The sequence below is a fragment of the Triticum urartu genome, chromosome 4A, assembly GCF_056163025.1.
Source record: "Triticum urartu cultivar PI428250 chromosome 4A, HENAU_Tu73, whole genome shotgun sequence".
NCBI lineage: Eukaryota > Viridiplantae > Streptophyta > Magnoliopsida > Poales > Poaceae > Triticum > Triticum urartu.
The window spans coordinates 233,321,735-233,393,823 of record NC_141876.1 but is presented as its reverse complement, the minus strand read 5'-3'; the positions used below and the strand labels follow the sequence as shown (position 1 = coordinate 233,393,823).

Here is a 72,089-nt window from a genome sequence, read left to right as displayed (position 1 = left end):
CCTCACGCACGGTATTCCCACAGGTGTCGCCTTACTCTGGCCCGGGACCGTTTGTGCCTTTTGGCTCACGTATATGATTGTGTCGCTAGCATCCATATGACAGAGAACCGGGGTCGACATAGCTAGTAGTGAACCCAAAGCGGCACTAACCTATGGGGACAGGAATACATGATTCACATCGAGCATGTCGGCCAGCAGCGTGTGAATCCGGGCTGTAGCACTGGGCTAACAAGACTCCGGGGAACCTGGGCTGTAGCAGGCTAGGCATGACTCCGGATGTCACCGCGTGACATTTCCCTAAGGGGATAGACACAGGAATGAAGCGAAACACATGCCGGCCAGTCAAGTGTCCTGAGCAGTAGTGCTGGGCTATCAGGACTCCGGTGAACTGGGCTGTAGCGGACTACTATGGCTCAAGGAAGCACTAGACTACATTTCCCCATAAGAGAGGCTGCCAAAGATAAACAGCTAGATTGTCGAACCCCACACATAGCAATACACGTCACACGTACGCATAACATGCAAGTATGTGATGTACAACATGGCATCACAACATAACGCAAACTCATATAGATAAAGGCCCAGAAGAGCCACATAACATTAAATACAAATAGGGGTCACATGACCCATCTTTCAGAGCATACAAGCAACAGAAGCATTACATGTCTGAGTACAGACAACTACAAAATAAAAAGGCTGAGAAGCCTGACTATCTACAAGTCCCTCCCAAGGGTACAAGATCGTAGCTGAGGTAACAAGCTACTCGCCGAAGTCCAAGCGGTACTACTAGTGAGACAGATGTCTCACCTACAAAACATAAATAAAGCAAACATGAGTACAAAGGTACTCAGCAAGACTTACATCAGATCCTATCATACATGCATTAGTATCAAGAAGGCAATGTGGGGTTTAGTTGCAGCAAGCCAGCTTTGACTCAGTGGCTATCCTGTTCTATGACTACAAGAAACTTCTTTGAGGTGAGGCAGCGCACACAAGTCCACTAATCACCACATCAATACACTACTATGGATTCATCCTCGTCTTCTTTGAGGTGAGGCAGCGCATCCAAGAAGTCCATAACCGAGGACACGGCTATTCGAATAGATCATGATAACCCTGCAGGGGTGTACTTCTTCACACACGCTCTCGCCACTTACCGCCATGTACATGTCATGTACCTCGGCAACCTTCAAGCGGAAGCCTGGCAAGGGTGTCGGCCACGACCTGACTAACCACACAAGTCTCCCATCCAGGTTTATCGCCTATTCGGGTTCCATCTACAAGGAGATCCGACCGGGGTGTCGCTCACGGCCCCAAACAATGTGAGCAGGGTTCCCAAGCCCACCATCCGGGTGCCACTTGGTACACCGTGCCACTGTGCCTAGTCTGTCCCAAGCCCACCTGGCCGGGTGCCACTTGGTAGACTACTAACACTACCTACAAACACCAGAAACTATTTGCAACTCCTGGACAGAGATCAAGTTGGCTAATAAGTCGAGAGAGCTTGGAGCGCCTGGAGCCCAATGTGTGGTAGTAACTAGTCATTGGACAACTTACAGAGAACTCAGTTCTTAAGGACGGTTCCAGCGAGACAACCCACCATGTACTCCTACATGGCCTCTCACCGCTACCTTTCCCAAATCATGTTCACACGCTTAACTCTCAGCACCAGAACATATCGTACCACTCCAATTCATTCACGATGAATCAGACCTGACACAACTCTAAGCAATAGCAGGCATGGCATGGTAGGAACACAACATGGCTCAATCAACTCCTACACATGCTAGTGGATTTTAACTATTTACTGTGGAAATGATAGGTCATGCAGAGGAAATGGGTTCAACTACCGCAGCATAAAGTAGTAGTTGAATCGTTGTTGTCCTAATGCAATAAATGAGAGCAGGAGCGAGAGAGTAGGATTGTATCAGAATGAACAAGGGGGTTTGCTTTCCCGGTAGATCAACAAGGGGGCACTGCTCCTCTGACAGGTACTCTGGATCGGTCTCCGGAGCAGGACCTATCGAGAAGGAACGGTGTCGGCAATCAAACACAAGCATATGCAACAATATGATGCATCATCACGGCATGAGTATGTGATGTTTGTTTGAGTTAATGCATCTAGCATTCATTTGCATGAAGTCCATTTGAACCAAAGTTTCAAATGCAACTCCAAAATAAGCCTTTATAAATGCCATTCATGTGTTTCCTCGTATGCAGCATGTATAAGTTTGTTTGTCATGCATGAAAATGGTACAGATGGATAGATTGAATTTTTCTGATAATTTTTCATATATAAATTATTTCAATCTGAGCTACGGTTGAATTTCTATTAATTTTTGAAGTTTATATCATTTTCTAGAATTTCCTGATTTATTTTTAAACCAGAAAATGATATACTGCAGGTCAATGGCACTGACCAAGTCAAACCTGATGTGTGGGGTCCACACATCAGTGACTCAGTTAGTTAACAGGGGGGTTTATTTAGTCTAATTAGGATTAATGGGTGCCGGGCCCACTGGTCAGCGACTAACTAGCTAACTAACCTAGGTTAATTAGTGTTAAACTAATACTAACTAAACATGTCAGGGGGTGGCCCACACGTCAGTGACACAAGGGGAAAGGTCAAACCTCGGTCAGCGGGTCAAACCCGCCGAACCTGGTCCACGGCTCGTACCAGCGACGACAGAGACGGCGGAGGGCTTCGGAAAAACTCTACGGGGCACCGTTTTACTCGTGGTTTGCAGCTACGGCTAGCTGGCAATGCAGCGCATCTAACGGAGCGAATGGGAGGAGCTGGGGTGGCCTGAGCCGATGGCGGCGAGCTCTTTTGCGGCCGCCGGAGTTCGGGCGTCGGTGGTCTTGCTGCTGCGGCGTGCTAGCGGGCGAGCGGATGCACTAGCGAGGCTCTACGGGGTGCGGGGAGAGGTTTGGACTCGTCGGGGCGACCATTTGGTCACCAGAGCTGCATCGGCGACGAGCTCAGGCGGCAACGGTTACGGTCATCTGCGAGGCAGCGGCTATGGCATGCAAACGCGAAAACGGAGAGGGGGAGGAGGAGCAGCAGCTCACAACGGTCTCGGTGGGCTTGATAGCGAGCTCGGGGACGCGCTGAGGTTGACGGTGCGGCGATGGGGATCCACAGCGGCCGAAGATGAAGACGACGGTGATGGAGGCGCTCCAGGGCTTCCCGCATCGTGTGGCTTGATGGAGAGGTAGCAGACGGCGGAGCGGAGCTTGCTGACACGGAGAGAGGGCGAGGGGGAGGCGGGGGCTATGGCAACGGCGAGCGGCGGCGACGGTAGCGCTCGGGCGGGTGAGAGAGAGAGCGGCAGAGGAGGGGAGGCCATGGGAGAGAGTGAGAGAGGTGCGGGGCAGCGTGTGGTGTCCTCTAGGGCGTCCAGGGCGACGGGGGAGTGAGGCAGGCAGGCAGGAGGTGGCCGGACGCGTGCGTGCACGCCGTGGGCACACGCCCCTGTCCTCCTGGCGAGAGGTGGAGGACGACTGGCACTGGCCAGTCGGCTGGGCCGACCTATTGGGCCACTGGGCTGCCGGGCTGCACAGGGAGGTAAGTGCAGGTAAGGTTTTTACATTTTTGTTTTCTTTTCTATTTCCTGGCATTTGTTTCTGATTTAGTAAAATACTAAACCAATTTGTTTCCTTATGCCAATTTTTGTAGGAGCTAATGGTATTATTCCAGAGTTCCTCCATAACTACCATAATTTTTGGACATATATTATATATATAACATATATATCCAATGCAATTAATTATTGCATTAATTCCAAAAGGCCAAAATAAATATCTATGAGCTCCTAATAATATTTGTTTGAATTTTAACTCTGACAAATATTATCAGAGAGCAGCATGAACATTTTCTTGGACCTTTTTGGAGCAAATTTTATTTGAGTTATTTCCAGAAATAATTTCTGAGGGTTTCACAAATCCCCATTTCAAATTTAAATGGAATTTAAACATGATGCACACATGAAGGCTAGCCTAGGTCATACCAGAACTAGGATTGTGACAACTCGCCCCCACTTGAAGGAATCTCGTCCCGAGATTCAGGGGTCGACGGAAAGAAAGTGGGGTACTACAGTCAAAGACGATCTTCTTGCTCCCAAGTAGCTTCTCTCTCGGAATGATGAGACCACTAAACCTTGAGAAACTTGATGTTATGACGTCGGGTGACACGCTCTGCTTGATCAAGGATGCAAACAGGGTACTCTCGATATGTGAGGTTATCTTGGAGATCAAGCGTTTCGTGGTCCACTCCGCGGATGGGATCCGAGAAGCAACGCCTGAGTTGAGACACATGGAAGACATCGTGTACTCGAGAAATATGTGGGGGTAGTTCCAACTGGTAGGCAACCTCTCCTCGTTTAGCGAGAATGCGAAAAGGACCAATGTAACGAGGAGCCAACTTGCCCTTGATACTGAAACGATGGGTACCCTTCAAAGGGGTAACCCGAAGGTAAGCCTTGTCGCCAACTTCATAAGCCACTTCCTTATGACGATGATCATACTGGCACTTTTGACGAGATTGGGCTGTTTTCAAATTCTCACAAATGATGTGAACTGGATCTTCTGCCTCCTGAATCATGTCCGGTCCAAAGAATTGTCTTTCACCGGTTTCTCACCAGTTCAAAGGTGTTCGACATCTTCGTCCATACAGAATCTCAAAAGGAGCTTTCGTGAGGCTGGATTGGTAGCTATTGTTATAAGCAAACTCGGCGAAAGGAAGGCACTTCTCCCAATCCATACCGAATGAGATAATGCAAGCTCTGAGCATATCTTCGAGAATTTGGTTGACATTTTCCACCTGACCACTTGATTGAGGGTGGAAAGCGGTACTGAAGGAAAGATGGGTGCCCATGGCAGTTTGGAAACTCTCCCAGAAATGAGAAGTGAAAAGACTACCACGGTCTGAATTGATCTCTAGTGGGACACCATGAAGTGACACTATTCGAGAAATATATAAGTCAGCGAGCTGACTAGCAGTGATACTCTCTCGAACAGGAAGGAAGTGAGCCACTTTGGAAAGACGATCAATGACTATGAAGATAGCATTATTCCCTCTCTTGGTCCTGGGAAAACCGGTGATGAACTCCATACCAACTTTATCCCATTTCCACTCAGGAATAGCTAAAGGCTGAAGGGTGCCAGCAGGCCTTTGATGCTCTGCCTTAACGCGACGACAAACGTCGCAGTTAGCAATAAACTGAGCAATTTCTCTCTTCATCCTAGTCCACCAGAACCTCTGGCGTAGGTCCTGATACATTTTAGTACTACCGGGATGAATCGTGAGAGGAGATTCATGAGCCTCCTTAAAAATCAGTTGTCGCAGATGTTGATTCTTGGGAACCACCAAGCGATTCTCAAAGAAAACAACACTTCGCTCATCTATGGAGAAACTGCCACCAACTCCCTTGTCAATGTTTCTCTTGATCCGGGAAATTCCCGTATCCTGCTTCTGAGCAGAGATGATTTGATCCACAAGAGTAGGTTTTGCCACCAAGGTAGAAAGGAATCCGTGAGGAGCAATGTGAAGGTTGAGCTTACATAACTCCTCATGGAGAAGTGGTTGGCCCTGTTGCAACATAAGATTGTTGCAATAGGACTTATGACTTAGCGCATCAGCCATGACATTGCCCTTGCCTGGGGTGTAGGTAATTCCTAAGTCGTAATCTGAGATCAACTCTAACCAACGTCTTTGCCTAAGGTTCAAATCTGGTTGGGTGAAGATATACTTGAGACTCTGGTGATCGGAGTAAATCTCGCAACGCTTACCAAGAAGGTAATGTCGCCAGGTCTTAAGTGCATACACTATGGCTGCAAGCTCTAGATCATGTGTAGGATAATTCTCCTCATGTGGATGCAACTGTCGAGATGCATAGGCAATCACATGACGATCCTGCATAAGAATGCAACCTAGTCCCTGTCATGAGGCGTCGTAGTAGATAACAAAGTCCTTAGCGAAATCCGGTGGCACAAGTATGGGAGCAGAAGTCAGGCGTCTTTTCAGTTCCTGAAAACTGTGCTCACACTGTGGGGACCACTCAAACTTTTTATCTTTCTTGAGAAGTTCCGCGAGAGGTTTGGCCACTTTGGAGAAGTTCTCAACGAAGCGGCGACAATAACTGGCTAGACCAAGGAAACTCCTAACTTGTTTAACTGTTTCAGGTGGAGTCCAATCAAGAACGGCTTGAACTCTCTCGGGATTGATAGCAATGCCCTTACCAGATATCACGCGGCCTAGATAGGTCACTTCTGGCAACCAAAATTCGCACTTGGAGAACTTGGCATAAAGGTGTTGCTCTCTGAGTTTCTCTAACACAAGTCTAAGATGTTCGGCGTGCTCTTCCTCGTTCTTTGAGTAAATAAGGATATCATCGAGGTAAACCACAACGAACTTATCTAAGTACTCCATGAAGATCGAGTTCATCAAGCGGGAGAATGTAGCTGGAGCATTGGTTAGACCAAAGGACATGGCGGTGTACTCGTACTGGCCATAACGAGTGACAAAAGCCGTCTTAGGAATGTCCCCATTTCTGATCTTGATTTGGTGGTAGCCTAACCTCAAATCCATCTTTGAAAAGACCGAGGATCCAGCGAGCTGATCATATAGGTCATTGATCCTGGGGAGCAGATACTTGTTCTTTATCGTGACCAAATTAACGGGACGCTAATCTACAACCATTCGGTCCGTACCATCCTTCTTCTTGACGAAGAGGACGGGGCAAGCCCAAGGAGAAGAACTAGGACGGATGAAACCCTTTTGCAAGGATTCATCGAGTTGTTTCTTAAGCTCAGCTAGCTCTAAGGGTGCCATCTTGTTAGGTCTCCTAGAAATTGGGGCGGTTCCTGGGATAAGATCTATGACAAACTCTACATCTCTGTCAGGTGGAATACCTGGCAGTTCCTCAGGAAAGACATCCGGAAAGTCACGGACTACCGTGATATCTTCAAGGTCTGGAAGAGGGCTGGCATTAAGAGAATAGAGTTGGCGCTTTGCAACTCTAGTGGAGACAGTTACTATCTTGCCAGATGGGTGTGTAAGCTGAACAGACCTAGTGTAACAATCAATCTTGGCATAATGAGCTTTCATCCAGTCCATACCCAAGATGATGTTAATATCTGTAGACTTGAGGGCTATAAGTGATGCAAGGAATACAAGTCTGTCAACAAGGATTTCATTAACATGCTTACACTAGAAGTTTGCCATTTGGATCCAGGAGTTTGAATGACTAGTGGAGAGGGCATATCACAAAATGACATGTTGTGCAAGTTAGCGTAGCTTTCGGAAATGAAGGAATGAGATGCTCCAGTGTCGAACAAAACCGATGTTGGATGACAATTGACAAGGAGTGTACCAAGAACGACATCCGGATCATCATGAGCGTCTTTAGCTGAGACGTGATGCACCTGTCCATGTTCAGTGGAAGCTGACTTGACACTGATTGTCTTGCGTGATGGCTTACCACGAAGAACAGACTCCTCGGGCTGGGGTGGAGCATAGTTGGCTTGAGAGCAGTCACGTGCATAAAGTCCTGGCTCTCCGCATGTCAAGAAAGTCCCTGAGGAGGACGTGGAGCATGTAACTGAACTAGGTGAGGCGCCACATAAGAGGGCCTCGGTGAATAACCGGGTGGAAGAGTGGAGTTGGGAACCCAAATCCGGCACTTCTGAGAACAAGAACCGGAGGAAGAACCCAAATCACGGGTGTGCTTACGAGACTCCTCGTAAGTGAGTTGAGTTGTCTCTGCAATAATGGCCTTGTTCACAAGAGCCTGGAATGTATTGTAATGATGCAAGTGGAGATCACGACGCAACTTGGGGTTGAGACCCTTCTGGAACCTAGCCTGCTTCTTGGCGTCTGTGGACACCTCTTCTGTAGCATAGCAGGCAAGGTTCTCAAACTCTCTACTGTAAGCATCAACAACCATCTTATCCTGGGTGAAACTACAGAACTCTTCTCTCTTGTGGTCAATGAGAGCTAGAGGGATGTGATGCTCACGAAAAGCCTTAGTGAAATCTCTCCAGGTGGGTATCTGGCCAGCTGGAAGCATAGCCTCATATTTCTGCCACCAAAGACTAGCAGGACCTTCCAGATGATAAGCAGCATAGGTGACCTTGTCACTTTCAGCTACGTTCGCAGAACGTAGCTTGTGAGTGATACTACGAAGCCAGTCATCTGCATCGAGTGGTTCAATGGAATGATGGAAGGTAGGTGGATTCAAACCAATGAAATCATAGATGGTCGCTGACTCTCTGCACTAGGGTGTAGTGTTCTCCTCAATACATGCTAACAAGCGGTTAGACTCACGCTTGTTCCTCTCCATCTCTAAAATGAACTCTGCCAACGAAGACTGATCGGGAGGATCCTCATCCCTACCATCTCCGTGGTTCCGACTACGAGCAACAGAACTTCGGTTAGCTGACGACATCCTGAGAAACGAAACCAAGGACGGAGTCAACATCAACTATAGGATGCAGAAGGTAGCACAAGAAATTAGTATCTCTCAAACTCCTAGGACAATTCCGGCAGCATAACGGTAGTAAAATGCTCAAAATGAGACATTCTGCAAAAGACGGGGTAGCACCAAACTCAATATCATCACTCAATGTTCTGAGATATTACTAAACAGGCTACACCGGAGGTACTCGAACTGGGATATGACTCAGATCTGTTGGTGAACGTAGTAATTTCAAAAAAATTCCTATGCACACGCAAGATCATGGTGATGCATAGAAACGAGAGGCGAGAGTGTTGTCTACGTACCCTCGTAGACCGTTCGCGAAAGCGTTATAGCAACGCGGTTGATGTAGTCGTACGTCTTCACGTCCGACCGATCCAAGTACCGAAAGCACGACACCTCCGAGTTCTGCACACATTCGTCTCGGTGACGTCCTCGCCTTCTCAATCCAGCAAGCGGGGCGAAGTAGTAGATGAGTTCCGGCAGCACGACTGCGTGGTGACGGTGTTGGTGAAGAACAATCTCCGCAGGGTTTCGCCTAAGCACTACGAAAACTATGACGGAGGATAAACTAGAGTGGACGGGGTTGCCGGCACACGGCTTGGTGTTTCTTGATGTGTCTTTGGTGCTAGCCCTACCCCTCTATTTATATGTTGAGCCCTGGGGTCGAAACTTGGAGTAAAAGCCTCCTCAAAGTCGGTTTCACCCGAAAGGCAAGAGTCCTTCTCGGACTCCAGGGCTAGATGCCAGGGTTCCCAGCGTCTACCCCCTAGACGCCAGGGTTCCTGGCGTCTAGCCTCTGGTCACCGCAAAACTTCCTTTTGCACTTTCCAAAAGCCTCGTGGGCTTTCCCCTTTGGCCCAGATAAAGTGTTCTCGTACCCAAACATTTCGGGAAACATCCGGAACCCCTTCTGGTGAATTCTGGAACCCTTCCGGAGATCAAACACTACTATCCCGTATATCAAACTTTATCTCTGGACCATTCTAGAGTTCCTCATCATATCTGTGATCTCATCCAAAACTCCGAACAACATTCGGTCACCAACAAACATAACTCACATAGTACTATATCGTCAACAAACGTTAAGCGTGCGGACCCTACGGGTTCGAGAACTATGTAGACATGACCGAGACACCTCTCTGGTCAATAACCAATAGCAGGACCTGGATGCCCATATTGGCTCCTACATATTCTACGAAGATCTTTATCGGTCAGACCGCATAACAACATATGTTGTTCCCTTTGTCATCGATATGTTACTTGCCCGAGATTCGATCGTCGGTATCTCAATACCTAGTTCAATCTCATTACCGGCAAGTCTCTTTACTCATTCCGTAATACATCATCCCGCAACTAACTCATTAGTTGCAATGCTTGCAAGGCTTATAGTGATGTGCATTACCGAGTGGGCCTAGAGATACCTCTTCGACAATCGGAGTGACAAATCCTAATCTCGAAATACGCCAACCCAACAAGTACCTTTGGAGACACCTGTAGAGCACCTTTATAATCACCCAGTTACGTTGTGACGTTTGGTGGCACACAAAGTGTTCCTCCGGTAAACGGGAGTTGCATAATCTCATAGTCATAGGAACATGTATAAGTCATGAAGAAAGCAATAGCAACAAAACTAAACGATCGAGTGCTAAGCTAATGGAATGGGTCAAGTCAATCACATCATTCTCCTAATGATGTGATCCCGTTAATCAAATGACAACTCATGTCTATGGTTAGGAAACTAAACCAACTTTGATCAACAAGCTAGTCAAGTAGAGGCATACTAGTGACACTCTGTTTGTCTATGTATTCACACATGTATTATGTTTCCGGTTAATATAATTCTAGCATGAATAATAAACATTTATCATGAAATAAGGAAATAAATTATAACTTTATTATTGCCTCTAGGGCATATTTCCTTCAGTCTCCCACTTGCACTAGAGTCAATAATCTAGATCACATCGCCATGTGATTTAACATCAGTAGTTCACATCACCATGTGATTAACACCCATAGTTCACATCGTCATGTGACCAACACCCAAAGGGTTTACTAGAGTCAATAATCTAGTTACATCGCTATGTGATTAACACCCAAAGAGTACTAAGGTGTGATCATGTTTTGCTTGTGAGAGAAGTTTAGTCAACGGGTCTGCAACATTCAGATCCGTATGTATTTTGCAAATTTCTATGTCAACAATGCTCTACACGGAGCTACTCTAGCTAATTGCTCCCACTTTCAATATGTATCCAGATTGAGACTTAGAGTCATCTGGATCAGTGTCAAAACTTGCATCGTCGTAACCCTTTACGACGAACCTTTTGTCACCTCCACAATCGAGAAACATATCCTTACTCCAGTAAGGATAATTTTGACCAATGTCCAGTGATCTACTCCTAGATCACTATTGCACTCACTTGCCAAACTCAGGGCAGGGTATACAATAGGTCTGGTACATAGCATGGCATACTTTATAGAACCTATGGCTGAGGCATAGGGAATGACTTTCATTCCCTTTCTATCTTCTGCCATGGTCGGGCTTTGAGTCTTACTCAATTTCACACCTTGTAACACAGGCAAGAACTCTTTCTTTGACTGTTCCATTTTGAACTATTTCAAAATCTTGTCAAGGTATGTACTCATTGAAAAACTTATCAAGAATCTTGATCTATCTCTATAGATCTTGATGCTCAATATGTAAGCAGCTTCACCGAGGTCTTTCTTTGAAAAACTCCTTTCAAACATTCTTTATGCTTTGCAGAATAATTCTACATTATCTCTGATCAACAATATGTCATTCACATATAGTTATCAGAAATGTTGTAGTGCTCCCACTCACTTTATTGTAAATACAGGCTTCACCGCAAGTCTGTATAAAACTATATGCTTTGATCAACTTACCAAAGCATATATTCCAACTCCGAGATGCTTGCACCAGTCCATGGATGGATCGCTGGAGCTTGCATATTTTGTTAGCACCTTTAGGATTGACAAAACTTTCTTGTTGCATCATATACAACTCTTCTTTAATAAATCCATTAAGGAATGTAGTTTTGTTTATCCATTTGCCAGATTTCATAAAATGTGGCAATTTCTAACATGATTCAGACAGACTTAAGCATAGATACGAGTGAGAAACTCTCATCGTAGTCAACACCTTGAACTTGTCGAAAACCTTTTGCGACAATTCTAGCTTTGTAGATAGTAACACCACTATCAGCGTCCGTCTTCCTCTTGAAGATCCATTTAATCTCAATGGCTCGCCGATTAATGGGCAAGTCAATCAAAGTCCATACTTTGTTCTCATACATGTATCTCATCTCAGATTTCATGGCCTCAAGCCATTTCGCGGAATCTGGGCTCATCATCGCTTCCTCATAGTTCGTAGGTTTGTCATGGTCAAGTAACATGACCTCCAGAACAGGATTACCGTATCACTCTGGTGCGGATCTCACTCTGGTTTACCTACGAGGTTTCGGTAGTAACTTGATCTGAAGTTATATGATCTTCATCATTAGCTTCCTCACTAATTGGTGTAGTAGTCATAGGAACAGATTTCTGTGATGAACTACTTTCCAATAAGGGAGCAGGTACAGTTACCTCATCAAGTTCTACTTTCCTCCCACTCACTTCTTTCAAGAGAAACTCCTTCTCTAGAAAGGATCCATTCTTAGCAATGAATATCTTGCCTTCGGATCTGTGATAGAAGGTGTACCCAATATTTTCTTTTGGGTATCCTATGAAGACGCATTTGTCCGATTTGGGTTCGACCTTATCATGTTGAAACTTTTTCACATAAGCATCGCAGTCCCAAATTTTAAGAAACGACAGCTTAGATTTCTTGCTAAACCATAGTTCATACGGTGTTGTCTCAACGGATTTAGATGGTGCCCTTTTTAATGTGAATGCAGCTGTCTCTAATGCATAACCCCAAAACGATAGTGGTAAATCGGTAAGAGACATCATAGATTGCACTAAATCAAATAAAGTACGGTTATGATGTTCGGACACACCATTACGCTGTGGTGTTCCAGGTGGCGTGAGTAGTGAAACTATTTCACATTGTTTTAACTGAAGGCCAAACTCGTAACTCAAATATTTTACTTATGCGGTCATATCGTAGAAACTTTTAATTTTTGTTACGATGATTCTCCACTTCACTCTGAAATTCTTTGAACTTTTCAAGTATTCCAGACTTGTGTTTCATCAAGTAGATATACTCATATCTGCTCAAATCATCTGTGAAGGTCAGAAAATAATGATACTTGCCGTGAGCCTTAACACTCATCGGACCGCGTACATCAGTATATATTATTTCCAATAAGTTAGTTGATCGCTCCATTGTTACGGAGAACGGAGTCTTAGTCATCTTGCCCATGAGGCATGGTTCACAAGCATCAAGTGATTCAAAAAGTCGATCAGCATGGAGTTTCTTCATGCGCTTTACACCAATATGACCTAAATAGCAGTGCCACAAAATAAGTTGCACTATCATTATTAACTTTGCATATTTTGGTTTCAATATTATGAATATGTGTATCACTACGATCGAGATCCAACAAACCATTTTCATTGGGTGTGTAACCATATAAGGTTTTATTCATGTAAACAGAACAACAATTTATTCTCTTACTTAAATGAATAACCGTATTGCAATAAACATGATCAAATGATATTCATGCTCAACGCAAACACCAAATAACACTTATTTAGATTCAACACTAATCCCGAAAGTATAGGGAGTGTGCGATGATGATCATATCAATCTTGGAACCACTTCCAACACACATCATCACTTCACCCTTAACTAGTCTCTGTTCATTCTGCAACTCCCGTTTACTCTTAGCAACTGAACCAGTATCAAATACTGAGGGGTTGCTATAAACACTAGTAAAGTACATATCAATAACATGTATATCAAATATAGCTTTGTTCACTTTGCCATCCTTCTTATCCACCAAATACTTGGGGTAGTTCCACTTCTAGTGACCAGTCCCTTTGCAGTAGAAGCATTTAGTCTCAGGCTTAGGTTCAGACTTGGGTTTCTTCACTTGAGCAGCAACTTGTTTGCCGTTCTTCTTGAAGTTCCTCTTCTTCCCTTTGCCCTTTCTCTTGAAACTAGTGGTCTTGTCAATCAACACTTGATGTTTTTCTTGATTTCTACCTTCACCGATTTTTGCATCGTGAAGAGCTTGGGAATTGTTTTCATCATCCCTTGCATATTATAGTTCATCACTAAGTTCTACTAACTTGGTGATGGTGACTAGAGAATTCTGTCAATCACTATTTTTATCTGGAAGATTAACTCCCACTTGATTCAAGCGATTGTAGTACCCAGACAATCTGAGCACATGCTCACTTCTTGAGCTATTCTCCTCCATCTTTTAGCTATAGAACTTGTTGGAGACTTCATATCTCTCAACTCGGGTATTTGCTTGAAATATTAACTTCAACTCCTGGAACATCCATATGATCCATGACGTTCAAAATGTCTTTGAAGTCCCGATTCTAAGTCGTTTAAGCATGGTGCACTAAACTATCAAGTAGTCATCATATTGAGCTAGCCAAACGTTCATAACGTCTGCATCTGCTCCTGCAATAGGTCTGTCACCAACCGGTGCATTAAGGACATAATTCTTCTGTGCAGCAATGAGGATAATCCTCAGATCACGGATCCAATCCGCATCATTGCTACTAACATCTTTCAACTTAATTTTCTCTAGGAACATATCAAAAAATAAACTGGGGAGCTAAACGCGAGCTATTGATCTACAACATATATATGCTAATACTATCAGGACTAAGTTCATGATAAATTAAAGTTCAATTAATCATATTACTTAAGAACTCCCACTTAGAAAGACATCCCTCTAATCTTCTAAGTGATCACGTGATCCAAATCAACTAAACCATAACCGATCATCATGTAAAATGGAGTAGCTTTCAATGGTGAACATCAATATGTTGATCATATCTACTATATGATTCACGCTCGACCTTTTGGTCTCAGTGTTCCGAGGCCATATCTGCATATGCTAGGCTTGTCAAGTTTAACCTGAGTATTCTGCGTGTGCAAAAACTGGCTTGCACCCGTTGTAGATGGACGTAGAGCTTATCACACCCGATCATCACGTGGTGTCTGGGCACGACGAACTTTGGAAACGGTGCATACTCAGGGAGAGCACTTTTATCTTGAAATTTAGTGAGAGATCATCTTATAATGCTACCGTCAATCAAAGCAAGATAAGATGCATAAAAGATAAACATCACATGCAATCAATATAAGTGATATGATATTGCCATCATCATCCTGTGCTTGTGATCTCCATCTCCGAAGCACCTTCATGATCACCATCGTCACCGGCGCGACACCTTGATCTCCATCGTAGCATCGTTGTCGTCTCGCCAATCTTATGCTTCCACGACTATCGCTACCACTTAGTGATAAAGTAAAGCATTACAGGGCGATTGCATTGCATACAATAAAGCGACAACCATATGGCTCCTTCCAGTTGCCGATAACTCGGTTACAAAACATGATCATCTCATACAATAAAATTTAGCATCATGTCTTGACCATATCACATCACAACATGCCCTGCAAAAACAAGTTAGACGTCCTCTACTTTGTTGTTGCAAGTTTTATGTGGCTGCTACTGGGCTTAGCAAGAACCGTTCTTACCTACACATCAAAACCACAACTATAGTTCGTCAAGTTGGTACTGTTTTAACCTTCATAAGGACCGGGCGTAGCCACACTCGGTTCAACTAAAGTTGGAGAAACTGACACCCGCCAACCACCTGTGTGCAAAGCACGTTGGTAGAACCAGTCTCGCGTAAGCATACGCGTAATGTCGGTCCGGGCCGCTTCATCCAAAAATACCATCGAACCAAAGTATGACATGCTGGTAAGCAGTATGACTTATATCGCCCACAACTCACTTGTGTTCTACTCGTGCACAACATCAACGCATAAAACCTGGCTCTGATACCATTGTTGGTGAACGTAGTAATTTCAAAAAAATTCCTACGCACACGCAAGATCATGGTGATGCATAGCAACGAGAGGGGAGAGTGTTGTCTACGTACCCTCGTAGACCGTTCGTGGAAGCGTTATATCAATGCGGTTGATGTAGTCGTACGTCTTCACGTCCGACCGATCCAAGTACCGAAAGCACGGCACCTCCGAGTTCTGCACACGTTCGTCTCGGTGACGTCCTCGCCTTCTCGATCCAGCAAGAGGGGTGAAGTAGTAGATGAGTTCCGGCAGCACGACGGCGTGGTGACGGTGTTGGTGAAGAACAATCTCCGCAGGGCTTCGCCTAAGCACTACGAAAACTATGACGGAGGATAAACTAGAGGGCACGGGGTTGCCGGCACACGACTCGGTGTTTCTGGATGTGTCTTTGGTGCTAGCCCTACCCCTCTATTTATATGTTGAGCCCTGGGGTCAAAACTTGGACTAAAAGCCTCCTCAAAGTCGGTTTCACCCGAAAGGCAAGAGTCCTTCTCGGACTCCAGGGCTAGACGCCAGGGTTCCCGGCGTCTACCCCCTAGACGCCAGGGTTCCTGGCGTCTAGCCTCTCGTCTCCGCAAAACTTCCTTTTGCACTTTCCAAAAGCCTCGTGGGCTTTCCCCTTTGGCCCAGATAACGTGTTCTCGTGCCCAAACATTTCGGGAAACATCCGGAACCCCTTCCGGTGAATTCCGGAACCCTTCTGGAGATCAAACACTACTATCCCATATATCAAACTTTATCTCCGGACCATTCTGGAGTTCCTTGTCATATCTGTGATCTCATCCAAAACTCCGAACAACATTCGGTCACCAACATACATAACTCACATAGTACTATATCATAAACGAACGTTAAGCGTGCGGACCCTATGGGTTCGAGAACTATGTAGACATGACTGAGACACCTCTCTGGTCACTAACCAATAGCGGGACCTGGATGCCCATATTGGCTCCTACATATTCTACGAAGATCTTTATCGGTCAGACCGCATAACAACATACGTTGTTCCCTTTGTCATCGGTATGTTACTTGCCCGAGATTCGATCGTCGGTATCTCAATACCTAGTTCAATCTCGTTACTGGCAAGTCTCTTTAGTCGTTCCGTAATACATCATCCCGCAACTAACTCATTAGTTGCAATGCTTGCAAGGATTATAGTGATGTGCATTACCGAGTGGGCCCAGAGATAGCTCTCCGACAATCGGAGTGACAAATCCTAATCTCGAAATACGCCAACCCAACAAGTACCTTTGGAGACACCTGTAGAGCACCTTTATAATCACCCAGTTACGTTGTGACGTTTGGTGGCACACAAAATGTTCCTCCGGTAAACGGGAGTTGCATAATCTCATACTCATAGGAACATGTATAAGTCATGAAGAAAGCAATAGCAACAAAACTAAACGATCAAGTGCTAAGCTAACGGAATGGGTCAGGTCAATCACATCATTCTCCTAATGATGTGATCCCGTTAATCAAATGACAACTCATGTCTATGGTTAGGAAACTTAACCATCTTTAATCAACGAGCTAGTCAAGTAGAGGCATACTAGTGACACTCTGTTTGTCTATGTATTCACACATGTATTATGTTTTTGGTTAATACAATTCTAGCATGAATAATAAACATTTATCATGAAATAAAGAAATAAATTATAACTTTATTATTGCCTCTAGGGCATATTTCCTTCAAGATCAACCAATCCTAAGAGACTATGGAGTAGTAACACGTGATCCTAATAGACGGAAGAGAAAGCCTAGTTCCTTAACCCTGTAGGAAGGATAGGATGACTCAGATCAGAGGCATGAGGTATAAGTAGTAAAAAGAGCGTTACGTTCCCTTCCATAATCAATTCCCCTACATAACTAAAGAATTTCTAGACTCAACTTCGACCAGGTTGGCTTGGTAATCCTACAGGCAGTCAGGCTCTGATACCAAAGCTGTCGGGACCCTGATTCCAATTCACATCGATCTAGCCGTTAACACCTCATATCACTTTGCGGCCTCACGCACGGTATTCCCCCGGGTGTCGCCTTACTCTGGCCCGGGACCGTTTGCGCCTTTTGGCTCATGTATATGGTTGTGTCGCTGGCATCCATATGACAGAGAACCCGGGCCGACATGGCTAGTCGTGAACCCAAAGTGGCACTAACCTATGGGGACAGGCATACATGATTCACATCGAGCATGTCGGCCAGCAGCGTGTGAATCCGGGCTGTAGCACTGGGCTAACAGGACACCGGGGAACCCGGGCTGTAGCAGGCTAGGCAGGACTCCGGATGTCACCGCCTGACATTCCCCGAGGGGACAGACACAGGAACGAAGCAAAACACATGCCGGCCAGTCAAGCGTCCTGAGCAGTAGTGCTGGGCTATCAGGACTCTGGTGAACCGGGCTGTAGCGGACTACTATGGCTCAAGGAAGCACTAGACTACATTTCCCCATAAGAGAGGCTGTCAAGGATAAACAGCTAGATTGTCGGACCTCACACATAGCAATACACGTCACACGTTCGCATAACATGCAAGTATGTGCTGTACAACATGGCATCACAACATAATGCAAACTCATATAGATAAAGGCCCAGAAGAGCCACATAGCATTAAATACAAACAGGGGTCACATGACCCATCATTCAGAGCATACAAGCAACGGAAGCATTACATGTCTGAGTACAGACAACTACAAAAGAAAAAGGCTGAGAAGCCTGACTATCTACAAGTCCCTCCCAAGGGTACAAGATCGTAGCTGGGGTAACAAGCTACTCGTCGAAGTCCAAGCGGTACTACTAGTGAGACAGATGTATCACCTGTAAAACATAAATAAAGCAAACATGAGTACAAAGGTACTCAGCAAGACTTACATCAGATCCTACCACACATGCATTAGTATCAAGAAGGCAATGTGGGGCTTAGTTGCAGCAAGCCAGCTTTGACTCAGTGGCTATCTTGTTCTATGACTACAAGAAACTTCTTTGAGGTGAGGCAGCGCACACGAGTCCAGTAATCACCACATCAATACACTACTATGGATTCATCCTCATCTTCTTATGAGAAGGCCATCCATAGCACTCACACTTGTCTTGAGCATTTTAGAGTATCCACTTCAAGTTGTCTATGTACCACGTAAGCATCCAAGAAGTCCATAACCGAGGACACGACTATTCGAATAGATCATGATAACCCTGCAGGGGTGTACTTCTTCACACACGATCTCGCCACTTACCGCCATGTACATGTCATGTACCTCGGCAACCTTCAAGCGGAAGCCTGGCAAGGGTGTCGGCCACGACCTGACTAACCACACAAGTCTCCCATCCAGGTTTATCGCCTATTCGGGTTCCATCTACAAGGAGATCCGACCGGGGTGTCGCTCACGGCCCCAAACAATGTGAGCAGGGTTCCCAAGCCCACCATCCGGGTGCCACTTGGTACACCGTGCCACTGTGCCTAGTCTGTCCCAAGCCCACCTGGCCGGGTGCCACTTGGTAGACTACTAACACTACCTACAAACACCAGAAACTATTTGCAACTCCTGGACAGAGATCAAGTTGGCTAATAAGTCGAGAGAGCTTGGAGCGCCTGGAGCCCAATGTGTGGTAGTAACTAGTCATTGGACAACTTACACAGAACTCAGTTCTTAAGGACGGTTCCAGCGAGATAACCCACCATGTACTCCTACATGGCCTCTCACCGCTACCTTTCCCAAATCGTGTTCACACGCTTAACTCTCAGCACCAGAACATATCGTACCACTCCAATTCATTCACGATGAATCAGACCTGACACAACTCTAAGCAATAGCAGGCATGGCATGGTAGGAACACAACATGGCTCAATCAACTCCTACACATGCTAGTGGGTTTTAACTATTTACTGTGGCAATGACAGGTCATGCAGAGGAAATGGGTTCAACTACCGTAGCATAAAGTAGCAGTTGAATCATTGTTGTCCTAATGCAATAAATGAGAGAAGGATCGAGAGGGTAGGATTGTATCGAAATGAACAAGGGGGTTTGCTTGCCTGGTAGATCAACAGGGGGGCACTGCTCCTCTGACAGGTACTCTGGATCGGTCTCCGGAGCAGGACCTATCGAGAAGGAACGGTGTTGACAATGAAACACAAGCATATGCTACAATATGATGCATGATCACGGCATGAGTATGTGATGTTTGTTTGAGTTCATGCATCTAGCATTCATTTGCATGAAGTCCATTTGAACCAAAGTTTCAAATGCAACTCCAAAATAAGCCTTTATAAATGCCATTCATGTGTTTCCTCACATGCAACATGTATAAGTTTGTTTGTCATGCATGAAAATGGTACAGATGGATAGATTGAATTTTTCTGATAATTTTTCATATATAAATTATTTCAATCTGAGCTACGGTTGAATTTCTATGAATTTTTGAAGTTTATATCATTTTCTAGAATTTCCTGATTTATTTTTAAATCATAAAATGATATACTGCGTTAGCACAGCGTCATGCTTACTTCAGCAGGTCAATGGCACTGACCAAGTCAAACCTGACGTGTGGGGTCCCCACGTCAGTGACTCAGTTAGTTAACAGGGGGGTTTATTTAGTCTAATTAGGATTAGTGGGCGTCGGGCCCACTGGTCAGCGACTAACTAGCTAACTAACCTACGTTAATTAGTGTTAAACTAATACTAACTAAAAATGTCACGGGGGTGGCCCACGCGTTAGTGACACAAGGGGAAAGGTCAAACCCCGGTCAGCGGGTCAAACCCGCCGGACCTGGTCCACGGCTCGTCGCCGGCGACGATAGAGACGGCGGAGGGCTTCGGAAAAACTCTACGGGGCACCATTTTACTCGTGGTTTGCGGCTACGGCTAGCTGGCAATGCGGCGCATCTAATGGAGCAAATGGCAGGAGCTGGGGTGGCCTGAGCCGACGGCGGCGAGCTCTTTTGCGGCCGCCGGAGTTCGGGCGTCGGTGGTCTTGCTGCTGCGGCGTGCTAGCGGGTGAGAGGATGCACTAACGAGGCTCTACGGGGTGCGGGGAGAGGCTTGGACTCGCCAGGGCGACAATTTGGTCACCGGATCTGCGTCGGCGACGAGCTCAGGCGGTGACGGTTACAGTCATCGGCGAGGCAGCGACTACGACATGCAAGCGAGAAAATGGAGAGGGGGAGGAGGAGCAGCAGCTCACAGCGGTCTCGGTGGGCTTGACGACGAGCTCGGGGACGCGCTGAGGTCGACGGTGCAATGATGGGGATCCACGGCGGCCGGAGATGAAGACGACGACAATGGAGGCGCTCCAAGGCTTCCCGTGTCGCGTGGCTCGACGGAGAGGTAGCAGACGGCTGCGCGGAGCTTGCAGACATGGAAAGAGGGCGAGGGGGAGGTGGTGGCTACGGCAACGGCGAGCGGCGGCGACGGCAGCGCTCGGGCGGGTGAGAGAGAGAGTGGCAGAGGAGGGGAGGCCACGGGAGAGAGTGAGAGAGGTGCGGGGCGGCGCGTGGCGTCGTCCAGGGTGTCCTTGGCGACGGGGGAGTGAGGCAGGCAGGCAGGAGGTGGCCGGACGCGTGCGTGCGCGCCGTGGGCACACGCCCCTGTCCTCCTGGCGGGAGGTGGAGGTCGACTGGCACTGGCCAGTCGGCTGGGTCGGCCTGTTGGGCCACTGGGCTGCCAGGCTACACAGGGAGGTAAGTGCAGGTAAGGTTTTTTCATTTTTGTTTTCTTTTCTATTTCCTGGCATTTGTTTCTGATTTAGTAAAATACTAAACCAATTTATTTCCTTATGCCAATTTTTGTAGGACCTAATGGTATTATTCCAGAGTTCCTCCATAACTAGCATAATTTTTGGACATATATTATATATATAACATATATATCCAATGCAAATAATTATTGCATTAATTCCAAAAGGCCAAAATAAATATCTATGTGCTCCCAATAATATTTGTTTGAATTTTAACTCTCACAAATATTATCAGAGAGCAGCATGAACATTTTCTTGGACCTTTTTGGAGCAAATTTCATTTGAGTTATTTCTAGAAATAATTTCTGAGGGTTTCACAAATCGCCATTTCAAATTTAAATGGAATTTAAACATGATGCACACATTAAGGCGCCTAGGTCATACCAGAACTAGGGATGTGACAGCACCGATCTCCAGTGGGCGTGGCACCGAGGCTGCTTTTGCAAATCGGCGGCGCGAGGGTGTGTGGACCTCAGGAATTGGGCCTGTCACCAGCTCGTCTCCTGCTGGTGGCACCGGAAGGTCGGTCGGCTGTTTGTCTCGCGCCTCCTCAGAGGGTGGTGGCGGGGGCACAATTACGACCGGCATGACGATGTCGCCGCCGTCACTCTCCATGATCGGGTGCTCATCGCCAGCTCCCCCAGTCGGCGCCACGAACTCTAGTGGTGGCGGCGAAAAGATCAGGGGGGTGACGAATATCGCCGACTGACGGCGCGCGGCTTCCTCGGCCTACTTTTTTGCCACGGCGGCAGCCTCGGCCTCCGCCAGCTTCTTCAAAGCGGCGGCCTCCGCCTTGTCCGCCTCCGCCTTCTCCAGGCGGGTGGCTTCCTGCTCCTCAAGCGCCTCCTGCACGTTTCGCTCCGTCACCTCCCAAATGTCGGCGGCCAGATCGATTCGCCGAGTGGTGGTGGAAGTCTCCACCAACCCCACGATGGAGGCAGCGGCCGACTTCTTGAGAGAGAGCGGATCCCTAAAATCAAGAAAATAAAACAAAGGAAGTTCAAAAAGAATCAACGAGAAAGAAGAACACAAGGGAGAGATACTTACGCTGACACCATAGGAGGCGCCTTTGGGAGCTTCTGGTACTTGGCCGCCTTCGCTGCGGCCTCTTTCCACCTGGTCGCAGCGGTTGGACTTTTGGTCTTCTTCGGTGCGCTGCCGAACAAGACGGCGCCTTGCTTACGCTTACGCGTGCTGTTGGGGAACGTAGCAGAAATTTAAAATTTTCTGCGCATCATCAAGATCAATCTATGGAGTCATCTAGCAACAAGGGGAGAGGAGTGCATCTACATACCCTTGTAGATCGCGAGCGGAAGCGTTCAAGAGAACGGGGTTGATGCAGTCGTACTCGTCGTGATCCAAATCACCAAAGATCCTAGCGCCGAACGGACGGCACCTCCGCGTTCAACACATGTACGGAGTGAGGATGTCTCCCGCGCCTTGATCCAGCAAGGAGGAGGGAGAGGTTGAGGAAGAGGGCTACAACAGCAGCACGACGGCGTGGTGGTGGTGGAGCAGCAGTACTCCGGCAGGGCTTCGCTAAGCTCTTGCGGAGGAGGAGAGGTTTTCGGGGGGGAGGGGCTGCGCCTTGGATGTGGTGTGTGCAGCCCTCCCCATGCCCCTCTGTATATAGGGAAGGAGGAAGGGGGCCGGCCCGCTCTAGATGAGATCTAGAGGGGGGCGGCGGCCAAGGGGAGGGGACTTGCCCCCCAAGCAAGGGGGGCGCCCCCCTTAGGGTTTCCCCCCAACCCTAGGCGCATGGGCCCATGGGGGGGCATGCACCCAGCCCATGTAGGGCTGGTTCCCTTTCCTCTACGGCCCATTAGGCCCTCCGAGAGAGGTGGCCCCTCCCGGTGGACCCCCGGAACCCCTCCGGTGGCCCCGGTACAATACCAATATGCCCCTGAGCCTTTCCGGTGACCGTATAACAACTTCCTACATATAAATCTTCACCTCCATACCATTCCGGGACTCCTTGTGACGTCCGGGATCTCATCCGGGACTCTGGCAACATTCGGTAATCACATACAAGTCTTCCTAATAACCCTACCGTCATCGAACCTTAAGTGTGTAGACCCTACGGGTTCGGGAACCATGCAGACATGACCGAGAAAACTCTCCGGCCAATAACCAACAGCGGGATCTGGATACCCATGTTGACTCCCACATGTTCCACGATGATCTCATCGGATGAACCATGATGTCGAGGATTCAAGCAATCCTGTACACAATTCCCTTTGTCAATCGGTACGTTACTTGCCCGAGATTCGATCGTCAGTATCCCAATACCTCATTCAATCTCGTTACCGGCAAGTCACATTACTCGTGCCGTAATGCATGATCCCGTGACCAACTATTTAGTCACACTGAGCTCATTAGGATGATGCATTACCGAGTGGGCCCAGAGATACCTCTCCGTCAGACGAAGTGACAAATCCCAGTCTCGATTCAGGCCAACCCAACAGACACTTTCGGAGATACATGTAGTGCACCTTTATAGTCACCCAGTTACGTTGTGACATTTGGTACACCCAAAGCACTCCTACGGTATCCGGGAGTTGCACAATCTCATGGTCTAAGGAAATGCTACTTGACATTCAGAAAAGCTCTAGCAAACGAACTACACGATCTTGTGCTATGCTTAGGATTGGGTCTTGTCCATCACATCATTCTCCTAATGATGTGATCCCATTATAAATGACATCCAATGTCCATGGTCAGGAAACTGTAACCATCTATTGATCAACGAGCTAGTCAACTAGAGGCTCGCTAGGGACATGTTGTGGTCTATGTATTCACACATGTATTACGATTTCCGGATAACACAATTATAGCATGAACAATAGACAATTATCATGAACAGGGAAATATAATATTTCCAACAGTCTCCCACTTGCACTAGAGTCAATAATCTACTTACATTGTGATGAGTCGAACACCCATAGAGTTTTGGTGTTGATCATGTTTTGCTCGATGAAGAGGTTTAGTCAACGGATCTGCGACATTCAGGTCTGTATGCACTTTACAAATATCTATGTCTCCATTTTGAACATTTTCACGAATGGAGTTGAAGCGATGCTTGATATGCCCGGTCTTTCTGTGAAACCTGGGCTCCTTGGCAAGGGCAATAGCTCCAGTGTTGTCACAGAAGAGAGTCATCGGGCCCGACGCATTGGGAATAACTCCTAGGTCGGTAATGAACTCCTTCACCCAGATTGCTTCTTGTGCTGCCTCCGAGGCTGCCATGTACTCCGCTTCACATGTAGATCCTGCCACGACGCTTTGCTTGCAACTGCACCAGCTGACTACCCCACCATTCAAAATATACACGTTTCCGGTTTGTGACTTGGAGTCATCCAGATCTGTGTCGAAGCTAGCATCGACGTAACCCTTTATGACGAGCTCTTCGTCACCTCCATAAATGAGAAACATATCCTTAGTCCTTTTTAGGTACTTCTGGATATTCTTGACCGCTGTCCAGTGTTCCATGCCGGGATTACTTTTGTACCTTCCTACCAAACTTACGGCAAGGTTTACATCAGGTCTGGTACACAACATGGCATACATAATAGACCCTATGGCCGAGGCATAGGGGACGACACTCATCTTTTCTCTATCTTCTGCCGTGGTCGGGCATTGAGTCGTGCTCAATCTCGTACCTTGCAACATAGTCAAGAACCCCTTCTTTGACTGATCCATATTGAACTTCTTCAATATCTTGTCAAGGTACGTCCTCTGTGAAAGACCAATGAGGCGTCTCAATCTATCTCTATAGATCTTGATGCCTAATATATAAGCAGCTTCTCCAAGATCCTTCATTGAAAAACACTTGTTCAACTAGGCCTTTATGCTTTCCAAGAATTCTATATCATTTCCCATCAATAGTATGTCATCCACATATAATATGAGAAATGCTATAGAGCTCCCACTCACTTTCTTATAAAAACAGGCTTCTCCATAAGTCTACGTAAACCCAAACGCTTTGATCATCTCATCAAATCGAATGTTCCAACTCCGAGATCCTTGCACCAGCCCATAGATTGAGCTTTGGAGCTTGCATACCTTTTCAGCATTCTTAGGATCGACAAACCTTCCGGCTGCATCATATACAATTCTTCCTTAAGGAAACCATTAAGGAATGTCGTTTTGACGTCCATTTGCCATATCTCATAATCATAGAATGCGGCAATTGCTAACATGATTCTGACGGACTTTAGCTTCGCTATGGGTGAGAAACTCTCATCGTAGTCAACCCCTTGAACTTGTCGATAACCCTTAGTGACAAGCCGAGCCTTATAGATGGTCACATTACCATTCGCGTCTGTCTTCTTCTTAAAGATCCATTTATTTTCTATGGCTCGCTGATCATCGGGCAAGTCAGTCAAAGTCCATACTTCGTTTTCATACATGGATCCTATCTCGGATTTCATAGCTTCCAGCCATTTGTCGGAATCTGGGCCCGCCATCGCTTCTTCACAGTTCGAAGGTTCACCATTGTCCAACAACATGATTTCCAGGACAGAGTTGCCATACCACTCTGGTGCGGAACGTGTCCTTGTGGACCTACGAAGTTCAGTAGCAACTTGATTTGAAGTTTCATGATCATCATCATTAACTTCCTCTCTAGTCGGTGCAGGCACCTCAGGAACATTTTCCTGAGCTGTGCCACTCTTCGGTTCAAGAGGCAACACTTCATCAAGTTCTACTTTCCTCCCACTTACTTCTTTCGAGAGAAACTCTTTCTCTAGAAAGGATCTATTCTTGGCAACAAAGATCTTGCCTTCGCATCTGAGGTAGAAGGTATACCCAATAGTTTCTTTAGGGTATCCTATGAAGACGCATTTTTCCGATTTGGGTTCGAGCTTTTCAGGTTGAAGTTTCTTCACGTAAGCATCGCATACCCAAACTTTTAGAAACGACAGCTTAGGTTTCTTCCCAAACCATAATTCATACGGTGTCGTCTCACCGATTTCGACGGAGCCCTATTTAAAGTGAATGCGGCAGTCTCTAAAACATAGCCCCAAAATTATAGTGGTAGATCGGTAAGAGACATCATAGATCGCACCATATCTAATAGAGTGTGATTACGACATTCGGACACACCATTACGCTGAGGCATTCCAGGCGGCGTGAGTTGTGAAACTATTCCACATTTCCTTAAGTGCGTGCCAAATTCGTGACTCAAATATTCTCCCCCATGATCTGATCGCAAGAACTTGATTTTCCTGTCACGTTGATTCTCAACCTCACTCTGAAATTCCTTGAACTTTTCAAAGGTCTCAGACTTGTGTTTCATTAAGTAGACATATCCATATCTACTCAAGTCATCAGTGAGGGTGAGAACATAATGATAGCCACTGCGAGCCTCAACACTCATTGGACCGCATACATCAGTATGTATGATTTCCAATAAGTTGGTTGCTCGCTCCATTGTTCCGGAGAACGGAGTCTTGGTCATTTTTCCCATGAGGCATGGTTCGCACGTGTCAAATGATTCATAATCAAGAGACTCCAAAAGTCCATCTGCATGGAGTTTCTTCATGCGTTTGACACCAATGTAACCAAGGCGGCAGTGCCACAAGTATGTGGGACTATCATTATCAACCTTACATCTTTTGGTATTCACAGTATGAATATGTGTAACATCACGTTCGAGATTAAATAAGAATAAACCATTGACCAGCGGGGCATGACCATAAAACATATCTCTCATATAAATAGAACAACCATTATTCTCGGATTTAAATGAGTAGCCATCTTGTATTAAACGAGATCCTGATACAATGTTCATGCTCAAAGCTGGCACTAAATAACAATTATTGAGGTTTAAAACTAATCCCATAGGTAAATGTAGAGGTAGCGTACCGACGACGATGACATCGACCTTGGAACCATTCCCAACGCGCATCGTCACCTTGTCCTTCGCCAGTCTCCGCTTATTCCGCAGCTCCTGTTTTGAGTTACAAATATGAGCAACCGCACCAGTATCAAATACCCAGGAGCTACTATGAGTACTGGTAAGGTACACATCAATAACATGTATATCACATATACCTTTGGTGTTGCCGGCCTTCTTGTCCGCTAAGTACTTGGGGTTGTTCCGCTTCTAGTGACCACTTCCCTTGCAATAAAAACACTCAGTCTCGGGCTTGGGTCCATTCTTTGGCTTCTTCCCGGCAGCTTGCTTACCGGGCACGGCAACTCCCTTGTCGTCCTTCTTGAAGTTCTTTTTACCCTTGCCCTTCTTGAACTTAGTGGTTTTATTCACCATCAACACTTGATGTTCCTTTTTGATTTCCACCTACACTGATTTCAGCATTGAATATACATCAAGAATGGTCTTTTCCATCCCCTGCATATTGAAGTTCATCACAAAGCTCTTGTAGCTAGGTGGGAGCGACTGAAGGATTCTGTCAACGACCGCATCATCCGGGAGATTAACTCCCAACTGAGACAAGCGGTTGCGCAACCCAGACATTTTGAGTATGTGCTCGCTGACGAAACTATTCTCCTCCATCTTACAACTGTAGAACTTGTCAGAGACTTCATATCTCTTGACCCGGGCATGAGCTTGGAAAACCATTTTCAGCTCTTGGAACATCTCATATGCTCCGTGTTGCTCAAAACGCTTCTGGAGCCCCGGTTCTAAGCTGTAAAGCATGCCGCACTGAACCAGGGAGTAATCATCAGCACGGGACTGCCAAGGGTTCATAACGTCTTGTTTTGCTGGGGGTGGTGCTTCACCTAGCGGTGCTTCAAGGACATATGCTTTCTTGGCAGCTATGAGGATGATCCTCAAGTTCCGGACCCAGTCCGTATAGTTGCTACCATCGTCTTTCAGCTTGGTTTTCTCTAGGAACGCGTTGAAGTTGAGGAAAACATTAGCATGGGCCATTTGATCTACAAGACATATTGTAAAGATTTTAGACTAAGTTCATGATAATTAAGTTCATCTAATCAAATTATTTCATGAACTCCCACTCAGATAGACATCCCTCTAGTCATCTAAGTGATACATGATCCGATTCAACTAGGTCGTGTCCGATCATCACGTGAGATGGACTAGTCATCATCGGTGAACATCTTCATGTTGATCGTATCTTCCATACGACTCATGTTCGAACTTTCGGTCTTCCATGTTCCGAGGCCATGTCTGTACATGCTAGGCTCATCAAGTCAACCTAAGTGCTTTGCGTGTGTAAATCTGGCTTACACCCGTTGAATGCGAACATTAGAACCTATCACACCCGATCATCACGTGGTGCTTCGGAACAACGGACCTTAGCAACGGTGCACAGTTAGGGGGAACACTTTCTTGAAATAATTGCGAGGGATCATCTTATTTATGCTACCGTCGTTCTAAGCAAATAAGATGTAAACATGATAAACATCACATGCAATCAAATAGTGACATGATATGACCAATATCATTTTGCTCCTTTTGATCTCCATCTTCGGGGCGCCATGATCATCGTCGTCACCGGCATGACACCATGATCTCCATCATCATGATCTCCATCATCATGATCTCCATCATCGTGTCTTCATGAAGTTGTCTCGTCAACTATTACTTCTACTACTATGGATAACGGTTAGCGATAAAGTAAAGTAATTACATGACATATAAGTTGACACGCAGGTCATAAATAAATTAAGACAACTCCTATGGATCATGCCGGTTGTCATACTCATCGACATGCAAGTCGTGATTCCTATTACAAGAACATGATCAATCTCATACATCACATATATCATTCATCACATCCTTTTGGCCATATCACATCACACGGCATATCCTGCAAAAACAAATTAGACGTCCTCTAATTGTTGTTGCAAGTTTTTACGTGGCTGCTATAGGTTTCTAGCAAGAACATCTCTTACCTACGCCAAAAACCACAACGTGATATGCCAATTTCTATTTACCCTTCATAAGGACCCTTTTCATCGAATCTGATCCGACTAAAGTGGGAGAGACAGACACCCGCTAGCCACCTTATGCAACTAGTGCATGTCAGTCAGTGGAACCAGTCTCACGTAAGCGTACGTGTAAGGTCGGTCCGGGCCGCTTCATCCCATGATGCCGCCGAATCAAGATAAGACTAGTAACGGCAAGTAAATTGAAAAAACCGACGCCCACAACAACTTGTGTTCTACTCGTGCATAGAAACTACGCATAGACCTAGCTCATGATGCCACTGTTGGGGAACGTAGCAGAAATTTAAAATTTTCTACGCATCACCAAGATCAATCCATGGAGTCATTTAGCAATGAGGGGAGAGGAGTGCATATACATACCCTTGTAGATCGCGAGCGAAAGCGTTCAAGAGAACGGGGTTGGTGTAGTCGTACTCGTCGTGATCCAAATCACCGAAGATCCTAGCGCTGAACGGACGGCACCTCCGCGTTCAACACACGTACAGAGCGAGGACGTCTCCTGCGCCTTGATCCAGTAAGGAGGACGGAGAGGTTGAGGAAGAGGGCTCCAACAGCAGCACGACGGCGTGGTTGTGGTGGAGCAGCAGTACTCCGGCAGGGCTTCGCCAAGCTCTTGTGGAGGAGGAGAGGTGTTGGGGAGGGGAGGGGCTGCGCCTTGGATGTGGTGTGTGCAGCCCTCCCCTTGCCCCTCTATATATAGGGGAAGGAGGAAGGGGGCCGGCCCCCTCTAGATGTGATCTAGAGGGGGGCGGCGGCCAAGGGGAGGGGACATGCCCCCCAAGCTAGGGGGCGCCCCCCTTAGGGTCCCCCCCCCCAACCCTAGGTGCATGGGCCCATGGGGGGATGCGCCCAGCCCATGTAGGGCTGGTTCCCTTTCCTCTACGGCCCATTAGGTCCTCCGAGAGAGGTGGCCCCTCCCGGTGGACCCCCGGAACGCCTCCGATTGCCCCGGTACAATACCAATATGCCCCCGAACCTTTCCGGTGACCTTGTGACAACTTCCTACATATAAATCTTCACCTCCGGACCATTCCGGAACTCCTCGCGACGTCCGGGATCTCATCCGGGACTCTGAACAACATTCGGTAATCAGATACAAGTCTTCCAAATAACCCTAGCGTCATCGAATCTTAAGTGTGTAGACCCTACGGGTTTGGGAACCATGCAACCATGACCGAGACAACTCTTCGGCCAATAACCGACAGCGGGATCTGGATACCCATGTTGACTCCCACATGTTCCACGATGATCTCATCGGATGAACCACGATGTCGAGGATTCAAGCAATCCCGTACACAATTCCCTTTGTCAATCGGTATGTTACTTGCCCGAGATTCGATCGTCGGTATCCCAATACCTCGTTCAATCTTGTTATCGGTAAGTCACTTTACGCGTGTCGTAATGCATGATCACGTGACCAACTACTTAGTCACACTTTGCTCATTATGATGATGCATTACCGAGTGGGCCTAGAGATACCTCTCCGTCATACGGAGTGACAAATCCCAGTCTCGATTCATGCCAACCCAACAGACACTATTGGAGATACCTGTAGTGCACCTTTATAGTCACCTAGTTACGTTGTGACGTTTGGTACACCCAAAGCACTCCTACGGTACCCGGGAGTCGCACAATCTCATGGTCTAAGGAAATGATACTTGACATTCAGAAAAGCTCTAGCAAACGAACTACACAATCTTGTGCTATGCTTAGGATTGGGTCTTGTCCATCACATCATTCTCCTAATGATGTGACCCCGTTATCAATGACATCTAATGTCCATGGTCAGGAAACCATAACCATCTATTGATCAACGAGCTAGTCAACTAGAGGCTCACTAGGGACATGTTGTGGTCTATGTATTCACACATGTATTACGATTTCCGGATAACACAATTATAGCATGAACAATAGACAATTATCATGAACAAGGAAATATAGTAATAACTATTTTATTATTGCCTCTAGGGCATATTTCCAACACGTGCCGCCTCGAGCAGTCGGCTCGACAGAGGGGCCCGCGTCCGCCCTGCCGGCGCCCTGCGCAAGGCGCGACTCTTCTTCCTCGTCCTCATCATCAGGCCAGATCTCGATGCCGCCTTCTTCAGAACCGCCTGCTTCGTAGACGCCGCGTGTCGCGGTATCCTCCGAGGCGGTCGCCCCCAAGTCGGGGTCGTCCACGTCGCTCACCGCCCGGTCCGGTTGGTAGTCGCCACCCGCCCCTACGATGGCGGCCGTCGCGTCCAACATATAGATCTGTTTCAAGACCAAGATCATGGCTAAGGCGAGTATCAAAAAGAAAGAATTGGAAAACTTACCGCAGGCGGCGGGTCGGCGCGAGAATATGGCCACTTGCCGAAGCTCCAAGACCCCTCCAACTTGAGGCCGGAGATCTCGTTCACCAAGTTCGCGACCTCGGCGGCCGACATCTCCATGGTGCTCAGCCGGCACGGGTCGCGATGCCCGCTCATCCGGCTGATCAGGTGCGGCCGGCCTTGGAGCGGGAGAACCCAGTGCTCGACGAAGGCGACCAGCAAGTCGGACGCCTTGAGGCCTTCGGTCTCGGTCAGCTCCCGGGCCATTGGATGGTGGTGGCGCCGTCTGCTGATACCGACTTCGGCTTGTAGCCCCAGCTATCCCGAGGCTCGGCAGGCAGGCCGGCTACATAAGCTGGTAGGTTGATGAAGTCGGCGGCCGGGTGCACGTTCTCCATGTAGAAGTAGGATTGTTGCCACATCTTGACCGACTGTGGAAGCTTGATGGTGGGGAAGACGTTCTTAGGCGACAGTCGGTGAACCGTGACGAAGGTGCCGCACTGGGCAGCCACCTCCCGGACGGAGGTGCCCAGCTTGGTGTAGAAGAAAGCTCCCCACAGCTCGATGGTGGGAAGGATGCCGAGGTGAAGCCGGCCAGGAGCATCACGGTGTTGGGTGTGATGTGATGGGGCTGGAGGTGATAGAATTCGAGAAACGAACGGAGGAAGCCGCTCGCCGGGAGGCCGAAGCCGCGATTGAAGTGTGAGCGGAAGATGACCCGCTCGCCCTCCCCCGGCGCCGGCAAGATCTCCCCCTCCGGCGGCACACGTGCCTTCATGTAGCCCACGCTAGGAAGACGTTGCGTCTCGCGGAGGAAAGTGATGTGGTCCTCATTGACGTTGGACCTGTCCCAGTCTCCTCCTCGCTCGCGCGCCATAGAGAGCTCGATGAAGAAGGGCGCGGAGAGGGAGCTGAGAATGGAGCACAGCAAAGAGGGCTCGGGCGGACAAGCTCGACGGAGACGAACTATGGCAGCGCTCCGGCGTGGCTCGGGGCGCTGCGGCGAGAGGAAGAAGGAGGCAAGAACGGGGTGGAGGGCGCGCGTGCTCCGCCGCACCCTCTCCTCCCCCTACATATAGCCTGCGGGCTATGAAGCTGAGGGGGCGGGCCTGGGATCGTGGGATTAACTGTGCCCACAAACCCACGTCCCCACCTTTATTGCGCGAGTTACTGTGTGCAGTAACTCCGCAGGGAACCGCAACCGCCCGCCTTGGCCGCAGCGGATCCGCTCGTGCACTGAGGCCCGGTGATGGCGGACCGAGCCAGCAAATGCATCCCATCGCGCGCGTGGTCTTGCAGGCTAGCCCGGCTGGCTGGCGGCACGTGGCGCACCCACGATGGGCGGTGGGCCGAGAAGCTTAGCTAGCACGCCACCTGGTTCCCGCCGTTGCATTCGAAATTCCAGAAAGATCCGACTTGACTTATCTGACACCTGCCAGCTGGCTTCAAAGGAGTCGGATGAAGCTTCCTTCAGAGCACCCGGAGGAGGAAACTGTTGAGGCTCCTCGGCTCCTCAGCCGCGGCGCCTCACCAGTTTCGGGGACTACTATTAGAGTAATGGTCCACGGGTAGCCTAACCCGAGCCCTAGAACCTTTTAAGACATCGGGGCCGGCTGTGCCCCTCAAGACGTCAAGATAGAGCTCCGCCTTCTGACAGCCGGCTTGCCGAACGGCTGGCTGTTGGAAGGCGGCCATGCTCGGGTAGGCGGCTCCAAGACAGGCCGACTCCTAGCAGGCGGCCTCCAGAGAGGCCGGCTCCTAGCATTCGGCCCATGGCGCCCTCAAAGTCCCCCCCCCCATTAAGAAGACAAGACATGGTGTGGCTGCAGTATAGCCCATCCCCCCATATCCAGGGCCGGGCGTGGCCACAGTGCTCCGTACGGGCGGAGACCTCCGCACGGCACGACACTGTTGCCACTCCGCCCCTGACATCACTCCCGTCAGGCGAAGCCCTGTTCCCACGACCGCTTGTCGGTACAGCCCGAAGACGGCGGGCCTTGCTGGTCAGCGAGAGCCCGGAAGACGGCGAGGGCCTCACCAGTCGGACCCGAGGGAGGCCGGCTCTTAGCAGTCGGCCCTTTCCTTCCTCGAGGTCCCACACACCATTAACCAGATAAGACGCAGGGTGGCTACATGTGACGCCCCGAGACCGTTGCGCCAGGTGTCTTCCAGTTATTCGCTGTTGTTGCCTTGTCATTTGCTTGCGTGTCGCATCTTTCCATGTCATCATGTGCATTGCATCATCATGTTTTGAAAACTTGCATCCGTCCGGGTCTTCCCGTTCCTTCCGTTGTCCGTTCTGAGTCCAACCACACTTGCACGCGCCCGCGGCATGTCTGAAATGTTATTTTATAAGTGGTCGTAAAATGTTCTCGGAATGGGTTGAAAGTTGGTGTGCGGTGTTGTTATGTCGTAGGAAGGCCACCTGCCAAGTTTCATCACATTCGGAGTTCATTTGATAGCCCAACGGATAACTAAAGCGGCAGTATAGCTAGTCAAACGTCGAACATTTTCGGTCTCCAGAAACAGTCGCCGGGCCTCCCTCTCTTCTCTTCTCTCAGCTTGAGATCGTCTACACAGCCCACTACCTACCTCCAGGTCCAACCTAACCTCTCTCGTCAGCCCACGGACCTCCTCGCGCGCGCGTCTGAAAGCTGTCCCGGACCCGACCCGGGCAGTCGCCACCGTTGTGTCCGGATCATCCCCAAACATCTACAAAACATCTCTGTTTTGTTAATTGGGCCCCCTAACCTATTTATCCGGGATCGTCCGACTACGATCGGATGGACCGAATAGCCCCTAACCAAACCCACTTACTATATATATACGGGACCCAACCCTAAAAACTAGGATATTTGTCCCTCCACCGCCGCCATCGGGTCGCATCCCTACTCGGGATCGCCTCGCCCGATCCTCCTCGATCCCCTCGCCCAACCAGTGCATTCCATCGATCCATCCATCCAACTGTATCTCCCAGCGCCCACCTTCTCACCCCCGAGCAGCTCGCGAGGCCCCGACCTCCTCAGCTCCTCCGGCCCTACAGCCACCTTGCCGGAGCTGCACCCGCGTCCCCGCCGGCGACCACCCCCATCAGGCCGGACCCCGCACCCGCTCGCTACTTCTCCTTCCCTTCTTCCCTCTGGTTTCCTCTCCCACATGTGGTCTCTCTTCTCCATAAAACTCGCAGGACCGCCATGGCGTCTCCGAGCCCAACCATGGACAGTGCCTGCCGGAGCTCGTCTTCCCCGCCCGCGTGTGCCCGCCGTCGGTGAGAGTCGCAGGCCACTATGGACAGCCCCAGGAGCTCCCTCGCAGCCGCCTGGATCTGGCGTATCACCGGAGACCGCGTCCTCGCCCATTTCCAGCCGCCCCGCCTTCCAATCGAGATCGACCCCGCCGCCTCGGATCCCGGTGACCCTAGTTCGCCGTCGCCGCGCCAAGACCCGCTGCCACCCCGCTGGAGAGCTCCTTCGCTGCACCGCCCTCCGCTGCTGCCTTGCCACCGATCCCCTGCTTCCTCTGCGTCGCGAATGATCGAGGAGAGCGCTCGCGTTGACCGAGTCCAGATCGACCGCGCCCTCCCCGTCGATCGCCATGGGCCGCGACCCCCAAGGCCCGGTTGCTTCTGCTGTCAATCGCCCAAGGCCCAACTACTGTTTGGCCCTGCCAAATCTGGCCTACATGAGCATCCGCCATCTATTCCTCACCCAATGCTATTCCTGCTATGTTGCGCACTGCTCCTGTTCCAGTTTCGGCCCGTATAGGTTTTTTTTAGGTTTTGCGATTTTGTCTATTATTCTAGAGAGAGCAGTTTTGCAGAAAAACCCTTGTCGTTCATGCATATCATATCTCACAAACCATGCATCGGATTAAAACAAGTTTTATATGAAATTTGCTTAGAATTTTGTCTAGTTTAATAATATCCAACTTTCATCTATGTTTAAAATGTTTAAAAGGATGTTTGCTTTAATTTGCTTAAATAACTTGCTAAGATGATTTTTTTTTCATAACTAAATAACCGTAGCTCGGTTTGTAACAAACCTTATATGTAAATGGGGTAGAAAAATGCCTAGTTTAACATGGTGGCTTTACTTTGCATGTTTAACAACTCTAAAATTGTGTTTAGGGAAGAACAGTACCAAACCTAAAATATGAACATGAGGAGTTCCCGAAATTGTTGTTCGTTGCTTCCAGACTCATTTAACCTTGCCTAGATAGGTAGTTTTACTTTGCTGCACCCCCTTGCCATGTTAATCAACATTTAATATTGTTGGGTACCTAAACGAGAGAGAACTAAATAAGTCACGTGGTGTTTCGTCAATATGCAACTCGTTGCATATTGATCTCCACTTAAATTATAGAATTGCTTGTGCACTTTGCCATGCCATGCCTCATTAATCCGGACATGCATCATACTTGGTTGTGCATCATGTCATGCTTATGTGGTAGTTGTTTACCATGATGTTTGCTTCTTTCCGGTGTGCTTCTTCGGGTTGGTTCCGATAACGTCGCGTTCGTGAGGATCTGTTCGACAACGTCCATTTGTCTTCTTCGTGGACTTGTTCTTCTTCCTTGAGGGATCTCGGGCAAAATGACCATACCCTCAGAATCACTTCTATCTTTGCTTGCTAGTTGCTCGCTCTATTGCTATGCCTATGCCGCGATACCTACCACATGCTTTATCATGCCTCCCACATTGCCATGTCAAGCCTCTAACCCACCTTGTCCTAGCAAACCGTTGTTTGGCTATGTTACCGCTTTGCTCAGCCCCTCTTATAGCGTTGCTAGTTGCAGGTGAAGATTGGAGTTTGTTCCATGTGGGAACATGGATATTGGTTGGGATATCACAATATCTCTTATTAAATTAATGCATCTATATACTTGGTAAAGGGTGGAAGGCTCGGCCTTATGCCTAGTGTTTTGTTCCACTCTTGCCGCCCTAGTTTCCGTCACACCGGTGTTATGTTCCTTGATTTTGCGTTCTTTACGTGGTTGGGTTATAATGGGAACCCCTTGACAGTTCGCCTTGAATAAAACTCCTCCAGTAAGGCCCAACCTTGGTTTTACCATTTTCCACCTAAGCCTTTTTCCCTTGGGTTCTGCAGACTCAAGGGCCATCTTTATTTTAACCCCCCCGGGCCAGTGCTTGTCCAAGTGTTGGTCCAAACTAGAGTCCTTTGCAGCGCCACCTTGAGAAAACTTGAGGGCTGGTTTTAGTTGTACGGAGCGCTCATCCGGTGTTTCCCTGAGAACAAGATATGTGCAACTCCTATCAGGATGTCGGCGCATCGGGCGGCTTTGCTGGTCTTGTTTTACCATTGTCGAGATGTCTTGTAACCGGGATTCCAAGCCTGATCGGGTCCTCCTAGGAGAAGGAATATCCTTCGTTGATCGTGAGAGCTTGTGATGGGCTAAGTTGGGACACCCCTGCAGGGATTTGAACTTTCGAAAGTCGTGCCCGCGGTTATGGGAAGATGGGAATTTGTTAATGTCCGGTTGTAGAAAACCTGAAACTTATCTTAATTAAAATGCATCAACCGCGTGTGTAACCATGATGGTCTCTTCTCGGTGGGGTCCGAGAAGTGAACACGGTGTTGGAGTTATGCTTGGACGTAAGTAGTCTAGGATCACTTCTAGTTCACGACCGTGCTTTGCCTTCTCTTCTCGCTCTGATTTGCGTAAGTTAGCCACCATATATGCTAGTACTTGCTGCAGCTCCACCTCACATACCTTTTCCCTACCTATAAGCTTAAATAGTCTTGATCGCGAGGGTGTGAGATTGCTGAGTCCCCGTGACTCATAGATTACTTCCAAAACCAGATTGCAGGTGCCGATGATACCGTGCAGGTGACGCACCAGAGCTCAAGGAGGAGCTCGATGAAGATCGTGTTCGTTGTGTTGTTTCGTTTCAGTTGATTAGTAGTGGAGCCCAGTCGGGGCGATCGGGGATCTTTTGCAATAGGGGCAGTCTTCTTTTATTTTGGTTCCGTAGTCGGACCTTCATTGTATTTGGATGATGTAATGCTATATTCATGTATTGTGTGAAGTGGCGATTGTAAGTCAACTCTTTATCCCTTTCATATTCAATACATGGGATGTGTAAAGATTACCCCACTTGCGACATGCCTACAATGTGGTTATGCCTCTAAGTCGTGCTCCGACACGTGGGAGATATAGCCGCATCCTGGGTGTTACACTACGGTGATCTCCCGCCAGGTGGCGGGACTGTAGCCACGCTCCCCTGACCAAGCAAGCATCATTAGCATCATGGCAACAGTAATCCGCAGCCGGCAAGACCGGTGAGCAGCGGAGGCGGCCTGTCGGCTCCGTACCAGACCAGCCGGCGGTGCCCACCAGGCGGCGGAGAAGCCGACGACCAAAGAGACTGACACCCGGGACCTACACCCGGCCAGATTACCATTGTACCTCTGGGGGGTAGACCTATATAAACCCCCCATGGCACCCATGCAAAGGGTTCGGACCTGTTCGAATTAGACTCATACCTAGGGGGAGAGGAGAGCAGGCCTTGCCTTCTTCTACCTCTAGCATACAGCTCGAGGAGCACCATTGTACTCACTAGTGCCTTAGTGATCATGCGGAGACCCTGCAGAGCAGGACTAGGGGTGTTATCTCCTAAGAGAGCCCCGAACCTGGGTAAAGTGCGTCGGCGTTCGTGTCTACGCCTTATCCCGCATTCAGGCACAGGCGACATTCTACTCGCTCCTACCATGATAAGCCATCCATTGCCATATGTCGCACCCAACCCCCGACACATAGCGCACCCGATCCATGTCTCCCACGCGCCCCTCGCCTCGCGCCCTTGGGTCGTTGCCTCCTGCCAGGCTGCACTTCGCCGCCATGGCCGCAAGCTTCTTACCGCACATGCATGCATGCCCGCGCGCGCCCCACCGCGGCCTCCCTAGCAGGATTCTGCACCCCCGCTGCATCTCTGCATCCACCAAGGTCGCTGCTTGTTGGACACCATCGACGCCGGCGAGTAGCATGCGTTCATGGAAATCAAGGCCTGGCCCTAGGTTTTCTTCATATTGCATGGCTCCCTATTTGCGGATGGATGCACACTTTGAGTGTAGTGGCTAGTGCAACTTGTTTGCATCCTGGAGGTCAAGAGATCAAATCCCCACGATTCCTCCTTTTGTTCTGCAATTTTTTCTTACACAGAGTAGCAGCCCTTGCCCTGTTTCATATCTAGTCAAGCCCCTATCAGAACACCGGTATTGATCCATCCAACTGGCTAGCGCAGCCACTCCAAATCCATGAAGTTCAGGGTACGATCCCTGGTTCTCCTGATTTATTTTTATCCCTGCTTCTGTGTTTTAATTCGAGCACACACAGCCATAGCCGGTTGGGCCCGATTCCACTTGTGGGCCGCTGCACTCTAATGCTTCTGGCTCGTGGATGTTTTTTTCCTCTGCCTATGGATTTTTTTATTTTTTAGTGCATGCATAATTACAGAAATGCCATCATTTTGAATTGTCAATAACTAAATAACCATGCATCCAAATAAAACCTTTCATATATGTAAAATACTCAGTTTTTCCTGTACTTTCATATTATGCAACTTTCACCCATGTTAAAAATGTTTAAATTTCTATTTGCATTATTTTGCACCAATGTCATGTTAAAATGGTTTATTTCATAACTAATTAACCGTAGCTCAGAATTAAATATGCTTGTTATGTAAATGGTCTAGAAAAATTAATAGATTAACTTGGTGCACTTTATATTCCTGTTTAACAACATTAAAATATGGTTTTAGGCAGAACAGTACCAAATCCGAATATTGCATATGAGGATTTCTTGCCATGTTAACCAACATTTAATCTTGTCTTGTTCATAACCGAGAGAGAACTAAATAAGTCATATGGTGTTTCGTCAATATGCAACTCGTTGCATATTGAGCTCCATTTAATTTGTAGTATTGTTTGTTGCACTTTGCCATGCCATGCCTTATTAAACCGGACATGCATCATGCTTGATTGTGCATCGTGCCATGTTATGTGTTGTGTGTTTACTGTGTTGTTTGCTTCTTTTCGGTTGTGCTTCTTCTCGATAGTTCCTGTTTTGTTGCGATCATGAGGATTCGTTCGACTATGTTGGTTCGTCTTCTTCATGCACTCGTTCTTCTTCTTAGCCGAATTTCAGGCAAGATGACCGTCACCTTGGATCTCACTACTATCTTTGCTATGCTAGTTGTCTCGATGTTATCGCTATGTCGTGCTACCTACCACTTGTTTATCAAGCCTCCCAAATTGCCATGACAGCCTTTAACCATTTTCCCTCATCCTAGCAAATCGTCGTTTGGCTATGTTATCACTTTGCTCGGCCCCTCTTATAGCGTTGCTAGTTGCAGGTTGTTCCATCTTGGGACATGGATATCATGTATATTTTGGGATATCAAAATATCTCTTATTTAATTAATGGATCTATATACTTGGTAAAGGGTGGAAGGCTTAGCCTTTTTCTTGGTGTTTTGTTCCACTCTTGCCACCCTAGTTTTCGTCATACTGGTATTATGTTCCTTGATTTTGCGTCCCTAACACGATGAGGGTTTATGGGCCCCTCTTAACAGTTCGCTTTGAATAAAACTCTTCCAGCAAGGCCCAACATTGGTTTTACCATTTGCTCAACATAATAACTAAACATGTTAATAAATTTGATGCATAGGGAGTTAGCACTACCCGAGGTTCGTTATTCAACATAATACAGGGGGCCAGTGCTGATGATGTTGGTCCCAAACGGGTAGCCTGCTGGGCCACCTCGAGGAAACTCGAGGGCTGGTTTTACTCGTAGCTTGTCCCATCCGGTCGTGGCCTGAGATGAGATAAGCGCGGCTCCTATCAGGGTGTTGGCATGCTGGGAGGTCTTGCTGGACTTGTTTTACCATTGTCGAAATGTCTTGTACACCGGGATTCCGAGTCTGATCAGAGGGTCCCGCGATGGAGGATTGTCTCCGCGGATCGTGAGCTTGTCATGGGCTAAGTTGGGACACCCCTGCAGGTTTTAAACTTTCGAGAGCCATGCCCGCGGTTATGTGGCAGATGGGAATTTGTTAATATCCGGTTGTAGTGAACTTGAAGTAAACTCAATTAAAATACACCAACCGCGTGCGTAACCGTGACATTCTCTTTTCGAGTGAGTCGAGAAGAGAACACGGTGGGGTTATGTTTGACCGTAAGTAGTTTAGGATCACTTATTGATCATTACTAGTTGTGACCGTTTGCGTAGTTTCTCATCTTATTCTTTTATTCGTCAGTTAGCCACCATACATTGCTTAGCCGCTGTTGCAACCTCACCACTTATCCTTTCCATACCCATAAAGCTTTGCTAGTCTTGATACCCATGGTAATGGGATGGCTGAGTCCTCGTGGCTCATAGATTACTACAACAACAGTTGCAGGTGCAGGTAATGTGATGATCATGACACGAGAGCGATGTTTACTGATTTCGGAGTTCTTCTTCTTCATCGATCTTGGGTCAGGTTCCTGGTCGGTAGCCTGGGCTAGCAGGGTGGATGTTGTTGGAGTTTCTGTTTGTGATTCATTCGTAGTCAGATGTTGTTCTCATGTACGATGTTTGATGTATTCATGTGGCATTTGTATGCCTTGTATGTATCCCTAACTATTATGTAATGTTACGATGTAATGATATCCACCTTGCAAAAGCATCTCCAATATGCGCTTCTATCCTTGGTGGGACCTTCAAGTACCTTTAGGATGGGGTTGCATATTGGGCGTGACAAGTTGGTATCAGAGCCTTGACCGACCATAGGAGCCCCCCTTGATTGATCGTAGTTGCCCGTTGTCGAGTCTAGAAGAAAACCTTTTTCCGAGTCTAGTTATATCGGAGAGTAGGACTTCTTTTTACTCCTCAGCCCCATTTGTCGCTCTGGTGAGAAATCTTGACGTAGGTGTTTCGACTTACTCCTCCTACCCTTCAAATTTTTTTAGGATCACATAGTTAGTTTTTCGATCGTCGTGATGTCAGCTCTTTTCATTCGGTGCATTTCACGTCAAGTCGATTCGATCCTCTTCATCTTTTGCAAGATCAGCCCTCAGTTCTTTCTCAACCGACGTTTTTTCCATGTCCGGAGTCGTCTTTCTTTTCCCACCAGCCCACCCTTTTTCTTCTCGGAGTTGGAGTTCGTAATCGAGTATCCATCCTACTCGTGCGAAGCCTTTGCATTCTTTCCTCAATTATTTCAACCTATGCTTTTCTCTTCAAGTTATTCGTCGGTTCCTCATTCCAAGTTGCCTTTGTTTTCCCGCCCTCCCACCCCTATTCTTCCCCAAGTCCGAGCGTCTATTCGAGCATCAATTTCATTCGTGCAGAGCCTCTTCATTCTTTCATCAATTGTTTCAACCAGTGAATTCTCGTCAACTTCATCATGCTTTGTCTCATTTTCTTTCCGGTGGATTCAATTCATGTGCTGATCATATTCTTTCCCTCGGGTCAAATGTTTTACCGTTGCTCGTTTCTCCTCTTGTCATTCAACCGTCCTGGAGTGATGAAGACATCTCAGAAGAATTGTGTTTGTGTTCAAATTAATACAAGGGTGTCACCTTGTGACGCCCCAAGACCGGAGCTTCAGATGCCTTCCACGGTATCTGAGATTCGTTGTGTGTTTTGTTTTTGCTTGTTGCATTCATCATTGCATCGTGTGCATTGCATCATGTCACCATGTCATAATGTCATTTTTTAACTCAACTAAATAAATGGCATGGATCTTTGATCCATTTAAATAGAGGGAATTCACATGGTGAGTTCTCCTTATAACATATATCCTCCCAATATTATTATGGAGCTATAACAAATATTCCATTCTTTTGGAATTAACCATAACACACTTGCAAATATTCTCCATGTCTTTTCTGCTTCAAGTTTGCTCCTCAAACTTTGCCCATAATTTATTTCATCACTTTCCTGATCTCCACAAAAATTCCGAACATTTTTGGACTCTCCAAAAATGTTTTCCTAATTCAAACTTATTTGAATCACATTCAAATATGTTCGAATGCAATCCTTCCAAGCGGTGCCAAATGCATTTTCTCGGAACGATCTCATTTTTATGAGTCCGGGAAATTTAACCACATGCCCAAATTATTTCTCTAACCCATCCTTTTCCTTTTTATCCTCTCTATGCTTTCTGTGAAAGGGAATTGAGAGAGAGAGAGAGCAGAGCCCAGCTGGCTGGCCCATCTACAGCCTGGACCGGACCAAACTTCCCTGGGCCAGCAGGACCCGCGGTAACCCTAGACACCAGGGAGCCCGACTCCTCTCTCTCTCGATCCACTCCCCATCTCCCTCCCCTCGCGCCGCCACACGCACACGCATCGCACCGGAGAGCCCTGCTCGAACCCCTTCTCCCCTGCGTCGGCTTCTCTTTCCCCCGCTCCCTCTCGTCCTCCTCGCGAAGTCCCGCCTGCTCCCATGCCTCTCTCCTCCATGCCTCAGCCACATCCTCACCCGCTCCTCCTTCCCATTGCCGCCGCGCTGGCCATCAACTCCGACGAGCAGCAGCCTCCGCGCCCGAGCTGCTCTACTGTTGCTCTTCTCGCTCACCACCGGACCTCCCCATCGCCCTCGTCGACGACCAGCGCTCCTCTCCTCCAGCTCGCGCCGCCATGCTCTGTCCCGCGACCAAGCCGCCGCCCTAGAGTTTGCCCGCTGCCGGCGCCCTCCTCCAGCGCCTCCGCACCTCTCTGCTACCCCGTTCCTGCGCGCGCCGTGGCGCCCTCCAGCTGCGTCGCGCCCGTCGACCAGCGCCGCTCCGGGCGTCTTCGCCAGAGTACCACCAGGAAGCCGGGCCTCTACTACGCGTGTCCTGCCTCCCTCGTCGCACCCACACCTTCGGTGCTACCCATTGTCGTTACATTCCTGCCGCCACGGACGGCCCCTCCTTCGCTGCCGACCATGGCCTACCTGTTGTTGTGCCCTGCTGCCGCATGCCTGGGCCCCGTGACCTCAAGCTCCTGCGCCAGCCTCGCCTTCCTGCGAGTAAATTGCACACTTCGTCCCTGTACTCGTTGGCTTGTAACAAAACCATCCTGGTACTCGCGAAGTGCTTCTGTACGGTCCTCAGACTTGCAATTGTGTAACAGAGACGGTCCTGTATACGCAGCGGCATACGTCTGGCCCTTTTCCCCTGCCACGTCAGCGCCTAGAGCTGGTCCAGCCGAACCGACTGGCTTGAGTCGGACTTAGACGACATATGCGCGCGTCCAAATCCAAAAATCCCCAAATTGTCTTCCCTCTACTCAAATCCCTAACCCTATCCTCTTCTGTCTTGCGATGAGCGACAAGAGCTTGGCCGAGAGCTCGATGCCCCGCGCCGGCGGCAGCGTGTGCGGCAGCGCGGGTTCCCCGTGAGGCGCCCGTCGGGCGCCGCGTCGGTTCAGCCGCAAGGCTGCTTGCCAGCTCGTTTTCCCAGTGAGTGTGGCGCTGCGGCGAGCCGTATCTCCGGCCGGAGACTGGTCGGCTGCTCCTCGCGCGCACACCGGCGGTAGACGCTCTGGGCAAGCACTACCGCGGGGTGGTGCTGGTGGTGTCGGTCGTTGGCGGCAAGAGCTGTGAGCTGACGCGTACTACAATGCTCGTGCAGAAGGTCTGCAATGCTTGACTGCACCCCTCTCCTCGCGGAACATTTGCCTGATGCGTGGCTACCAGCTGAAGGCGCTGACCTCACCCGCACCCATCACTTCAAGATTTACAGTGGCAGGGTTGACGGCACCGGAGACGGATGGGCCGCTGGTTGTCGAAGTGCCCTGTTTCTTACCAATGCCCCTGTTCTAGTTAATTTGATGCGGCTGTGTAAGCTACTCCTAGGTGTTATGTGATGCAAGCTGATTCGTTGTACTGATGCCGTGATGCACTGATGGCTGTAGCACCTATTTGGTTCTTAACTGACGTATTAGGATCAGCTGATGGCTGTAGGTATGTGAACTGATATAGCTGTAGCTATGTAAGATGTTATGGTCGATGTAGCTTTTGGTTTTGAACTGATGCAAAGCTCTATTATGTGATGACATATTAAGTGATATGTTAATTTCCTGTGCTTTTCTTGTATGATATTTGAACAGTGCTGTGGTGTGTGCTTTTATGGAAATTGGCATGAATGAGATGCATTGTGCTGCGCACTGGAAGGAAATGAATTGAGCTGTGCTTTTTGCTATCATTTGAACTGATCTGTGCATATGAACGACTTCAGCAAAATAAAGAGGAACAATAAATACCATGCCAATTTCAGAACAACTCCAGCAAAAAAAAATGTTAAATGAGATGAACAGATCCAGTAATATATATACAGGAAACTGACTGGAAATAAAAAAACCCATACATGAACACAACACGACAGGAAACAACAAAGAACATTACAGGGGCAAAGAAATAAGCTCATATATGACAACATAGAGCAGTTCAAAGGGAATTTATAAATCAGATAAACAAATTCACTATTCATGAACATACCATGTAATTAACATGTGCATGAACTAAAATAAAACCTACATAGCATAGTCCAGCAGGTTCGCGAAGAACATCTCCCAGTAGTTCATATGCAATGATCTCTCAGTCCCTAAATATATCGAACATGCTTGTCCTTCTTGGCATGTTAAAACCAACCATGGGCTGACTTGAATTTCCTCTTTTGGCATTATTTCGCTGGCCCGTAATGTTCTCATTTCCTTGCCTTTCCTTCAAACTTCCCATCCTCATTTCTTCTGCTTCTTTATTTTTCTCTTCCCAATCTTGCATCTCTGAAGACCTCTGCGACGCAACCTGCCCCTCCCAGGCTTGCTGCCTTGCTTCCTCCTCCCGCCGATGATAATCTCTCATACGTTGTATCCTTTCATGCTCCTCTTCTTGCATTATCAGAAATTGCGCTTCTTCATATCTATGCGCATCTTCAACATGTTTTCTCTTCTGCTCTGCAATTCTTTTCCTCTCTGCAACTCTCTTATTTTTTTCTTCCTCGGCCTGTTTCTTTTTAGCTTGTATAGCTTGCTTTTTGGCATCTGCCAGGGCTTTTTTTGCTTCTTTTTCCTGTTGTGCCTTTTGCTTTCTTTCCTCGACTGCTTTTCTTTTTTCTTCAGCATCCAATTGTTTTTGTTGCAACAAAGCTTTCCGTTTCTCCTCTTTCTCCAGCTTTATTGCCACCGCTTCCTCTTTCCTCTTCTGCTCAGCTTGCAAAATCTTCAACTCTTCTTCTCTAAGTTTTGCCATTGCTGCATCAAATTTTGCCTGGTCTGCAATTTCTCTCTTCTCAGCTGCTGCCCTTAGTTTAGATAATGCTAGAACTTCCCTCTTTCTAATAACATTCCCCTCTTTTGTTATGGTAGTTGGTTGCACAGGGGGTTGGCTTTGGACATGATTTGCAATAAAAGAAGATCCTGGCAGAGGTCCTGGTTCAGGTTGCTCCATGTTCTGGCTTGCTTGATGCTGCAAGTAAATAAGCAGAAAAATCTCAACTAAAGATAAGTAGACAAGCATGATTATAAATGAAGAATATACTATACCTCTTCGATCAATGAAGAAATGACACTATCCTCATTATTAAGTGGATCATGTTGTGCCAACTCCCTAGTTTGCAAGTTTTGCTCCTGAATTGAGAAAACAAATAATTACTTACTATAGTTTGCACGTTATATCATATTAAAATGATAGATATAATTCAATGATTATTATACTTGTGTAATGACAGGAGCTTCTTCATCAGATGACGAAACCTCTGGCTCTGCTCTAACTCTCTTCTTTTGTCCCTTTTTCTTTGGTTTCAGGCCTAGTTTGAAATCTTTGCATCCACCAATGTTATGTCCTGCAGATCCACAATAGCTGCAATGAATAACAGCCCCACCCCTTCCAACTTTCTTGCCTGCCCTCCCCTCTTTCTCTTCAGGTTGTTTCCTTCTGTTCTTTTGTTTCCTCCCTTTCTTTGTTTTTACTTTTGGAGGAATGATTTCCTTGCCATACATGTTTTGCCACTCACTAATATCATTGCAAGGCATAATTATGTGCTCATATGCCTTGCGGTAGGTCTCAATGGAGTAGCATTGGTGAACCATTGATTCTGGGGCAATGTTGTCATATCTGCAAGCTGAAACACCATGACAACAAGGAATCCCTGTTAAATCCCATCTCCTGCAACTGCATTTCTTCAGGTTTATGTCAACACTGAACTGGACACCTCTATCATCCACTTGAAATATGCCCATTCCAGCTGGATCTGCAATGCAAGTATTTGCAGCATCAATATGCCTATTCAGTCTTTTTCTGATTTTCGGACATATATGACCAGTCCACTTTTGGGACTCCTCCTGCTTGCCACATATTCTCCCCATGCACTGCCCTTTGATCCTTTGAATCATGCTTAACAAAGGCAGTTCTCTTGCATCTAAGATATACTTATTGAATACTTCACAATTATTGTTCAACAACACATCACACTTAGGGAATTCAGTCTGAAATGCCCTCACCCATGTTTTTGGGTCTAACTCTTCCAACCAATCATGAGCGTGTTTGTTTAGAACTAACATTCTATTCATGTTCTCCCTCCACTGACCATGTGTAGTACTTCTAGCACATCTCCATAATTGGTTTTTCAATATATCTCCTTTAAAAATTCTATTGAAATTTTGCCAGATATGTCTCACACAATATCTATGCTCTGAATCAGGAAATAATTCTCTAACAGCCTTAATTAATCCCTGGTAATGAACAAATATGATAAAAAAGACATATAGTTAGAAGCATATGTATGTAAAGAACATAAAGTGAAGCATTTTCTATGTAAAGAACATATTTTCATTAACACTTACTTTCTGCTTGTCAGACATTACTGTCCAAGGAGAACTGTTCACAATGCCCAAGTCTTCTTTCAAAGAACTCAAGAACCACCTCCATGACTCTGTGTTCTCAATTTGCACCACTGCAAAAGCCACAGGATATATGCAATCATTCGGATCCATCCCAATAGCAGTCAACAGAATGCCTCCAAACTGAGTTTTCAAATGACAACCATCGACAAATATTACTGGCCTACAAGCCGACAAAAATCCCCTCTTACAAGCATCGAATGAGAAGTAACACTTCTGGAAAATTCCATCATTAGCAACTTCAATGAAAAATGCACTCCCTGGATTGGATCTCCTTAACTCTGCTGCATAGTCCCACAACTTCCTGTACTGTGCTATTTCATCCCCATATATTGTGTTCAATGCAATTTTCTTTGCTCTCCAAAGCTTCTGCCTATGAATTCTCATATTCCACTCTTGTTGTATCAATCCTCCTAAACCCTTAATTGACATCTTCTCATCAGCTCTAATCTTTTCAACATATTTATCTGCTATGTATCTCGCCGTAAAGGCTCTCACTTGCCACTTCTTGCTGCATGTGTGCTCATCTTTGAATGTCTTTACCATAATCCCCTTTGTTCTATTGTCATGCGATGCATACAAATACCATGGACAGCCATTGGTACACCTTGCTCCAATCCTTGTTTTATCATTTTTTGGAAATGTTATGCCAAGTCTCTCCTTGCAACTATACTCCCTAATTGCCTTCCTAATCAATTCTATTGACGAGAATACCTGCCCAACATGAAACTTCGGCTCATGCAAATCTTCTTCTGTGAAATGATTGAACTTGAACTTCATTTCCTCGTCATCTGACTCTGGCATTTCAAGCTTTTCATCTTCAGAATTGTCATCTTCAGCTACCTGCTTCCCTTTCCTTTTACCCTTCTTCTCATCATCAGCAACATGTGACTCATCCATCACCAAATCCTCATCCCCATCCTGCAGGTCATAGTCACTGTCCACAAGCTCTTCCGGATTATAATCAGAGTCGTCACTATCTGACCAAGAGCCTTCGTCATCTTCCTCCTCTGCGACTGCTCTTCTGCTTCTTCTACTGCCACCACTTGTTCCTTCACAAGTGCTATCACCTGTATACATTACCTCACTTCTATTCTCCTCTGGGACAACAAAGCTAGGCTCAACGATATTTTCCTCTCTCTGACGAGTAAGAGGGTTTGAAACCGCATCGTCCCATCCTCCTCCACCATAGTTGTCCTCATGATCCAGGTAAAACATGAGATATTTGTACCCCTCCCTGACCACTTTCCTAATAATGTTTGTGTCATTGTTCCTCGACAACAACTTCAACCCGCCTTCATTCAATTGCATACCTGGCAGCAACAAGTAAATAGCAATTCTTCCAGCCGTCTCATACCCCAAGTGCTCTACTAATTCATACAACATCGGCATAGAAGCTTGAGTAGCATCACAAAAATCATAGCACACCTTGCGGCCATTCAGATATGCCCTGCTGCTTCCACCGCCAAGGAAAAATCCTCCAAATATGAACTCCACAGTAAATAGATCACTGCCTTCCTCTGTTATAATTACACAAAAAAAGTTTCAGATGGAAAGATGAAACAACTGTGTCTAAATCCTAACCAAATTATGCCGTTGACTTAATGAGCGACAAACCTCAATTTTATTCAAAAATGAAACTGATAAATAGGGGGGTGATCAATTCAAAAGGATCAGCTGAGTTCAAACAGAAAAAGAAATCTATCTCCTACGAGCAACAGGTACAAGTCTGAACCCTAACGAAATTAGTGCATACAAATTATAAATTTCACGGTGGAATGGGTAATAGGTATGCAAATGGTGGAAAATGAGCATATGAAACAACAATCGACTTGGATTATTCCGGCGATCAACATACCGTACGTCGGGACGGGCCCCTTATCCTGGCGTTGTATGGGCGCCATCAGCGGCACTCACAGCGGAAGACGACAGTGTCGCCGCCTCCCTCTGAGGCCTTCCCACTCCGGGTGCTCCCCACGGCCGCGATCTCTGCCCTCGATCAAACCCTCCTCCGTTGTTGGCTGCGTCGTGCTCGGGGAAGAGAACACAAACGAACAGAGGCGGCAACTGAAAACCTCGATTACACAGGGGGTCGTCTCGTCGTCTAAGTCCGACTCAAGCCAGTCGGTTCGGCTGGACCAGCTCTAGGCGCTGACGTGCCAGGGGAAAAGGGCCAGACGTATGCCGCTGCGTATACAGGACCGTCTCTGTTACACAATTGCAAGTCTGAGGACCGTACAGAAGCACTTCGCGAGTACCAGGATGGTTTTGTTACAAGCCAACGAGTACAGGGACGAAGTGTGCAATTTACTCCCTTCCTGCACCACTTTGTCTCGGCCGTTTGACCCCAAGCCATCCTCGCATCGCGGTCTTCATCTGCGAAGGACGCCAAAACCTTTTCATGGATGCATCAAGTACCTTGCTGCCCTACGGTGTCGCCAAGTACGCGTTTCGCGACGACTGGTGTTTTCTAAGGCTGCCAAGTACCATTTTGTCAAACGCCCGAACGACTACCACACCGGAACGTCAAGTACATGGATACGCCGAGTTCCTCTCCGAATGTGTGTACGACTATCATAGCGCCGAAGACCTTGGATGCCCGAACGAGTGCTGACTGAAACGCCTAAGTACCACTACTTCTACGATGACCGTCCTTCGTCAGGTACACCTACGGATGGCCAAGTTTCATTTCAAAAATGTTCTACTACATTCGAGGTGGATTTCACCCAAGTACCACACAGAAACGCCAAGTACCCCCTAAGCGCGAAGACGCCAAGACCATTTCGGGATTCACCAAGTACCGCTACCGATGGCTCGAACATCTACGAAACATGTACCGCTACCGTCCAAAGAATCGAGCCGACAATCCTGAAGATCCGAGTACCACTCCGAACCATGTATGACTACCGTTGCTGAAGACCCCTGTTACGCAAGCGTCAAGTTCAACCACCGTCGCGTGTATCACTACTTTCACTACCGTCCCGAGAACAACTACTTCCCTCGACGTACCCGAACCGCCCCAAGAATACACGCTTGGAAGGTATAACCCCGAGAGGACGCCCGTGAACGAATGAATGCATGTTGTATCAGATGCACCCTTATTCACCTCGAGTCCGAACTATCGGTGCACGTTGCCCCTCTCTTGCCTTTTCACCGACATGTGGGAACCCTGTATCCGGGATCACCCCACCATCTTTTGACACGCATCACGTCACATTTCCTTTTGCACCGGCATCTCATTCGAGTTACTGGAACCGGAAGTTGCCGTGGCACCATTTTCGTAATCGTTCTCGTGGCACCCCTTTCGTTCCCGCCACGATGACAAATGCTTCATGATGCTCTTATCAACATTTTCATAAAGATTGCTTAAAACTTTCATATATCATCCACATCATGTTAACAACATTTAAAATGTTTAAAATTGTTGTTTGCCTTAAATTGCTAAATGCATATGGGGTTTTCTCGGAATTGTTGTTTGGTGTTCCGGCCTCATTTAAACTTGCCTAAATAGATAATTTCTTTATGCTTCTCCTCTTGCCATGTTTAACAACATTTAATATTGTTGGGTACATAAACGAGAGAGAACTAAATAAGCCATGTGGTGTTTCGTCAATATGCAACTCGTTGCATATTGAGCTCCACTTAACTTGTAGTTTTTCTTGTGCACTTTGCCATGCCATGAATCATTAAACCGGACATGCATCATACTTGGTTGTGCATCATGCCATGTTTATGTGATGGTTGTTTACTATGTTGCTTGCTTGTTTCCGGGTTGCTTCCCCCGTTAGCTTCGGTTCCGTTCCGGAGTTGTGAGGATTCGTTTGACTACGTCCGTTTGTCTTCTTCATGGACTCGTTCTTCTTCCTTGCAGGATCTCAGACAAGATGACCATACCCTCGAAATCACTTCTATCTTTGATTGCTAGTTGCTCGCTCTATTGCTATGCTACGATACCTACCACTTGCTATATCATGCCTCACATATTGCCATGAGAAGCCTCTAACCCACCTTTCCTAGCAAACCGTTGTTTGGCTATGTTACCGCTTTGCTCAGCCCCTCATATAGTGTTGGTACTTGCAGGTGAAGTTGAAGTTTGTTCCATGTTGGAACATGGATATTGTTGGGATATCATTATTGTATCTTATTTACTTTAATGCATCTATATACTTGGTAAAGGGTGGAAGGCTCGGCCTTATGCCTGGTGTTTTGTTCCACTCTTGCCGCCCTAGTTTCCGTCATACCGGTGTTATGTTCCTTGATTTTGCGTTCCTTACGCGGTTGGGTTATAATGGGAACCCCTTGACAGTTCGCCTTGAATAAAACTCCTCCAGCAAGGCCCAACCTTGGTTTTACCATTTTCCACCTAAGCCTTTTTCCCTTGGGTTCTGCAGACTCAAGGGTCATCTTTATTTTAAACCCCCGGGCCAGTGCTCCTCTGAGTGTTAGTCCAAACTAGACCACTGTGCAGGGCCGTCCCTTCGTAACTTGGGTTACGTTGGCTCCTGTACGCTTAGCTTATCCGGTGTGCCCTGAGAACAAGATATGTGCAGCTCCTATCGGGATTTGTTGGCACAGTGGGTGGTATTGCAGGTGTTGTTTTACCATTGTCGAAATGTCTTGTAACCGGGATTCCGAGTCTGATCGAGTCTTCCTGGGAGAAGGAATATCCTTCGTTGACCGTGAGAGCTTGTGATGGGCTAAGTTGGGACACCCCTGCAGGGTTTTGAACTTTTGAAAGTCGTGCCCGCGGTTATGGGCAGACGGGAATTTGTTAATATCCGGTTGTAGAAATCCTGACACTTAACTTAATTAAAATGAATCAACCTCGTGTGTAACCGTGATGGTCTCTTTCCGGCGGAGTCCGGGAAGAGAAAACAGTCTCGTGTTATGCTTGAACGTAAGTAGTTTCAGGATCACTTCTTGATCATTATAGCTTCTCGACCGTTGCTTTACTTCTCTTCTCGCTCTTATTTGCGTAAGTTAGCCACCATATATGCTAGTGCTTGCTGCAGCTCCACCTCACTACCCTTTTTCCTACCCAAAAGCTTAAATAGTCTTGATCTCGCGGGTGTGAGATTGCTGAGTCCTTGTGACTCACAGATACTTCCAAATAGTTGCAGGTGCCGATGATACCAGTGCAGGTGACCCAACCTAGCTCAAGTGGGAGCTCGATGAAGAACGTGTTCGTTGTGTTTTATCGTTTCCTTTCGATCAGTAGTGGAGCCCAGTTGGGGCGATCGGGGATCTAGCATTAGGGGTGGTCTTCTTTTTATTTTGGTTCCGTAGTCGGACCTTGATTGTATTCTGGATGATGTATTATATTTATGTATTGTTTGAAGTGGCGATTGTAAGACAATTCTTTATCCCGTTCTTATTCAGTACATGGGATATGTAAAGATTACCCCTCTTGTGACATGCCTACGATGCGGTTATGCCTCTAAGTCGTGCTCCGACACGTGGGAGATATAGCCGCATCGTGGGTGTTACAAGTTGGTAATCAGGGCCTTCCCCGACTTAGGAGCCCCCTGCTTGATCGAATTGCTGATGTTGTTGACTCTAGAACAAAATGTTTTGAGCTTTAGGATTATATATATCAGAGAGTAGGATTGTTTTTACTCCTCTCTCCCTTCGTCGCTCTGGTGAGGCCTCCTGACGCAGAGTTTTGACTCTTCTCTTCTCAAATTTCACTAAAAAAATTTGGATCCCGCAGGTATCTTGGAATCATTCCGATGGTTTTGTGACGAGAACATTGTTCTTGGTGCCTCCTGACATTTAGGGGTTTTGGCAGTGTCTCGGGGAGTTGAGCTCTGAGGTGTTGTCGTCACAATTTTATCGTTGCAGTTCTGGAATACCTGAGTTCGCCGACATCGAAAATCTCTTTTATGTAGTTGTTGGTGAGATAACCTCGACGCCACCCAGTACTGGGGCGGGAGTTCGGGAGTATTGGCATAACTCGTATAACGGATGCTTTTTGAAGGTTGAGGTAAATGATTTCCGAAGGTTTCTTGGTTATGTGTTGAAGGATGGATACAGGTGGATGTAGGATTTGTTAGTTTTGGGTGAGATATTATTCTTGCCCTGTATCCCCAACACTTGATTGCATAACCAGAAAGTTTCGGGAGTTTATATGTGGGAATTCAGGTATCACATAGGATATCCTTACAACAGACACATGATACGATATGGGGTCTATCATATGTTTGTTTCCGGCTTATTCTGCAAGCCAATCCTTTGTTTTGTTTTTTCAGTTGTGGTATTCGAGTTGCTTCAATGTCAAGTGTTCATTCCATACCTTTCCTAAGTGGTGTTCTCACACTTCTATGTGAATACCAATCCTTTGTGACCATCGAGATTGTCTTGTCAATCCTTTTTCAACCGGTGTGTTTCTCTTCAAGTGGATCCGATCATTTCAACATCCGCAAGATCAATTATCAGTTCTTCTCAACGGTGTTCGTTCCATCTGCCCAAGTTGCCTTTGTTTTCCTACCCTCCCACCCTTTTTCTTCAAGGACTCGGATTTCTTAATCAAGTATCCATCTTGTTGATGTGAAGTCTCTCCATTCTTTTCCGTTAATATTCTTATCCGGTGTTCCTCAGGAAGATACTAATGGAGCTTCAAGTTCGTCATTCTCCGTTCTCTTTCTTCTCCGGTGGATTCAAGTCAAGCTTTGTTGACCATATCCTTTTCCTCGTTCCAAATGTTGTCCCATGTCGGTGCACCTCTTAATCATTCACCTCTCGCTATTCATTTGTTCCGGAGTGCTAAAGATATCTCGAAGATTCGTGTTTCCACTCTGCACCCGTTTAAGATATCTCGAGGTTGTTATCTCATTCAAGCCATTTAATTCAACCGGTGCAATCTCTCTTCAAATCAGTTCAATGGTGTTTATCTTGAGTGGGCCCTAACCCACAGGTCTTTTCCCAGGATCTTACCTGACTCTTCTAATTCTTTCCGGAGTTACTCTCAAATTCTTTTTTCAAGTTTGACGTAAGAATGAGTTATCACCAGTCAAATGTCTTTCTCCATGATTTTTCAAATTCTTTTCATCGTCGGTTCAACCTTTCTAATATCCATTCCAGAGTATCTCAAGAACTCATGTTGGTGTTTCGCATCGTCATTCTCAACATTTGAAGACCGAAGAAGAGTGTTTCCTCTAAATCTTGGTCCGTTCTCTCGAAGATTCGTGGTTCTAGTTTGAGGCCATCCTCTCATAATTGTTTTTGATTGTGAGGATTCTTTTCACCCATCCGGAGCATTTCATGAGTTGTTTCCATTGCTTCCCTCCGAAGGCCATCATTTCAAATATTATTCATTCTAGCTTTCAACTCGTTCTCCAAATCTTACCAGTGCATCATTCAAATATTCTCTAATCATCTCGTGATCTCTTCGTTCTCATGTATCTAAATTCCTTCAAGTATCTTCATTCGTTTTCCAATTCTTCCCGGTGAATTGTGCCTATGCTATGTTTATTTTAATTCTTACGGTGGTTCATTCAAGATCTCTCTTCCTTGGTTATCATATCAATTCATTCGTTCTTTCCATTCCTACCGGTGGTTCGTTGAAGACCTTCCCAAGTTGGCGCTATATCTACCTTAATCTTTTCTACGAGAATAAGTAGTTTGCCAAATCCGTTGCTTGTCATCAATTTAAGTGGTGAAGGATACGCATAATTTAATTCTTATTCTTGTTTCATCCAAATGTTAAATCCCTTTCCCGGAGTTCTTTTCAACTTTCCCTTTCGTTTGATCTTCCTTTTTATTACCGGAGTTCTTCACGGAGGCTCTACTTCGTGGTTCATCAAGGATTCTTTTCATCCTTCAATTGTTCTTCAAGATTTCTCTCGAAGCTAAGATCCGCCAAGATTTACTCCAAAATAAACATGGTGTTCAACACATGTCTTGTTTTGAGGAGTTCAAACATTCTTCATCTTGCATTCCGTAGTGCAATTCTTTCATATCTCATCTTTTGAGGTGGTGTTATGTCATTGTTGAGTTTCATAATTCACAAGTTTTCAATAGTGTCATAGCTAAATCCATCATTTTCTCTTCGCTCAAGACATCTTTTCTATCCATCAATCTCTTCATTGGAGTATATTGGGTTATATTTCACCTAAAGCTTTCCCTAAGGATTGTTGCTATTTATGGTGATTATAAATGACCCAAGTTCTTCATTTATCCTCCCGGTGAGGTAAGCTTCTTGTCTTCTTGTTGATATCAATCCAATCATTGTTTCCATGAGTGGCAGGTTGTCACCTCATAATTTTGATATGTCTTCCATAAACCCATATCAAGCTTACTCTTTTGTTGTTGCTTTTCCAACAACTCCGTTCGACCCTTCTCCTAAAGATGCTTTTTCAATCTCATTTGTGGCAGACATTGTCATTTTCTTCTCAATTCTTTCCTTTCCAATGATCCAACTTCTATTCTTTCGTTTCAGAGGCATTGTGATGTTGCTCTTTTCTCTCTTCATCTCGATTTCTGAGGATCGTGTTCGTTTCATGCTTATCCATTTAACCGGAGTGTTGTGTCCTCTGCTCAAGTTCTTTTCGCCTTATCAAGTCTTGCATCTCTTTTCAACTGGAGTGCTGTCTAAAATTGTTCTTCCTTGTTCCTTGTTTATCTCATTTCAACTAGAGTGGTTTCAATTCCTTCTTGTCCTTTGCGCTCGTCATTCTTAGCTTTGCAACCTCCAAGGTTCACTTGGTGTTCCTTGTTCCTCTTTTCCAACAGAGTGTTTTCAATTTTGTTCATCTTCGTTGTATTCTTTCTTTCAATTTGTTCAACCTATCAAGGTTCTTTGGTTTCTCTTGTTTGTCAAAGAAGCAACTTAGTTTTACCTCTTCCCCTTCCTCTTCCGTTTTCCCCGGTGCCATCCTAGATCTCGGGACGAGATACTCTCGTAGTGGTGGAGTGTTGTGACACCCCAAGACCGGAGCTTTAGATGCGTTCCAGGGTTTCTGAGATTCGTTGTGTGTTTTGTTTTTGCTTGTTGCATTCATCATTGCGTCGTGTGCATTGCATCATGCCATCGTGTCATTTTTTTAATTCAACTAAATAAATGGCATGGATCTTTGATCCATTTAAATCGAGGGAATTCACATGGTGAGTTATCTTTATAACATATATCCTCCCAATATTATTATGGAGCTATAATAAATATTCCATTCTTTTGGAATTAACCATAACACACTTGCAAATATTCCCCATGTCTTCTCTGCTTCAAGTTTGCTCCTCAAACTTTGCCCATAATTTCTTTCATCGCTTTCCTGATCTCCACAAAAATTCCGAACATTTTCGGACTCTCCAAAAATGTTTTCCTAATTCAAACTTATTTGAATCACATTCAAATATGTTCGAATGCAATCCTTCCAAGCGGTGCCAAATGCATTTTCTCGGAACGAAGTCATTTTTATGAGTCCGGGAAATTTAACCGCATGCCCAAATTCTTTCTCTAACCCCTCCTTTTCCTTTTTCTCCTCTCTATGCTTTCTGTTAAAGGGAATTGAGAGAGAGAGAGAGAGAGAGCAAAGCCCAGCTGGCTGGCCCATCTACAGCCCAGACCTCCCTGGGCCAGCAGGATCCGTGGTAACCCTAGACACCAGGGAGCCCGACTCCTATCTCTCTCGATCCACTCCCCATCTCCCTCCACTCGCGCCGCCACATGTACATGCATCGCACCAGGGAGCCCTGCTCGATCCCCTTCTCCCCTGTTTCGTCCTCTCTTTCCCCCGCTCCCTCTCATCCTCCTCGCGAAGCCCCACCCGCTCCCATGCCTCTTTCCTCCATGCCTCACCCACCTCCTCACCCGCTCCTCCTTCCCATTGCCGCCGCGCTGGCCATCAACTCCGGCGAGCAGCAGCCTCCGCGCCCGAGCTGCTCTCCTGCTGCTCTTCTCGCTCACCGCCGGACCTCCCCATCGCCCTCGTCGACGACCAGTGCTCCTCTCCTCCACCTCGCGCTGCCAAGCTCCGTCCCGCGACCAAGCCGCCGCCCTGAAGTTTTCCCGCTGCAGGCGCCCTCCTCCAGCGCCTCCGCACCTCTCTGCTACCCCGTTCCCGCGTGCGCCGTGGCGCCCTCCAGCTGCGTCGCGCCCGTCGACCACCGCAGCTCCGGCTGTCTTCGCTAGAGTACCACCAGGAAGCCGGGCCTCTGCTGTGCGCATCCCGCTTCCCTCGTCGCGCCCGCTCCTTCGCTGCTACCCGTTGTCGTCGCCTTCCTGCCGCCACGGCCAGCCCCTCCTTCGCTACCGACCATGGCCTGCCTGTTGTTGTGCCGTGCTGCCGCATGCCTGGGCCCCGTGACCTCAAGCTCCTGCGCCAGCCTCGCCTTCTTGCACCACTTTGTCATGGCCGTTCGACCCCAAGCCATCCTCGCATCGCGGTCTTCATCTGCCAAGGATGCCAAGACCTTTTTGTGGATGCGTTAAGTACCCTGCTGCCCTACGGTGTCACCAAGAACGCATTCTGCAACGACCGGTGTTTTCGAAGGCTGCCAAGTATGTTTTGTCAGACGCCCGAACGACTACCACACCGGAACGTCAAGTACATGGATACGCCGAGTTCCTCTCCGAATGTGTGTACGACTACCGTAGCGCCGAAGACCTTGGATGCCCAAACAAGTGCTGACCGAAACACCTAAGTACCACTACTTCCACGATGATCGTTGTTCGCCAAGTACACCTTCGGATGGCCAAGTTCCATTTCAAAATGTTCTACTACATCCAATGTGGATTTCGCTAAGTACCACACGGAAATGCCAAGTACCCCCTAAGCGCGACGACACCAAGACCATTTCGGGATTCACCAAGTACCGCTACCGATGGCTCGAACATCTACGAAACGTGTACCGCTACCGTCGAAAGAATCGAGACCGACAAGTCCGAAGATGCAAGTACCACTCTGAACCATGTACGACTACCGTCACCGAAGACCCGTGTAACGCAAGCGTCAAGTTCCACCACCGTCGCATGTACCACTACTTTCACTACCGTCGCGAGAACAACTACTTCCCTCGACGTACCCGAACCGCTCCGAGAATACACCCTTGGAAGGTATAACCCCGAGACGACGCCCGTGAACAAATGAATGCATGTTGTATGAGATGCACCCTTGTTCGCCTCGAGTCCAGACTGTCGGTGCATGTTGCCCCTCTTTTGCCTTGTCACCGACATGTGGGAACCCTGTATCCGGGATCACCCCACCATCTTTAGACACGCATCACATCACATTTCCTTTTGCACCACCATCTCATTCGAGTTACTGAAACCGGAACATTGCTGTGGCACCATTTTCGTAATCATTGCCGTGGCACCCCTTTCGTTCCTGCCACGATGACAAATGCTTCATAATGCTCTTATCAGCATTTTCATAAAGATTGCTTAAAACTTGCATATATCATCCGCGTCATGTTAACAACATTTAAAATGTTTAAAATTGTTGTTTGCCTTAAATTGCTAAATGCATATGGGGTTTTCCCGGAATTGTTGTTTGGCGTTGCGGCCTCGTTTAAACTTGCCTAAATAGATAATTTCTTTATGCTTCTCCTCTTGCCATGTTTAACAACATTTAATATTGTTGGGTACATAAACAAGAGAGAACTAAATAAGCCATGTGGTGTTTCATCAAAATGCAACTCGTTGCATATTGAGCTCCACTTAACTTGTAGTTTTGCTTGTGCACTTTGCCATGCCATGAATCATTAAACCGAACATGCATCATACTTGGTTGTGCATCATGCCATGTTTATGTGATGGTTGTTTACTATGTTGCTTGCTTGTTTCCGGGTTGCTTCCCCCATTAGCTTCGGTTCCGTTCCGGAGTTGTGAGGATTCGTTTGACTATGTCTGTTTGTCTTCTTCATGGACTTGTTCTTCTTATTTGCGGGATCTCAGACAAGATGACCATACCCTCGAAATCACTTCTATCTTTGCTTGCTCTGTTGCTATGCTGCGATACCTACCACTTGCTATATCATGCCTCACATATTGCCATGACAAGCCTCTAACCCACCTTTCCTAGCAAACCGTTGTTTGGCTATGTTACCGCTTTGCTCAGCCCCTCTTATAGCATTGTTAGTTTTAGGTGAAGTTGAAGTTTGTTCCATGTTGGAACATGGATATTGTTAGGATATCATTATTATATCTTATTTACTTTAATGCATCTATATACTTGGTAAAGGGTGGAAGGCTCGGCCTTATGCCTGGTGTTTTGTTCCACTATTGCCGCCCTAGTTTCCGTAATACCGGTGTTATGTTCCTTGATTTTGCGTTCCTTACGGGGTTGGGTTATAATGGGAACCCCTTGACAGTTCGCCTTGAATAAAACTCCTCCAGTAAGGCCCAACCTTGGTTTTACCATTTGCCACCTAAGCCTTTTTCCCTTGGGTTCTGTAGACTCAAGGGTCATCTTTATTTTAAACCCCCCGGCCAGAGCTCCTCTGAGGGTTGGTCCAAACTAGAGCACCGTGCAGGGCCGTCCCTTGGCAACTTGGGTTACGTTGGCTCCTGTACGCTTAGCTTATCCGGTGTGCCCTAAGAACGAGATATGTGCAGCTCCTATCAGGATTTGTCGGCAGAGCGGGTGGTCTTGCTGGTCTTGTTTTACCATTGTTGAAATGTCTTGTAACCGGGATTACGAGTCTGATCGGGTCTTCCTGGGAGATGGAATATCCTTCATTAACCGTGAGTGCTTGTGATGGGCTAAGTTGGGACACCCCTGCAGGGTTTTGAACTTTCGAAAGCCGTGCCCACAGTTATGGGCAGATGGGAATTTGTTAATATCCGGTTGTAGAAATCCTGACACTTAACTTAATTAAAATGAATCAACCGCGTGTGTAACCGTGATGATCTCTTTTCGGCGGAGTCCGGGAAGAGAACACGGTTTCGTGTTATGCTTGAACGTAAGTAGTTTCAGGATCACTTCTTGATCATTATAGCTTCTCGACCGTTGCTTTACTTCTCTTCTCGCTCTTATTTGCGTAAGTTAGCCACCATATATGCTAGTGCTTGCTGCAGCTCCACCTCACTACTCTTTTTCCTAGCCAAAAGCTTAAATAGTCTTGATCTCGCGGGTGTGAGATTGCTGAGTCCTCGTGACTCACAGATACTTCCAAACAGTTGCAGGTGCCGATGATACCAGTGCAGGTGACCCAACCTAGCTCAAGTGGGAGCTCGATGAAGAACGTGTTCGTTGTGTTGTATCGTTTCCTTTCGATCAGTAGTGGAGCCAAGTTGGGGCGATCGGGGATCTAGCATTAGGGGTGGTCTTCTTTTTAATTTGGTTCCGTAGTCGGACCTTGATTGTATTCTAGATGATGTATTATATTTATGTATTGTTTGAAGTGGCGATTGTAAGCCAACTCTTTATCCCTTTCTTATTCAGTACATGGGATGCGTAAAGATTACCCCTCTTGCGACATGCCTACTATGCGGTTATGCCTCTAAGTTGTGCTCCCACACGTGGGAGATATAGCCGCATCGTGGGTGTTACACACCTCACTCAACTCTTCAATCGTTCCAGTGCATCATTTCTCATTCAAACAATCCTTTCCAACGGTGTTTCTTTTTCAGTGGGCCCATAACCCATAAGTATTTTCCCAGGATCTTACATGACTCTTTTAATTTTCCTAAAGTTATTCTCAAATTCTTTTCGAATTTTGACGTAAAATGAGTTTTGTCAGTCAGATGCTTTTCCAAGATCGATTTCAAATTACTTTCATTGTCGGCTCGAACTCTTCGTTTTTCATTTTCCCGGAGTATCTCAACTATTTTGGTGGTGTTCCTCGTCGTCATTCTCAACATTTGAAGACTGAAGAAGACTTTCCTCTAAATCTTGCCCCGTTCTCTTGAAGATTCGCAGTGCTAGCTCGATGTTATCCTCTCAAATTGTTTCCAATCGTGTGATTCGTTTCTTACCGATCCGGAATATTTCATGAGTTTTTTTCATTTCGATTATACGGAGGCCTCCATTTCATAATATTTCTTCGTTCCAAGTTTTCAGCTCCGTTCTCCAATTATTCTCAACTGATGCCACTTTGTTCATCTCGATATTCGCACCGGCGCATTGTTCAAGAATTCTTTAGTCAGTTTGTGATATCTTCATTCCTTGCATTTAAATCCCCTTGAACATATTTGTTCTTCTAATTCTTCCCGGCAAGGAATTCTCTTTCTTATTTCATTTTCAAATTCTTACGGTGGTTCATTCAGGATTCCTCCTCCTTTGCTATCGTATCAATTCATTAGTTCTTTCCAATCCTACCAGTGGTTCATGAAGACTTTCTCAACTTTTGCGCTATATTTCCCTTCATTCTCCTTCAACAATAATAAGTAGCATGCAAATCCATTGCTTCTCATAAATTTAATTGATGAAGGATAAGCATAACATAATTCTTATTCTTATTTCATTGTGGTTAAGTAGTTCTTTTCTTCGAAGATTTTTCATGATGAATAATCCCTCGGCTCTAAGTTTTTCATCTTTTCTTTTGTGGAGTTCAAAGTTTTCCTCGGCCATGTCGTCGGAAACTCAATCTAAATCACTACAAGGCTTTAATCTTATTCTTTTAATCCTTAAATTCTATCTCATCATTCTTTTGTTACCGGAGTTCTTCACAGTGGTTCATTGAGGATTTAATTCATTCTTCAAGTGTTCATCAAGATTCTTGTTGGAGGAGCTCAAGTATCTTTTCTTCTTGCATCTCGAAGTGCAACTAATTATTCCTTATCTTTCAAAGATGTTGTTTCGCATCTTTTCCTTCGTCTCAAGCAAACAATATTTTTTGTTTGTGGCCGGTTATCACCTCATAATTTTGAGATGTTTTCCATAAGCCCACAACAAGCTTATTTTTTTCGTTGTTGTATTTTCAACAACTCCATTCAATCCTTCCTTGAAAGGATGCTTCTCAATTCAATTATGGTCAAAGTTGTCTTTTGTTTTCCCCTTGCTTTTCCTTCCAATGACTTACTTTCTATTCTTTCATTCCGGAGGCATGGTGATGTTGCTCTCTTCGACCCATTATCTCGTTTCTCCAAGACCATTTCATGTCCTTGTTTATTCATTTACCAGAGTGTGGTGTCCTCTTTTCAAATCTCTTATCTTGTCTACCTCTCCTCTTCTCTTATACCGGGATGCGACCCCAATTATTTCGTTCTTATTCCTTATCTATCTTGTTCTAACCAGAGTGGTTTCAGAGTCTATTTTGTTCCTTGAGCTTTCGATTCTCGTCATAATCACCGTTCCTCTTTTCTACCCGAATGCTCTCGACTTTGTTCGTCTTCTCTCTTGCGCTCTTGTTGTACCTTATCATCTCCCTCTTCCGTCTCATTCCTAAGATCTCGGGACGAGATCTTCTGTTAGTGGGGAGTGTTGTGATATCCTGAGACCGATGCTCTAGTTGCCTTCCATTTATTTTAGTTGTTGCCGTGTGGTTATTGTGTTTGTTGCATTATCATAATTGTTTTGCATATTTCTTTCCCCTGCCATGATCATGATGAGTGCCATTGTCATATTTTGCTTCTTGCATCATGTTCATTGTTGATTATATTTTGCTATCCTTGTTGTTGCCATGGTCATCTCCCTTGTTATATGTTATATGTTTTCATGTGCCTCTTGTCATTTTATAGCATTGCATCATGATCATCATGTCTTGTTTTGCTTATTTAAGTTTTGTTGTGTGTTCTTGTGTGAACCCCTCTTATTCATATCTCCACCTCAATCATGCAACATACACATAGCAGCAACCATTCGTCAAGTCCATCCATGTTTCTATCCCATCCAAACTTCTCCTTTCTTCTTTATCACACTTATTTTCATGTGACATTTCTTTGTCTAGAAAAATGTTCAACCTTTCCCTATAAATCTTAAATAATTCTAAGACCACCTCCTCCAATTTTTAGGTCTTTTGGGAGTGTTTTGGTTTGTATAAGGATTTACTCAAGTTTGAGTTATTTTCAAACTCGCATAAATTTTGTAGCCTCTAAACATTGCCAAGACATTTTATTCAAATAGTGGATAAATCCAGGAGCACATGGGTATATTTATATCCCTCATATTCCTTTTCAAACTCCCTGGCCTTTTCCTTTTCTGAACCTAGGAATTCAAATTTTCAGAAAATAAAGAAAAGGAAATAGGGCCGCCCAGTAGCGCCCCTTGGGCCTCCCTGTTCAAGCCTAGCCGCCAGGCCTATCCTCTCCCTCCCCACTGGTAATTCTCCACCGTGGCACACCCCTTAGCCCACCTTGTAGCGACTCCCTCCTCACATTTCTTCCTCCTCCATGCACAACCCTCCTCACAGTAAAAAACGCTCGAGCGAGGGGCACATGGCCACCATGGCCGAGGTCTCGGTGTGCCCCTCCTATAAAACCAGGGCCCCGTGCCTTAGGGTTTTCCCTCATCCCCTCTCGCCACTGCCACAATCCCTCTTCTTCCTTTGTTTGTTCTTCTTCTCCAAGAACAAAGAACCCGAGAGAAAACCCCGCGGGCATCAGTCGTCATGCCCGCAGCCGGAGGGCATCAAGCTCGTCTTTGACATGTCCATCTGCTTCCTTGACGTTGACTACGTCCATTCAGACATGTTCCCTGCACTAGGTCGCATCCACTATGCTGTTGTATTCTTCACATGCTTCCTCTTCTTCACGGAGCTGAGCACCTGTAAGCAACTCACTAGATAGGGGAAGGATTTAGGGATTCGAATTCGAATTGGGGAAAAGTTTCGGTAGCTGGCCACCCAACCACCCTCACAGCTATCCGATTACACCGGCCGAAGCTGTCATTCCAATCCTAGCCAACTATTACAGGAAGAGATTGATCTCTATATAAACCAGTTACCGTTAGCTCGATTAACGGGCCAGGCTGTAGTCGTCAAGCCAACGCGGTGGGTTGGTCGCTCGCTTGGGCCGTTGGGCCGGCCCATCTCCTTGATTGAATTCTATCGCGCCATCTTCTGTTGCCGGATCCGCTACGGTCTGCTGATTGGGAATAACTCGTCTCGACTGAACCAGTGGTTCAGTCCTTGTCTTGGTGATGCTGACATCCCCCTATCCTTGTGAACCGGCTTGTCCCCAAGCCGGAGCGCGGGGAAACTCTTGCTTCAACAAATCCAAGTCCTCCCAAGTAGCAGTGGCTGGTGTACCGCAACTCCAGAGAATTAAACCCTGCATCACTGTCTTGCGGCCCGACTGACGAAGGCGACGATCCGGAACCTGAATAGGCACTTGCAGACTAGCTGTAGGAGAGGGTAACTGTGTTTGCACCCAAGTCGTTGGCGGAATGAACTTCTTGAGCTGAGACACATGAAACACTGGGTGGATGCGACTATCAGAAGGCAACTCCAGTCGGTATGCAACCTCTCCAATTTTGTCGAGTATCTTGTAAGGACCAAAGTACTTGAATGAAATCTTGTGGTTGGCTCTTCTGACAACTGATGATTGCACGTATGGTTGCAGTTTGAGGAACACGAGATCGTTGGCAGCAAAAACTCGTTCAGTCCGTTTCTTGTCTGCTTGATGCTTCATTCTCTGCTGACCACGCAACAAATGCTGTTTTACCGATGCGATCATCAACTGTCGGGAGTCCAACCACGATTGGACATCGACGGGAGCAATTGTATCAGAAGAAGATATCCCAAAGAACCATGGAGTCTGCCCATAAATGATTTCAAAAGGCGTTTTGTTCAGTGCAGAATGCCAGTTGGTATTGTACCAGAATTCACAAAGCGACAGCCATTTGCTCCATTTAGTAGGATGGGCACTCCTGAAACACCGCAAGAAACACTCAATTTGCTGATCTACTCTTTCAGTTTGGCCGTCAGTCTCTGGGTGATATGTTGTACTCATGTTCAGCTCTGCTCTAGTTTTGGAAATAAGCAGTTGCCAGAATGTGCTAGTGAAAACAGGGTCTCTGTCACAGATGATAATCCTGGGCATACCATGCAACTTGTACACATTGTCTAGAAAAGCTTCAGCCACTTTCTAAGCATTGAAGGGGTGTGAGAGAGGAACGAAATGGCCAGATTTAGAGAACTTGTCAATCAGCACAAGTATGCAGTTGTACTGGAAGGATGTAGGAAGACCTGAGATAAAATCCATAGACACTATGTCCCAAGCTTTGGAAGGTACTCGCAGAGGAGATAGCAATCCAGGGTACTGAACTCTTTCTGGTTTAGCTTGCTGACACACCAAGCAGGACTGGACTTGAGTTTTGATGAAGGTTTTCATTCCTTGCCACCTGAAGAGGGAGATTATTCTTTTGTATGTGACTGGAAAGCCAGAACGACCCCCAACTGGACTAGCATGAAAAGCTGTAAAAATTTTGAGGTGTAGATCTGCATCAGGCCCAACCCATATACTGTTCTTGTAGCGAAGGAGACCTTGGTGCAGAGAGAACTGTGGTATAGATGCAGGATCTATGGCCAGTTGTTGTAAAATGTCTTGTGTTTTAGGGTCACCATTGTAGCTCTGAACAATTTCCAGCAACCATGTAAGTTGTGCACAAGAAATCTGGAAAAGAACTGTTCCATCAGGAGGTCTCCTGGAAAGTGCATCAGCAGCAGCATTGGTGTTCCCTTGTTTATACTGAATTGTGTAATTTAAGCCTAGTAACTTAGTTAAACATTTTTGTTGCCAAGGGGTATGCAATCTCTGATCCTGCAGGTGTGCCAAACTCTTGTGGTCAGTCTTGATAATGAACTGTTGCATCTGCAAGTATGACCTCCACTGATCTACAGCCAATAGAATAGTCAGGTATTCTTTCTCATAGACTGACAAACCTCTGTTCTTGGGTCCCAAGGCCTTGCTAACAAATGCCAATGGGTGACCCTGTTGCATGAGGACAACTCCAATGCCATATTCATATGCATCAGTCTCCACAGTAAATGGTTTTGAAAAATCTGGCACAACCAATACTGGAGCAGATGTTAGAGCTTGTTTGAGCACCACAAAGGCTTCTTCAGTAACACTGGTCCATACAAATGGCATCCCTTTCTTGAGAAGTTCAGTGAGAGGTTTGGCAATAATCCCATAGTGCTTAATGAATTTCCTATAGTAACCACTGAGTCCAAGAAAACCCCTAACTTCCTTAACATTAGTTGTAGTAGGCCACTGTTGGACAACTGTTACCTTGGCAGGATTTGTAGACACACCCTGACTAGAAATGACATGTCCCAAGTAAGCAATTTCCTGTTGAGCAAATGCACACTTTGACATCTTAACTTTCCATTCCTTCTCTTGCAGAATTGTCAGAACCTGAGCAACATGCTCCAAGTGTTCCTCAAATGTTTTGCTAAAAACTAGTATGTCATCAAAGAAACACAACACACACTTCCTGAGCAGGGGGGATAGATCAAAGTTTATAGTGCTCTGAAATGTTGCTGGAGCTCCAGTTAAGCCCATGGCAACTACCAGCAACTCAAAGTGGCCATGGTGTGTTTGGAATGCAGTCTTGTACTCTTCCCCTGGAGCTAACCTGATCTGGTGAAATCCAGCTTTGAGGTCCATTTTGGTAAACCAACATGCCCCAGCTAGTTCATTCAAAAACTCATCTATAATGGGTACTGGGTAGTTGCTCTTCAGGGTTATAGCATTCAGATGTCTGAAGTTAACAACAAGTCTCCATTCCCCTTCTTCTTTTGTCTTAACCATGAGGATAGGAGAGGAAAAAGGGCTTTTGATGGATCGAATCATTCCCAACGACAAGAGCTCTGCAATTTGCTTCTCTAACTCATCTTTTAACTAGGGAGCAATTCGGTATGGCTTGACAAAAACTGGTCGGGCACCAGGGATCAGAGGAATGTGATGGTCTTGTATTCGTCTACGAGGGAGGCCAGTGGGAGGTTGAAAGACCATAGGAAACTTGTCCAACACTGCTTGCATCTCGGGACAAACTAAAGAAATTGCAGAACACTGAACGAAGAACAATGATATCACTGTATGTGCAAAGTCAGCAGGCAATAGGCCTTGCAAAGTAACTGTTCTGCCAGACTGCTGGACTGACATCCACTTCTGAGTCCAGTCCACTTGCATAGGGCTATGTTGATCCAACCAATCAAGGCCCAAGATGCCATCATAAGTGGACAACTGCAATAGCCAAAAATCAGATGAGAATTCAGCACTACAACAGCTCCATTTGCATTGTTGCAACATCTGAGAACACTGCAATGATGCTCCTCCTGCCACTGTAAAAGAAACTGGAGTAGTATCCTGAATATTCCCCAACACAGGAGCAAAAGAGCTGTTGATGAACGAGTGAGTACTGCCTGAATCCACTAAAAATACCATAGTGTGCCCTTGTAACTGAATTTCCAACTGTAAGGACGGAACATTGGGGTCTTTTCCAACTGCAGCAGCTGACAACCTCATACTGTGAACAGAAACTGTCTCAGACTCTGAACTATCTGTCTGAGTGGACTCCATCGACTGAACATGATCGATTAGTTCTTGAACAAAATGCAACTGCACTGTTGATTTACACACGTGGTCACGGGACCATTTTTCTCCACAAACGAAACATAACCCTTTGGACTTGCGGTAAGCGCGCAATGCAGACCACTTGTCGTCAGTTGTTGTTGGTTTCAGAGTGTCAGACTGTCGCCGATCTTCACTGACACGGGGTTTTGGGGGAAGAGGAAGTGGAAATGGACCTGATCGCACGCCTGCAGGCGAGTTGATATGGGTTACTCCTTCCCCAAGCTCCTCCTGCAACAAGGCCAAGTCATATGCTGAATCAAGATCCTTAGGCTTCTGAAGCGCCACTACAACGCGAACCCCTGGTTTGAGTCCGTCAAGGAAGCGGGTAGTGTAGTGCAAGGTGTTGGGGATTTCTTCATATGCGGACAACTGATCATACAAATCGGTGAATCTATCCACATAATCCGCAACTGTGCTGGTTTGGGCTATACGGAAGAGCTGGCGAAGCAGTGTCTGGTGTTGATTTCGGCCGAAGCGACTCTGTAAACTGCAGCAGAATTCAGACCACGAAATGTTTGGCGACTTGCGCTGGACTGATTCCAACCACTGGGCAGCTGCTCCTTCAAATTGGGACGTCGCCAGCGAAATCCATCGATGCGGCGGAGTATTCCAGAGTTTGAACTGGTCTTCGCATCTGTCCTGCCACAACCTCGGATTCGCACCATTGAATCGAGGGAGATCCGCGCGAACACCAAACGAAAATGCATCAGCAGTATCCGGGTAGCCCACATCACTGATGGAAGGAGAACGAGCACGGAAAGTGGAATCATGCGCACCTCTGACCGGAGGAGGGACATAAGTGTTATGTGCCTTCCCCCAGTGTTCCTGATCGATGCCAAGGAAGTTGGAGGCGGTGCCGCGACCACTCCCAGCCATCCGTGACGACGAGATCTCGATGCGCCCGGTTTGTTCCCGCGGTCGCTCGCCGCGGACTTGCTCGATCTCGAGGGCGAACTCGTCCCGTACGCCGTCCACCCGCGCTGACAGGAGAGCGTCGAGCGCCATCGTGTTCACCTGGATTAGCTTGTCGATAGCTTGGAGAAGGGTGTCGCCGTGCTCCTTGAAGCGCTGGTCCAAGTCAGCGGCGAAATCCACCCGCAACAGGGCGTAGACGCCGCGCCCGTCCTCGGACAGCTTGTCCATCGCCTCCAATCGCCGCCGATCTCGCCACCGCGTCCCGTGGCGATGCTGCGGAAGCTCCAGGACCGCCGAATCTGATAACAACTGTAAGCAACTCACTAGATCGGGGAAGGATTTAGGGAATCGAATTCGAATTGGGGAAAAGTTTCGGTAGCTGGCCACCGAACCACCCTCACAGCTATCCAATTACACCGGCCGAAGCCGTCATTCCAATCCTAGCCAACTATTATAGGAAGAGATCGATCTCTATTTAAACCAGTTACCGTTAGCTCGATTAAAGGGCCAGGCTGTAGTCGTCGAGCCAACGCGGTGGGTTGGTCGCTCGCTTGGGACGCTGGGCCGGCCCATCTCCTTGATTGAATTCTATCGCGCATCTTCTGTTGCCGGATCCGCTACAGTCTGTTGATTGGCAATAACTCGTCTCGACTGAACCAGTGGTTCAGTCCTTGTCTTGGCGATGCTGACAGCACCGCCTTGATCAGCGCATCCTCCCGCCGTCTCCGATCTCCGTCAACCTCGTACGACTCCAGCAGCCCCCCATGGTGAAGCTCCGATCCTCCCCATCTCCCTCTCTGGTCTAGTCTGTCCACATAACCATCGTTTCGTGTGTCTTCGTTTTCGGCCGCCATGGCCGTGACCTTGAGCTCGAGCTCGTTTACCTCGCGACACAACACATCTGTCCGCACACACGCTGCCGCTGTTGTACCCATGCATAGCGCACCCGACCCACGCATCGCATGCACCCCTCGCCTCATGCCCTTGGGCCGTTGCCTCCTTCCTGGCCGCACTTTGCCGCCATGGCCGCAAGCTTCTTCCCGCACATGCATGCATGCCCCCGCGCGCCCCACCGCAGCCTCCCTAGTAGGATTCCGCACCCCCGCTGCATCTCTGCATTCACCAAGGTCGCTGCCTTACTGGACACCACCGACACCGGCGAGTAGCATGCATTCATGGAAATCAAGGCCTGGCCCTGGGTTTTCTTCATATTGCGTGGCTCCCATCTTTCGACAGACGCACACTTTGAGTGTAGTGGCTAGCGCCACTCGTTTGCATCCTAGAGGTCAAGAGATCTAATCCCCACGGTTGCTCCATTTGTTCTGCAATTTTTGCTTACACATAGTAGCAGCCCTTGCCCTGTTTCATATGCAGTCGAGCCCCTAGCAGAACACCGGCACTGATCCATCCAACTGGCTAGCGCAGCCACTCCAAATCCAGGAAGTTCAGGGTTCGATTCCTGGTTCTCCCCATTCCTTTTAATCCCTGCTTCTCTGTTTTAAATCGAGCACACACACCCATAGTCGGTTGGGCCCGATTCCACTTCTGGGCCACTGCACTCTAATGCTTCTGGCCCGTGCATGTCTTTTTTTCCTTTGCCTGTGGATTTTGTTATTTTTCATTGCATGCATAATTATAGAAATGCCATCATTTTGAGTTGTCAATAACTAAATAACCATGCATCCAAATAAAACCTGTCATATATGTAAAATGCTCAGTTTTTCCTGTACTTCCATACTGTGCAACTTTCATTCATGTTAAAAATGTTTAAATTTCTGTTTGCATTTTTTTGCACCAATGTCATGTTAGAATGGTTTATTTCATAACTAATTAACTGTAGCTCAGAATTAAATAAACTTGTTATGTAAATGGTCTAGAAAAATGCATATATTAACTTGGTGCACATTATATTCCTGTTTAACAAAATTAAATTATGGTTTTAGGTAGAACAGTACCAAATCCGAATGTTACATATGAGGATTTTCCAGAATTGTTGTTTGTTGTTCTCGCCTCGTTTAAACTTGCCTACATAGGTAATTTAATCATGCTTCACCTCTTGCCATGTTAACCAACATTTAATCTTGTCTTGTTCATAATCGAGAGAGAACTAAATAAGTCATGTGGTGTTTCTTCAATATGCAACTCGTTGCATATTGAGCTGCACTTAATTTGTAGTATTGTTTGTTGCACTTTTCCATGCCATGCCTTATTAAACCGGACATGCATCATTCTTGATTGTGCATCATGCCATGTTATGTGTTGTGTGTTTATCGTGTTCTTTGCTTCTTTCCAGTTGTGCTTCTTCTCGATAGTTCTTGTTTTGTTGCGATCGTGATGATTCGTTCGGCTATGTTGGTTCATCTTCTTTATGGACTCGTTCTTCTTCCTAGCAGGATTTCAGGCAAGATGACCGTCACCTTGGATCTCACTACTATCTTTGTTGTGCTAGTTGTCTTGATGATATCGCTATGTTGCGCTAGCTACCACTTGTTTATCAAGCCTCCCAAATTGCCATGATAGCCTTTAACCTTTTTCTATCATCCTAGCAAACCGTTGTTTGGCTATGTTACCTCTTTGCTCAGCCCCTCTTATAGCTTTGCTAGTTGCAGGTTGTTCCACGTTGGGACATGGATATCATGGATATCTTGGGATATCACAATATCTCTTATTTCATTAATGCATCTATATATTTGGTAAAGGGTGGAAGGCTTAGCCTTTTGCTTGGTGTTTTGTTCCACTCTTGTTGCCCTAGTTTCCGTCATACCGGTGTTATGTTCCTTGATTTTGCGTCCCTAATACAATGAGGGTTCATTTTCCCTTCTTGACTGCTCGCTTTGAATAAAACTCTTCTAGCAAGGCCCAACAATGGTTTTACCATTTGCTCAACATAATAACTAAACATGTTAATAAATTTGACGCATAGGGAGTTAGAGCTACCCGAGGTTCGTTATTCAACATAATACAGGGGGCTAGTGCTGATGGTCTTGGTCCCAAATGGGCAGCCTGCGGGGCCACCTCAGGGAAACTCGAGGGATGGTTTTACTCGTAGCTTGTCCCATCTTGTCGTGGCCTGAGACGAGATACATGCGGCTACTATCAGGGTGTCGGCATTTCAGGAGGTCTCGCTGGACTTGTTTTACCATTGTGGAAATGTCTTGTGCACCGAGATTCCGAGTCTGATTGAAGGTTCCCACGATGGAGGATTGTCTCCGCGGATCGTGAGCTTGTCATGGGCTAAGTTAGGACACCCCTGCAGGGTTTAAACTTTTGAGAGTCGTGCCCGTAGTTATGTGGCAGATGGCAATTTGTTAATATCCGGTTGTAGTGAACTTGAAGTAAACTCAATTAAAATACACCAACC

The 72,089-nt window shown here is 46.8% G+C and overlaps 2 protein-coding genes across 2 annotated transcripts; both read right to left on the bottom strand.

Moving 5' to 3' along the window:
- Positions 1 to 38,867: 38,867 nt before the first annotated feature.
- Positions 38,868 to 49,262, bottom strand: LOC147975462 (uncharacterized). The gene is made up of 6 exons (XM_087520433.1): positions 49,217 to 49,262; positions 47,302 to 48,878; positions 46,174 to 47,190; positions 46,003 to 46,086; positions 45,540 to 45,925; positions 38,868 to 38,928 (listed from the first exon to the last, which is right to left on the bottom strand). Exons 1-6 carry the CDS (start codon positions 49,260 to 49,262, stop codon positions 38,868 to 38,870), a joined length of 3,171 nt encoding a protein of 1,056 aa, XP_087376559.1.
- Positions 49,263 to 67,457: 18,195 nt separating this feature from the next.
- On the bottom strand, positions 67,458 to 68,956 carry LOC147975461 (uncharacterized). Its single transcript, XM_087520432.1, has 2 exons — positions 67,600 to 68,956; positions 67,458 to 67,546 (listed from the first exon to the last, which is right to left on the bottom strand). The coding sequence occupies exons 1-2, from the start codon at positions 68,954 to 68,956 to the stop codon at positions 67,458 to 67,460; spliced, it is 1,446 nt and encodes a 481-aa protein (XP_087376558.1).
- Positions 68,957 to 72,089: the final 3,133 nt, after the last annotated feature.

Excerpts from the sequence above, each read along its gene's own strand:
- LOC147975462 (XM_087520433.1), bottom strand. The coding sequence starts at position 49,262 with ATGGCGCCCATACAACGCCAGGATAAGGGGCCCGTCCCGACGTACG. Across the intron at positions 48,879-49,216 it reads GGGGCCCGTCCCGACGTACG|AGGAAGGCAGTGATCTATTT; the intron begins GTATGTTGATCG and ends TAATTATAACAG. Across the intron at positions 38,929-45,539 it reads GTCGAGGAAAGAAAGCAAAA|ACTAAAAAATAAAAAAATCC; the intron begins GGCACAACAGGA and ends AATTATGCATGC.
- LOC147975461 (XM_087520432.1), bottom strand. The coding sequence starts at position 68,956 with ATGGACAAGCTGTCCGAGGACGGGCGCGGCGTCTACGCCCTGTTGCGG. Across the intron at positions 67,547-67,599 it reads ATTTTTAGTGGATTCAGGCA|GATACTACTCCAGTTTCTTT; the intron begins GTACTCACTCGT and ends GGGAATATTCAG.